The following is a 72,089-nucleotide window of genomic DNA, read 5'->3' on the forward strand; positions in this document are numbered from 1 at the left end:
ATGAGAGAAAACGGAAGCAGCCAAAAAAATTACACAACTAAAAAAGGCCCATTGTTCTGAACCGTAAAACTGCCAGAAAGTTAAATTGCAGGTCTGAAAATGAATTTATTAAAAGAAGATGGAAGACCTGTTTTTTTCAAATGTTCCAATAGAGGCATTAAATCAAATCCCAAATCTTCAGCAGCACATATTAGACGTCAAGCTTACAGCTCCCACATTTATCTCCCCATGCTCTGGGTGTAGCTTGGTTCACCATTGGAAGGAAGAGGGCTGCTATAATTAAGATGCAAAGGCACTGTCTCTGTGCTCTTTCTCTTACTACCTATATCATTAGTCCTTGAAACCCAGACATCTGAGACTTAAAAAAAAATCATGTGTGGAAAAATAACAATTTTAAGGCAAAAGCTGTTGATAATTTACAATATATTCATGAAATCAGAGCATTATGTTTTCACTGTTTCTCAAAAAAAAATTAATAAGCTATTCTTCTTAAAAAAAATTCTTTATGTGTTTCAACATTTCTTCTACTAGTTCCTGTAGTATCCTTCTGAAAATGTTTCCTTTTAAGACTCTAACACAAAGCTTGCTACTTTTTTGTCAGATACTGCTGTGGATATTTCTGAAGAGTGATTTATAGGCTGTAGATCCTCTTAAATGTAAAGGGATTTAAAATGAGAAAGGATCACAGCAAATGACAAAGCTGACCTAAAAACATAAAGTTCAGACCTAAAACTTTGATTTGGTAGGTTGTCCCTTGTGAATTGTTAAACCACAATTTCATTTTTCTTTGAAGAAAAATACTCTCCATTGAAAAGTCTGGAGACAGGATGAGGTTAGTAATTTACTGGGATGAGTTAACAAAAAATTGAAGCCCTGTGGTATTCTGGCAAAACCAAGCAAACAAACTGAAAAGTGTCACAATGATGACGGTCTCGTAAACTGATGGGCAAGTGACATTGACTCTAATATCAAATGAATTATGTCTATAGAAAATCTAAAACCTTTACAGAATGACCATTAGTAGTAATGCAAAGGCAACACTTAGAGAGAGTAGTAGGAAATTTTGAGTAACCTAAGTAGTGGTGCAGAATAAATAAATATTTTATAAATAGACAACTTGCATCTGAAAGTGCAGCAGGTTTGGGAAAATCCTCAGTATTTGTTCTAGGTACATACTGTAAGAATTAAAGATGGATGTCTCTTAGTTTTGTCTTGCTCCTCAGTGCTTATTGTACCTCAGAACTATTGCATTTATAACTACCTAATTTTTAGATAGCAAACCTGAGGAGCTCTGCACCAAAAGATGTTGTGAATGCATGGATTCAAGAGAGACTGGATAAATTCTTGGAAGAGATATCCAAGGGATATTACTAAACAAATACCTTATTCAGGGAATGGTCTGAACCGAAAACTATTGAACTCTATGAGATTAATCAGGAGAAATAATGCTTACTAGTTCTTATTACCCCTTTTCCTCTTGTTTGAGTTGCTGCTGGACACAGCATGTGAGCTGGAAGTACCTCTGATGTTCTATTCTTCTTTGGGCACTGCCAATGTAAGACATTCTCCAGAACATACTTTTGCCCCAGGATGCATTCATATTTAATTTTTTGACTCTCCTTACTCATTGTTTCAGGATATATCAGCTACTTGCAGCTCATTTGAGGGACCATTGTTATGTACGAAAGTACTTTTCAGAGTAATTTTGATAGAAATTACTGGATGGCATTTATAAATGAATATCCTTTCCGTGCCAGAATTTAGAACTGTTAGACTACGCCCTTAATTTTTTTTTTCTTTTTATTTCTTTCCTTCTTTTATATACATACACAGAGAAAGAGAGAGAGAGGAATATATACTGAAACAGATTGAAGAAATGATTCCTTTAGGAGACTAAGCTGTTGCACACATTACGTTTTAATGTACAATAGTGCTCTTCCCTCTCAATTGCAGTGCACAGTGCAGATAGAACTGAAAACAGGAGAGAAGAGAGAGGACTGGATCAGGATGTTCCTACATTTGAGTCAAAGAAAATGTCGATTTACCAATTTTGTAAGTTTCTGGGATGAATGAGAGAGGAAGAAGATTGAGAAAATTGTGTGAAAAATAGTTTTTAAAAAAAGAGGCCAAAGATTATCAGCCTGGACACAGAGTTCAAAGAAAAATACAAGAAGTGTAGTTAATATCTATAGAGAAATGGTGAGGACTGAAAGCTCAGGGCACCCTTGGAAGGATTGTGCAGGTCAGCCTTGTGATGACTTCTGTTCAGAGTACAAAGGAGAAAGACTGTGGTTTATAACAATCATCAAAAGTATTTATAGTTTTTCTACCTTACAACATAATTTTCTGTCATTCACTATGGACCTTGTTGAGGCTTTTTTTCAGCTTTATGTTTCAGCTGCAGTTTTATTCTATTTACTGACTTCCCCTCTCTGTTTTCCCTTATGACTTTAACTTGTCATTACTCTTACTCTACTATACAAGAAATAATGTACCTTTATCCAATCAATCAGTACGCCTCCCATATGGACTTGTTTAGTCCTACAGCATTTACCTGACAATTCTGCCTGGGGTAGCAACAGTATCCAGCTCAGGCTGGTCATCACAGAATTGTTTTGTGCAGAGCAGTCCAAGGAGATATAGTTGGACAACTGACAGGATAAGAGAGAATTGTAAGCAGCTGCAGATATAGTTAGCCAATAAAGCTGAGGTGATAGCTAAGGTGGGATTCTTGTCACCTAATGGTCAGAAAGTATGACATCTACATCTGAAATGGTTACCTGTAACTTTGAGAGAGAATAGACCAATGGAGAGAGATAAGCTTTTTTATTGCACCATTCATTAGCACAAACAGAGATCATTAGTTCAAAACGAGAGAAATTTCAATATAGAAATGCCTATTTCTCTGTGATGACTGAAAAGGAAGCCTCACTCAGATGTAGAAATCTACGTTTGTTCAGATAAATCTTATGGAGAGTACCTGCTATGGCAGAGCACTGAGGGGCATTTTCACACTGATTTGCTGCAGAATTTCCTCTGAGCAGTAGCTGATGCTTGGATTTTCTGCAGAAGAAAGAAATAATTTTCAAGGGTTTCACTTGCTGATTTTTTTTTTCACTAATATTAATTAGTTTTTCTTTTATCATCCTGCTGTGAATGTATTTTGTATGTCAGTCATGCTAAATTTAAACACAGCTTAACTGTGAAGAGATTTTAGCACTCATTTATTCACCTTTTTCCCCATCAAAATCTTTTTTTAAAGCAAGCTACTCTATTTCATTAGTGTAACTGGGTCTGTGGGTTTTTTCTGTGTTCTGAATCCAATGAGAAGCCATAAAACCATGTATCTCTGCTCAAACATGTCTGCTGATTGAAAGTTCCTTATATAGATAACGACATTGAAAAGGGAGCAGCCTCTGGAGGGTCTGATTTTTTTTTTTCAAAATACAGGCAAAGTGTTAAACATATAATCCCACTCCTATGTGATTAATTAGATCTCAAGTTGTATGAGAGAGGCACTCTGGACTTGCAAAAACATGAAAATCAACGCTTGGAGTGAATGCACTCAAAAATATGTATGAAAAATAAATTGGCATCTCTTGAAATTTCATAAGTTGGAGAGATAAATGAAATTGTATAAATTTACTTCCAAGAACTAACTTCATATTTGAAACAAGATAGATTGAAACAATGTCTCCTCGTTCCTTCTTGCATTTTAGATGAGATACTGCCTCACTGTGTGACCTGAAGGAGTTTCAGTGTAGAAATAGCACCAATATAACAAACTATGCGTAATTTCTTATGTAGGCTCATAATACTGTTCAAATGTTTATATGCATGTTAATTGTCCTTGCTAAATTCTACAGTTCCCCCCTTCCCAGTACCAAATTCCTTCATGTCAATAAGTATGATGAACTAGATTCTAGTAGAAAAATAGAAGACCGTTTGACCTATGAAGTTAGCTAAAAATATTATTCCAAAGGGAGCAGTGAATTATACATTTGGTTCAAATAACCCTACACTGGTTGCTGTTAAATAGTAAAGAATTTTAAAACCCAGGCATCCATTATTTCATGCTTTTAGTATATGGGAAATTCAATATTTTGCATGCTTATCCTGATGTCAGCAGAGAATTCATTATTTCAAAGTATTTGCAGAAATGACTTGGGAGAAGGTGCCTTTCAGTCATTTCCCTATGCTTTTACAATTCCTGGGTAAGATTCTTTATAGGATACTCTATTTTGCAATGCTGCACATGCTATTGATGGCCAAAGATCTAACAGGTCACTGTACACACCATGCTACTTTTTTGCATCTGCATTTCAACCCTATGCTTTTTTCCTCAATAACACTTTTTAGAAAAGCTTAGGACTGTAAACTAAAGCAAGTGCATCAGCTTTGCATCATGTCACCAAAATAAAGACTCTGGAACAAAAGCCAAGAGTTCTGCCTGGACCATATAACCGTGACCATGGCATTCTCTATCAGGAAGATACTCATAATTTCAAGTAATTAAATGACTAGAAAGCTCATTCTGTCCTTGGCAGACAAAATTAAACATGTCAAACGAACAAAACCTGCATAAATGAATGAAATACTGAGGCTGCTATTGATTACAATTGGTTAATTAGTTTTAGGGAATATTTTGATCAACGTTTTTGACTGCTGAAAATGATGTTGTAAATGCAAAGCCAACATTCTCTCATTTTTTTTTCTTGTTAGGATTTCTGGAACTGGGGGAGGGGTTAGTTTGTATTTTTCTATTGTAAAAGCAAATATACTACATGGAGGTTTTGGTTATTTATGGTTCTTATAAATATATCTATAAAAATTTAGAAAAAATATATAGAAAAAATAATAATTTGGTAAACACTTCTCAGAAATATGTATGTTTTTCAGTTAGTCTGCTACTTCAAAGTGCAGATATATAATTTTCCTAGTAATTCCTAGAACAAATTTAGATAGCTATATTTAACTTATACTCTTTAGACTACTGTGTTATTCAGTGAAAGAAAAGATTCTTCTGTAAAAATCTGTAAGTTCATGAAATAAAGCTCTTCAGAGACTTAGTATGTGTTACTACCAAATCTGTTTTTCGAATGGTAAATACTGTATTTAAAAGAATACTTTATGTCTAAACAACACATTATCATAGAATCATAGATTTGTTCAGGTTGGAAAGACCTGTAAGGTGATCAGGTCCAACCATTAACCTAACACTGCAATGTCCACCAGTATACTCATGTCCCTTAAGTGGCACCTCTACACGTCTTTTAAATACATGCAGGGACGGTGACTTCACTACTCCCCCGAGCAGCCTTTTCCAATAGTTGAAAACCTTTTTGGTTAAAAAAAGTCCCTAATATCCAATATAAACTTCCCCTGGTGCAACTTGAGGCCATTTCCTCTTGTCCTATTGCTTGTCACTTGGGAGAAGAGGTCAAAACCCATCACAACCTCCTTTCAGGTAGTTGTAGAGAGTGATAAAGTCTCTCCTCAGCTTTCTCTTCTCCAAGCTAAAAAACCCCAGTTGTCTCAGACACTCCTCATAAGGCTTATTCTCCAGACATTTCACCAGCTTCGTTAACCATCTCTGGACTCACTCCAGCATCTCAATGTTCTTCTTGTAGTGAGGGACCCAAAACTGAACACAGTGTTTGAAGTGTGGCATCACCAGCACCAAGTACAGGGGGACAATCACTTTCCCAGTCCTGCTGGCCACATGATTTCTAAAATAAGCCAGGATGTCATTGGCCTACTTAGCCACCTGGGCACACTGCTGGCTCGTATTCAGCTGGCTGCCAACCAACACAACCAAGTCCTTTTCTGACAGTCCTTTTCCTTTCCAGCCAAAAACAAAACTGGCCCAATTACTGAAACCTGGAGGGAACATCACTGGTGACTAGTAGCCAACTACGTTTAACTCAGTTTGCCACTTCTCTTTGGGCCTGGCCATCTAGACACTTTTTTACCCAGCAAAAAGTGGATATCCATTTTACTGTGTAGTGAAACAGATCTTTCAAGATGCTGTGATAGTTTCACATGGAGTCATTTCTGGTAATGGGGAAGAGTCTGTAAAGATGGCTCCTGTAAGAAGTTGCTTGAAGCTTTCCCCAGCTCTGAGCCAGACTCACTTCTGGGGCTGAGCCAATTAGACTCCTCCATGATCACTTTTTAAGAAGCCGGAAGGTAAGGATTCTTCCTCTTCCTTCCTTCTTCTATTCCTTCTTCTTTTCCAACTGGTGGTGGTGAAAGGAGTTGGAAGAGAGAGAGGAACAACCATGTGGACACCAAAGTCAGTGAGGGAAGAGAGGAGGAGGTGTGCTGGAGCGGAGAATCTCCTGCATCCTGTGGACTGGTGAAGCTGAGATTTGTTTGCATTTTGTTAAAGACCTTGCATCATAGGCAGTGAGTTACTTAGTTAAAGACTGTATGCCAGGGGCAGTGACTATGCCTAGAAGAGGCCATGTCCACAGTGAGGGACCCTGTATCTCTAGAAGCTGCAACTGTTGGGAAGAACCCATACCAGAGATATTCACTAAGGACTACATCCCGTGTGAAGGACCCTGTATCAGCAGAAGCTGCAGCTGCTGGGAACAACCCACACCAGAGAAGTTCATTAAAGACTATGTCCTTTGGGAGAGACCCTGAATCAGAGCAAGGGAAGAATGCAAGGAGTCGTCCTCATCTGAGAAGAGAGAAGAGGCAGAGCCCACCTGTGAGAGACTGACCGCATTCCCCATTCCCTGCCCACCCTGAGCCGCTGATGGGGGAGGAGGTAGAGATACCAGGAGCAGTGATCTGGGCTGGGGAAGCAAGGAGGGATGGGGGAGAAAGATCTTAAAAGTGCTGGTTTTAATTTTCTCAATCATCCTACTCTCTTTTTGCTTTTTGCTCTGTTCTGTTTCTTGTAGGTAGTAGAATAAACTTTCCTACTGTCCTCTCTAAGTCAAGTACTGGAGTTTCTTTTGCCCGGAATTGTAATTGGCAGTGAGCCCTCCCTGCCCTTGTCTCAATCTGCAACAACCTTGGTTATCTTTTTCGCTGGGCCCTCTGCCATCCTAATGAGGGTGGGGGTGGATGGAGGCACTGAGCAAGAGACTGTCATGGTGCTTCATTGCTGACTGGGCAAAACCATGATTTGAAAGTAATATACATATAATGATGTACTTACATATTAATATGTCTATATGAAATTATGTGCATTTTTCAGAAATAAATTAATTAATATTAGGTCAGTAGTAGTGATCTTGGCTGGTTTATTTCTTGGAAAATCCAAAGGGGTTTGATTCTAGCATCCGTTAAGTTCCTGGAATGAAAACTGTGATGGAAGTAAACACATACAAAATAGATTGTCGAAGAACTCATTTTCATTCTTTACATTTTTATTATTTGATGTCTTCTTATAAGTAAAGCTTAAGAATTAGGCAGATTGAGACTAGCAGTATTGCTAGAGTTACCACTGTTATAAGTTCAAGAAAAGCAATACATTGCAGCAAAAGTCAGACTCCGGTTTAAAGGTATTTTTGAGAGTGGATGGACCAGAGGTGCCTAGTCTACTGGGATTTTTTTGAGATTTAGTTTCTACAAATACAGTGGAATGATGAGCAAATGAAGTGGAAAAAGTCTCTGTTTGCTTTTGAGGGGTATATCTGTTCCCGCAAATCTTTCATATCAGTTGGCTTTTCATTACCACCCAACAAGTCTGATGGCAACAATCTACTTTCCAAGCTTTATTTCTTTGAAGTAGTAGAGACAATTTTTACATAGAACATGTAAATAGAAAACTTATTGTGTCAAGCTATTCCCCACAATTGCTGAAGAGCCTAGGAAAAACTTGACCCTTAATGTTTACATCCTCTGATCTGGTAGGCTCTTGAGTGTATGTAACAAATAACTTCCACAATTGTTTGCACTGAACTCAGTGGGCTACAAACACATGTAAGAGCTTGAGGTTTTGGAACAGAGGGCTTTTAAAAACACTTGCCATCTGATTTCCTACTCTTGCAAATGTGCTTTACTGAACGCATGATGAAGTTCAGATGAATACCTTTGACATAATGATGGAGACAAGTTGAGCTTCACCCTAATATGGATGCATACAGACAAGAGAATTTTAAAATCAGCTCAGTAAAATGAAAATAGAGTGTGTCCCCTGCAGAGCTACCAAAGTCACAGAGAGTGCTGGTAATCTGCTGTATAAATGCCAGATGCACAAGGTATAGTGCCTCCAGGCATTTTTAGTTCACATTGTTTATAATTGAAGTCAGATGACAAGCTTCGTTACAGTAAAAAGTTTAATGTTTCTTCCTGTCTTGCTTTGATATAAATCTAAGTACAAATAAATAAATAATGGTCTAAAGGTTTAGACAATATCCTTTTCCAGGCTGGCACAACTCTCCAGTAAACATTAAAGGGGGCATGTAGGAACTTTACATCATTTTTAGATGTAAATTATCATTATTAGATGTACAGGTTAGGCCACAAGATTTGCCCTTCTATGCAATCTGTCTTATTAAGAGTCGGTTTAATAAAGCAATTTACAGCTAGGCTTCTTTACTTGGACTAGATGTTTTTCTGTGGTCCCTTCCAACCCTGAAGATTGTGTGATTCTGTGATTTGTCTTTTATTTAATTCCTTCCGCACACAACTTGACCCATTAACCATCATTTTGGTCTTATGATATATCACATGCAGCAGATTTTCTTTATTTAGTAATATAGGAATGGGCATTTAACCATTAATGGGCTCCCAGATATTTGGGTCTAAATCTCAGCTGAATCAAGTAGTCATTCTTCATAATCTCTTTTATAAACTTATTGAGTGAGGGAGGAAAGATGTCTGCTGTGAAGATATTACACAGAATATCCTTCTCCTAATGACTAGAAACATCCTTCTGATTTCTATACTAGAATTATTTATGGTCAGTTTCTATCCATTTGTTCTTGTGCCAGTGCTGTCCTTTAGTCTGAATAGATCCTATCTTGCTCTGGTGTTTCCCTGTCTGTACATTTATAGATAGAAATTGAGCATCATTTAGCCTCTATTTTATTAGATTAACCAAAACAAACCTGATTTTACTCTTCTTCTAAGATTTATGGTTCCTTGATCACTCCAAGAGCCTTTTTCTTCACCTGTTCTTTGCTGAGTAGTCTTAAATTCTGCATAGTTCTTCAGAAGTGTTAAGCGGTACTTCACGTAAAGCCACTAAAATGCCAAGGCTCCTTTTGGAAGTACTTTACCTAATACAAGTATAAATTACATTTGTCTTTTTATATACATCACTAAGGTTCACAGGCATCACTGGTGCACGCAGATCCTCTCCTTTTCTGATATTTTGAGCCTATAAAATAAGTTCTTAATATTAGCCCCTAAGTGTTTGACATTGCCCTTTGCATGATTGGATTTTTATGTCATTACTGTTGTACAAATTCTCAAAGTCATCAGGTCCTTCAAACCTCTCTTAAATCAGAAACATTTCACAATTTCAAGACATCAGTAAATTCCATTAAAATGATATTTCTTTCTATACCAACATCGCTAAAGTAACTATTAGATAACTTCCAGTTCTGATTCTTCAGCTCTTCAGCTATTTTTTTACCTATTCGTTTTATCTAACTTCTGTACTAGTCCTAAACTTCTCCATGTAAATCAACTTGTTCTCCCAAAACACCATACAAAATTCTTCAAATAACATCTCGCATAAATACCTTGTATTTTCAAAGCAAATTACCAGATTAATTTAGTTTTATGACATTTTATGCCTTTAATTCTGTCTCCCTTCTCTTAGATTTAATTTTAAAACCTTTCAATCCATTCAGAAGGCTTGGAATATTATTCATGTTACTCCATGCCCTAAAGTGACAAATAAGTGAAACAGAAAGTTTATGAATATGTATTCAGATTAAGTTCTCAGTTTGTAGATTAATGGCATAAATTCATAACACGCAGATGGAGTAATGCACAATAACCGATAGGAAAGGAATGCACCGGAGAACAACCAAGATTCTTGTTTAAATTCAACTTCTAATGAAGATATGTCATGTTCACTTCTCTTTCTTAAACATTTTTTGTAGATTCAAATGGCTTAAAGTTTTCTTTATATTTTCTTTAATTGCTTTTAGAGTTATTAGCAGCCTCAGATTTTAATGTAAGCTTTGTTTCTTATACCATAGAGTTTGATACGTAAAAGGTTTGCTGGATAGTTCAACATTTCATTACCATTCTTAGCACAAAGCAGCACAAAATCAGTGAGTTATTTATATTTAAAATCAGCAGTACCTACTGCTAGCCAAATATTTTAGCTTAGCCTATATTCTTTCAGGGTGTTTGAAATAATCTGATTTGCATCTTTGTAATGTGTTTAATCAAAACGAGTCTTTTTAAAAATGTTTGTAAACTGTCTTATCACAGACTCTCCCTTTCTGAACTGTTCACTTTATACAAGCCTGTGTAAGAAGCAGATATCAAACAGAAATCAACCTTTTGTTTCCATTAGTATTTTTTTCCATTTTGAGACTTTTTGGAAACCAGCTTTACTCGTATTATATGGAAAACAGTTGACCTACCTTAATCTTAACCTACATACTATGACACACTGTAATCAGTTATGTCTGATTTCCCTGGAAATGCACCTGACAATCTCCAGGACTGGAGTGAAAGTATAGAGCAATGTAGGCATTTTAGAGAACTCCACTCTTCCTGGGAGCTCTCTCATGTTGGAGCATCAGAATTCACCTAAGAAAAACTACAGGACAGTAAAGAACTGGGTTTGAGATTAGCTTTCATTGTGATTCTGATAAAAATAAAAGCAAAAGATAAGTTGAGTTTGTGAAGTACATTTGATAGCATCACAGTTTTCCATAAGATGTTGGCTTTCTAAAGAAAAGAAAGGGTAGGGCTTTTTTTTTTTTAAGGGAAAAAGGTGTTATTTTATTGCAGTTTGGAAAAGCTGGAGAACACAGTGTACATGCTATGTGGACTTTGATCTTGACATTGGTTTAGGTAGCACATGAAAAAAAACAAAACAAAACTACAAACTGCAGAATAATTTCTTTATATCATTTGAGTAAGATGATACGCATGGCCTCTCTCTACCTTAACAAGGAGAGGGACACAGTACCATAGTTTACAGAGAGGTCCTTACATGATTTAAATAATGGAGCGAATTAATCAAAGCATTATGACTTCTTGAAGGGAAATGGCAGTGATATGTAGGCCAGAGGGAAAAAAGAATCTGCAAAGACATTAATGCTTTTAGACTTAATGTTTCACTTTTACAATAATGCAAAGTTTATGATTCTTCAATTATTTAATAATCCTGTATATAATTTTAAACAATCTATAAATGAGAAGTACTTGGTAGTCTCAGAGATAAAGAATTTCAGAAACATTTAAGATTTATATCACTTCCTTATAAAATACTGTAATTTCTCAAAAGCCTCCTTACTCATACTGTGAGACAGAAAAAACCAAACCACTTTACGGCAGAATTTTCTCCATGTCCGAGTTACAAGTCTGTTGTTTATCAAGCATTCTATGGTCTTGTGGCAAAACATAGGGTGGGAGTGAGGAAGTTTTTGTTCTAATCCTGGCTGTGCCACAGGCTTTATGTGAATCCATGGGCAAGCAGTTTAACCTCTTTGATCCTCAATTTATTTTGCAGCAAATTGGGGGGAAAATGATACAGTCTATCTTGTGAAGATGTCATGAGACTACCTTCTGGCACTTTTAGATGGAATTGAGTGCTCCAGAAAAGCAAATCTTATTACCTTTCAACCTACTCCTGTCTATTAACCATCAGTGGAGATGTGATCAGGGGCTTTACCATTTGCCAGGGGTGGTGTATGCAAAACTCAGTTTGAAAATTGCTGAAATATTCAATATTAACTATTAGAGCCTACATTAATGAATTCCAAATAGGCAAAAGTTCCTTTAGCCCAATAATTCACTTGCCCTTTTAATTATTATAGCTATGGCCAAGCAAAATACATTTCAAGTGAGAGGTTAATTATTCCTGCTAAGCATGTTCCCTCTCTGACAATTGTCTCTTGAACTTTTTTCTAGGCAAAATCCCCAATTCCAATGAAACTAAATTCATAAATGAATGCCAATTCTGTAAAAATAAGCTTGGCATCTGAACATTTGAAGCTGCCAGGTGTATCATATATGTGACCACAGCTGTTCACTATGGTAACTGAAGGCAAAAAAATTAGCAAAAGAGAGATAGGCATTAGGAACTACAAAGAGACAGTGCTATGTTATTATTTTAATTACAAGGGGATGCTGATTTGCTTTGTAATTGCAATGCAAAGTTACTGTTGAATGTCCAATATGTGCCTGGAATTATGCTTTGACGTAAGTTTTCAATAAAAATAGAGGCTGCTAGCAAGAGAAAAGCTAAGCAGAAAAGTAGAATTATGACTTTTTACTATAATTTTGGAAGACCTAGATCCATCTCTAACTCAAGGAAGCCACAACAATAATATGATGCAGGAAAAGAAGAAGAAATCTGTAAAATCTCATAGTCTACTGTCATAAAAGCAATTTGTTAATATAGACAGTTTTAAGTGTAGTTATTTGGATTTTACAGTATTTTTTCCCCAACATCTCATAGAGCCAAAACGCATGCTGTAGATGTATTCATTGGCCCAGATTAACAACACTCCCCACCTCAAAAAAACCCAACACCTCAAAACGTAATGCATCTTTGATCAGTATGCATGATTTTGTTTTATTTCATTTGCCTTTTTGATGACTTATAGCAATTTCCTAATTATTTCTGCATGGCCTACAAAATGCTACCTAACTGGATATCAGAGAGACATGTATGGTGGTAAGAGGGAGAGATGGGTTAGGATATATGGATGAAAATCTTGAAAATTCCTCAGCAAAATGTTCCTGGAGGGTTCAGGTACTTAGTAGGATGTCTTAGAGAGGCAAAGCAATGATGACTGTTGACATAGGAGGAGAGAGGGAGGAAAGGCATGCCTTGTGAGGCCTTATGAATAACCAGCTATATCTCTTAAGGTGAGTCTGCAGGTCTAACAATGTGTGCCCAGCTTTTTTCTCAGTGCCACATCTCTTTCAGGATCACAAAAAAAAATGCACCTTCCTGTTAAACCTTTTCAGTAAGCACCATTATAGTTAGCAGCTGAGAAAGTGAAAAGCCTAAACATTTTCCATTCCCAAGCAGTCCGTCAGGTAAGTTGCCCCTTTGGGACCTGGTGAAGAAGCTATCTGGCTTTCCTCAGGCAGCAGGACAAGGTAATATCCCACAAATCTGCTGCAGTGATCCTTTGGTGAGTATACTGAAAAAGTTCTTATCCAACATTTTTTTTTGCATTTAGGTGGGTATGTTATTTCAGTGAATTATAGCAATGTTGAAGTGAAAGATTGTAGGTAAATTTGAAGAGCACCCTCTTTGCAGAAGAGGGTTTGTATCACTGAGGTGAAGAAGGATGGTCTTGTGACTAGAATTTCAAAGATAAATATTCAAGACCATGCTCTGTGACTTGGTATCTTTACATATATCCTCAAGCAAATAATCGGATTTCTATGAATCAGATCATAGTTTTTGAAGTTATTCATTATTTTCTTTGTTCTTTCTGTCAAAGAATGTTCATCCTTCTGTGTTTGTACAGTGCTTATCATATAGGATTCTGTCTTTGAACTAGTTAATGAGTTGTAAGTTAGAATTTGAATTTATGATATTGGGTACTCTGTAGTAACTGCCTATTCTTATGCCTTGGTAAATGTAGATAGTTTTCTTCTCCAGTGAGGGATAAACTGTCTCACTTTTACTATAGAGTGAGAACAGGTACTCAAACTGTTGTTAAAGTAGGAAAAATGCTATAAATCTCAGTATCTTCTGACAATTTATGCATGTAGCTGTTTTCCTGTGTAGAGACTTTTTGAATTCAACGACAGTCATCACATGTAGATGATATATCAACACAGAACAAAATGATTAAATCTTTAACAACAAGCTTTAAAACATAAAATGTAAAAGGTTAAAGATTTTTTTTTTTTAATGAAACACAATATGTAAATCTTCTCATCTTATCTGCCTAGGAAATCTGTTACTGGCTTTTCCTCTTTCATTGCTCTCAGAAGACTTCTGGTGCTTTTTCTTCATTATCCTCCTCCTCCAAGCTTCTGAATGGCAAATACACCACAAAGTGAAGCCTGTAGGTAATTTGCATTAGCTCATCAATAAAAGTTGCTGGTAAATACAAGCAGTTAAATCCTTCTATCATTGACAGTCACAACACTTAAAATGAATAACTGAGAGTGAACTTCTTACTAAGAAGTTGTGTTGTAAGTATGCTCAGAATTGCATGTATAGCTTTCTGATCTTCTTAAAATAGCTTTCACCACTCAGGAATCAATGTTTCTTCCTCACAAATAAATTTTTCTGAGTTCCAATGCATCACCTCAAGTTTTAATATATATTTTTTTAACCAGTTTGTTTTTAAAAGCACTTATTTTTCCTCATAAAAAAAAGTTTTTTAATTATACTTTTTCTTTAAAAATAGATTCCAAGAAATATAAACACACAAAAATAATGTAATTACTTGAAGTGGTGAAATACATATTAGCACAGTTGTGCTTTCTTCCAGAAAATCCTGATGTGGATAAAAATAAAATTATTCATAGATTGTATGGATTTTTAAGTGATATAATATCAATAGTTGTCATTTCATCAAACTCAATCTTATTGTGGCATGCAAAATGCATCATATTGAGTTCATCACCACGATCATCCTTTATTAAATTAATGTAATGTTTTCAGAATGTACAATTTCATAAAAAAGATGTGATGACTTTCTAGAGTGATTGGCAAAGCCAGAGACCAGAATTCCAGAATTTTCTTTGGCAGAGAAGTTCCTATCAAACTAAATTATCTACTGAATTCTAAGCCACATGAAAAAAATTATTGTAGATTTGTATTATACCTTATTTTTCAGTCAGCAGACCTGATATAAATAAAGGTTGAACCAAAGATTCCCAAGAATGTTATCTTGGTTTAGAGAAAATTCTATTCTTTAATTCTTTGCAGCCTTCCATTTTCTTCTTCAGCTCTATTAAGTCCAAGTATTAGTGTTGGTTCATAGGCTCAGTTACAAAATAATCTTTCTTCTCATCATCAAGGTATAAAATGTTGGAAAAAGATTTAGTGTCCTTGTATCCTGTCTTGATCATAGATATTATCGTTATTCCTTTTCATTACCATTTCCATTTAATGTGTCCCTGTTTTCTGGTAACTTTTGTTTTTCATTTACTGAAAATGTTTTCTTGCTGTTTGATGTTTAAAGTAAAAAATAACCAAACATTGGCTATTTTTATCAACTAGATGCCCTTCTGTTATGTCTGTCTTGTCACTTTTGTGATGGGGCTATTTCTTTTTGATTTCCATGTTGGCTGCCAATCTGCTCTGTCATTCCTGTTTCTATTCTTTTTCTCTCTGATTCACCAATTGAAATAATATTTCATCAACCTGCATTTTTTCTCAACTTTACCCAAGGAGATTTCACCTTGATTGTTGTGTTGGGTAAAGTTCCCAAGGTGGTGTTTCCTCTTGCACAATCTCTTTCTGTCTCTAAAAAGGAAAGGAAACTTGAAGAAAGCACCCATGTAAATTGCTGCATTAAAGCTCCTGCTGTTTGCTTTTCTAATAGGATTGTTAGTAAGACTTTTCCTCCTCAATGTTCATTGCCCTTTAATGTCTCCTGTTATTCCAAATCAAAAGAGGCAAGGTAAATTTGTTCCAAATGATTTAGAAATCAGAAAACCATGAAAAGCTTTGAGCAATTCAAAGAAAGGAATTTTTACATTCCAAAGAAAAGAATTTTCACATATTACAAATATATTTCATGCAGCAGAATCTTCCAAAGGTTTTTCAATTGAATCCTTGTAAACAGAGTATGGTGGATACCATTTCATTGATGGCTATGATCTCTTTCACCATTACCCCACAACAGTGAAAGTTTCTGGAGCTAATCAGGGCTGTTATCAGCTCTGACTTTTATTGCTGCTGCATAACAAACCAGACAATAAAGAAAACAGTAAATGTAAGATTTATTCTTTTCCGAAGTATACCTCATGCTTGGAAGATTAATGAATAATTCCTTATTCACTATTTACTAAAGACACCTCTGTTCTACAGTATTTTAATTGTAAATCCCTTATTTGACATCCTAACTAATGGTTCCTGTTGAATTAATAAAAGCGACATATTAACTTTAAATCCCAGATAAAGTAAAGATTGCTGTTTTAATATCCCATCCATATCCTTTATCTTTCTTCAGGGTCTTTCAGGCCAGTAGTTTTAATAACATGCATGAATGAAGATGCTCTCTTTTAACACAAATGGTGGCAAAGAGTTTTTCCTTTATATTAGCAGGCAATCAATTCCAATAGCTTTTTAATGCTTTCTTAAAGAATCAATTTTAAAGCAGAAGCTCTTCAGGGGACCCTCTTAAACTTCTTCATAGCCAGTCTCCTAATTTTCTATTACAATGCAATCTAAAGGAGTTACAAAAATAATGCAGATAATGTTTGCTGGGTAATGATTTCCAATTTCCCCATTCCATGTACCCTGTTATTAGGAGGATCATTTTAGCTGTGTAAATTAATTTTCAATTCACTTCAGGGGAACATTACAATGATTTATTCAGCACTGGTGCAGAAGAAAGTGTTGGGAGGACTTTAGTAATCTGAGAAACAAAATCAATTTGTTCTGATTATCACGATTTTAAAAAACAGGAAGACAAAAGGTTCACAGGAATATGTTAGAGGTTAGCATACACCCTAAAGGAGCAGTCAGTATGATCCTGGGTGTAGTCACCTGACAAGTGAGCAAAAATGTCTAAGACTTGCTCATTTCTCTCAGTGTTTCAACATTTTAGAAGGACTGAGAAGATTCTAGGGTTCTTTGCGTATTATACAAAACAAAACAACAGATCAATTTTTCAGTCACTAAAGCTTTCTCTGGTCAGTGAAGAATACACTTGCTGTAAGTTAGACAAGGAGGAGATTGTGTGAAAGACAGCTGTATTACTGGTAATGATACACAGGATTTGGGAGAATTCCAGACTAGGAAGAAGGACAAGATGAATTTCCAGTTTCACAAATAAAGGATTTGTTGTATGGTAAGCATCTGGTAGGTAGTGCTCAAGGGACTTTTACCAATGTGCTCGTACACTGTATTTCTCATACGAAATAAAGTAGCACTTTTAAGTACACATAGCAGACGAGATCTGAATGTTGAGTAATTTTAATTTTTTTGGTTATTTTATTTGTTGCATTTTTAAAAGTAAGATTCATGTCATCTGGCATTAATGACCACAAAAGAGAAATCTGATGCAGGTGAATGTCTCTCTGGAGAAAAGAAAGAAAAGTAGAAAATCTTTGGAGTCAATACTTCTGACTTATTTAGATGTCTATGAGTCAGGATCTGGCATGACTACATCGTTGCCATCACAGTAAAGAGATTCTGGAATTATTATTTCAGACAAATTTGCAGACATTAAAAAAGAAGATATGCAACCTGATCTAGATTGACCTGCTTCTGCAGGGGGGCTGGACTAGATGATCTCTAAAGGTCTCTTACAACCCTACCATTCTATGATTCTGTGATTTACTAGTAATACCTATGATATTACACAGCAATTGCTAGTAGTACAAAACTCAAGGGGAAATATTTAATCAAAGGGAAATATTTTTCTGTGTGAAAAGCTTTGAAATCCCACAAGTCAACCAGCATCAACATGGAAGAAATTGCAGTTCTGTTTTGTATTTTTTTTAACCGAAAAAAAGGTTATTAAAAAATTCAAAGCCACGTTCCCAGAAGCTTGTGAGATTGGATAGAGGTTTTAGGAATGATCGCATTCAATTCAAGAAAACAACAGCCAATCAATTTGAACTGTCAAATTGAAAATTGCCACTTTTTGTGGTTACAGTGGTAGGAAGGATACCTCAAACATCATGATTTCAATGAGGGTTGTGAAAGATAGAGAAAAAAGTTGTAAAAATCCATGACATTAATATCTTCCAGGAATTTCTTTCTGCATTGATAGTATATTGAAAACCTGAAAAAGAGTTGGCCTTTCTGTCTTGTGGCCATAGTCAGGCATTGAGTATATCACAGTTATCATGCTTCCAGCATGCTAGTAGAATAATTGTCAAGTTTATAACAGTGTGTTGCCAGGGAGCTGAACTGATATTTATTAAAAATGAAACAGTAAGAGTAAAAAAATTATTGCAAAACAGCAAGTGAAGACACTCTCTTGTAGAATATGTATCTAGGTTGCCTGATTTCAAAGAAATTGAAGACTCTTCTCATTATATGATTTCAAAAACTAACAAAGAGACAAGAATATTATTTCACCACAAATCATAGTCAATTGCCTGATACTAGTGGAACGCAACTTGTATTTAAATGTTTTCTCAGCATCAATGAATAAAGCTAGTAGTCTAATTTTTGCAACTATAACATACTCAAAATATTACAGACCTTTACACTTGAGGATCTAGAATGCCCTACAGATATCTGAACATTTATTCTGAAGCAAATCAAGTAATACTCCAATTGGCTGAGCAACTATTTCTCTGTAGAGGGTCTTAGAAAAGTACACATGAATGGAATCACCATACTTTGGTATGTTGCCTGAAATATCGTGAGAGCTTTTGACAATGAGCCATTCGGGGAATTCTTTTGGAAGAGACTATATTTGATAGACGCTTTGATTTTATTTCTGAGTCCATATCAGCTTCTGTTACCAGCGACATCTTGTCGTAAAGAGGTCTACTATTTCAAACAAGAAAAGAATTAAGCAAGTTTTTTTTTCTACTTCAGACTTTTTCCCTTAATGATCTCATTCTGTTCCCCCAAGTCATTTAATCATAAGAATCAATGTGTAATTTCTCACTTCTTACTTTACCATGTTTGTCATTATTTTACTGTTCTTGATGTTTGTTTCAGGTTACAGAGTATAAGTTATTTTAATCTTTTCTAGTATATACACTATTCCAAATTTTTGTTCATCCCTGTTGCTTCTTGGGATATCATTTCTGCTTCTAGATAGTGAAAAACTTATTGTCAAGTAAAGGAAAGCTGAGACAAAGTACTTTAGCTCTCATGAATCCCAGATCAGTAATCAAACCTCTGTTGTACTTTAAATTATGTTATTTTTACCTTAGTAATAATTAGTATTGTACTTTATTTGTATTTTTATAGACAAAGATATATAGCACATATTCTCACCTTTAAGATTAGCACTGGAGAAAAATATTTCTTCTTTACTTGTATATTAAAGTAATAGATGAATTCCATTTCATTACTCTGACTTTATTTGACAGTGTCAATAATATGAGAAATTCAGAAGGGAATTAATTTTACTGAATTCTTACTAGGCATACAGTGCCTCATTCTTATCAGTGCTAGGTATCTACTGCTTCCCTTACAGTCAATGGAGAGAAAGAGAGGCATCTCTGGAGAACTATTCATCCCATTTTAAGTTAGATGTTTGTGTTATGTGGTCTGAATTGGTCCCTAGAGAATGGGAATAATTGCACTGTTGAGGTCCCTCTCATTCCTCTAGGCTCTCTCAATCATTGGTAGCAAGTAATAACTTACTTTGATTAAAATGAGAACTTTCAGATAAGTAATTAGATTTAATTACTCTTATTCTCAGTGTCTAGATTTGTAGAGGAGAGACAATACAACAGATACTGCGATTTGGTGCCTTTATGTACAGAAAGGTGTGGTTAAAGTAAAGGAGGACTACAGAGGGCTTCCACTCTGACCTCCCACACCCTCCTCAAAGGAGAGAGGGAACCTTTCCTCTCTGCAGTGTGTTTCTTTTGCGGTTCACAATCCTCCTTTCCAAGCTGCTTTAAACTTATATTTTAGCAATGTTTCCAGGTTAGATTGCTCCTTACCTCCTTCAAGGACACTCATAGCAGAAGCAAAGGAGATCCTCTTGGTAACGAAGTTATTAAAACACGCCCTGCCTCACCAGATTCCAACACTCCTTCCCTGGTCTCTTGCAATTTCTTCTTCTTTCCTTTCGTGTCAGCAAAACAAAGAAATCATTTTTAGCAAGGCTTATCCACAAGTTGGCAAGGATAACATTCTTAAATATCACAGTGCTATTATGATAAGCACAGCACATTCCAGGCAGAAAAACTGCAGATTATGGCAACCTTCAGTAAGTATAGATGATATTAAAAGTTAGAATTTTATATTTTTAAGCACCCAAAAAGCCATTAACAAGTCTGTCAAAAGAGCCTATCATGATTTTAAATAAAAGAAGTGAAAAATCCATTTATGAATACTTATCTCCCAGGTCTTCTGTACATCTTAAGCAGAAAATTACTTCAGAAATACAGTTACCATATTTGAACATCTTAGCTACAGGAAAGTACCAGATTTTTTTTTTCTTCTAGTTTTATTCAAGAATATGAAGGTGTAAAAAGAAAAAAAATATTAAAAATCTATATCATCATCTGTTCCCCTTTCAGAAAAGGAAATGTGATCTCTTCATTACTCCAGAAAAGTCCAATCTTGTAGTAATCAAAACCACATTTATTCCATACTAGGTGAAAATAAAGAAATTTGTATAAAAGAGTCAATCATGGTTTTTGTCAAAGGATATTGAGAAAGAAAAATTACCACTGTGTGGTCCTTTCAGAAGCTAAATGAAATCCCCTTACTTCTACTTGAATCTCTTACATTTCTTGAATCTCTTAAATTTTGTTAGTTTTTTATTGATTGCCCCCAAAAGGATCAGGTTAAACAAAGACTCTGTAACAGACCATTACTCAGTAATGAAAGCTAAATAATATTTTTATGGCTTTATAGCAGCTTGGAAGTCAGTAGATGCTGAAGCATTCATCAAGTGTAGACTATGCCATCTTAGTGTACAAGGAAATGCCAGACAAATCAGGATTGTCCCCTTCTGTATAATTTCCCTCCAGAACTCATCTAAGATTTCTCTGGAGCTCAGAAGTTTGCAGGATCCAACTCCTAGAATTACATAAGTATAGGTGAACCCTAGGATACTGTTGAATCTGAGTGCAGGGCCAGATTTAAAGATCCATAAAGTTGCTCAGGTCTTTGTCCAAGATTTTTAAAGTATTTCCATGGATGTATATTCCACTGCTTCCCTGAACAGTCTCACCAGATTTTGATCACTATCACTGAAATAAATTTTTACTTAAATACAGTAAATCTGAGCTCAGCCCAAATCCTGGTTACCTCAAAAACCAGCTACGTGGTGTAATCCCAAGGGATTTCCAAGACAAATGTTTGAGGAAACACCAGAGTTGCCTTGTCTTCCCTTTGTTGATTACTTAGCATTGGGCCACCAGCCCAGGAACAAAATTACAGAGGTTATTAAAATGTAATGGATTAGTGAAGTATGAAGTCCAGACTAGCTGTAGATGTCTCCTCTGCCCCCATAAAAGAATCTGATTTATCTTCCAGAAGATAGTAGAACAGATGAACATTTCAAGACTTCAGAAAGAAGGATAGTATATTCCTATGCTTCTGCTTTTTTCTTCCTAAGGATGTCCTTGAAAACCTTCATCTCTGAAAATTATTTGTAGGATCTTGTTGCAGAGAAGTCCATCCAGATGGTTAATATTAGGATAATTCATCTTATAAGTGTGTTGGGTTTGTGTGGCAAGGTTTTGATAGCAGGGGTTCTATAGGGGTGGCTTCCATGGGAAGCTACTAGAAGCTTCCCTATGCCCACCAGACACCATGACAAGATAAGGATTCTGACATTGTAAGGATTTATTAAGCCTTAAAGAAACATTATTCCTCTTCAATTCTAGAGGAAAAAAAAAGAATGCTTAAAAGAATTAACCTAAAACTTCATGCTGATTTAATGATTCACCTAATTTTTTTTCTATATAGCATTCCATTTAAGCAAATTATATTCAATTAATGAAAAAAATCTATATATAAAGACACTGCAGAACCTAATAACCAACAATACAAATGATACCTGTTCTGTTTTTCACTTGCTAACCAGTCAAATAGAGTCTGCCTTCAGAAGCCCTGATCCTGTAACTGTGAGGTAAAAATGACATTTGTTAACCAACAAAAGGATGTCAAGTTGTCCCCAAAGCCAGGTATGTTTCAGCCTGAAAAAGGAAAAAAGAACATAGGAAAAATGAAGCACAAAACTAAGCTCTATGTCTAAAAATATATTTTCTTTTCTATCTCACTGGTATAGCAATCTGATGTTGAATTGGATTTAGACTTTCTTTTGTGTTTATTTTCTCACTCATAACTATCATCTATTTTGATAATACTTCTTTATAGTAAAGTTACTTAGACGATATAATATTTATTTTGTTATTTGTAGCAAAACAAACCAGAAAAAAAAATTAACATGACTGCAATGTTTTCAATTCTTTCAATAAAAATTTTGACATGACTCAATAAAATAAGCTCTTATAAAGATGGGCTTCATAGTTGTAACTGAACCTGCATGGTTTCAAAATAGTCAATCCAAAATAAATATGCCTTTTTATAACTACAAATTCCACTAAAATCCTACTAATTATGCTCTTGTTAGCATTTTTCAAAATTAAAAGCATCATTACAGTGTGCAATTATGTTTCTTTTTTTTTTTTTTCCAATAAAAATAAGTATACTTTAGGTCTAGATTAAAAATCCCAACTTTTAAAAAGTACTTGTAAGCACGGCTCAGAATGGCACCACTTCACTTCAGACTCCCCCCTAAACTAGCTCTGTTTCTTTAAGAAAGTCAACTTAGCACAGATGTTTCCATATGGAAAAGGTCTGGCAAGCTAATTTTAAAAGACAGGTAGACTGACTTGATTTTCCTATTTTTTGTGCAATCTGAGATCACAGCATGCCACACTGGAGATGGTGGCCATGAATTCCTATTCAAGAAAATTTCCAAAGAATAACATCAGTGATGTGTGTTCTGTCTTCATTAGCCTTTTTATTTTGCACTAAAATACTTTTAGTCAATGGCTTTGTCCAGTGCTATGTGTTGATTAATTACCTCCCCTTCTAACAGAATCTGTCCCAAGTAATTCTAGCTCTGTATTTTTGCAATGCTCAGTGAACTAACAGAAGTGCTACTGATGTGCAAATATACTAGATTTAATAATAGAAGCATATGATTGGGGCCAGCTAACAGTTTTGTCATTTGATGAGATCAAAACATTAGATGTAATCATGTTTTTGTGTAAGCTTTGCACAACAGCAGTGTTTTGTCATTAAAATTACAGTTTGCATTTGTCTCAAATTACAGCAATATAACAGCTGTGTTTTATGAGATCATGCATAAATTCTTTGCAATAATTTCGGTCTGGATTGACAAATGTCATATTTCCATTTCTCTTTAGAAGGATGCTATTGCAGTTGATTTTCCATTTTCATGTGGATGAGATTAAACAAAACAAAACCAAACCAGGAAAAAGCCACATAATATTAAAAAGAAGCACTAAGAAAAACAGTTTTGTTTTACTAGTCTTGGATCTGATAGCTTTGGATGCTTTTGTTTTCCACAGAACTTATTCAGTTATGTTCTTGTTCTGAAAGTTGTTTCAGACACAAAGTAAATGGAAGCTATTTTGTATCACAAAACCCATTCAATAAGTGTCTGTGCATTGTAGAGTGGCTTGTTTGTAACTATTGCCACTGTATTTTCAGGAAAAAAAAACAAAACAAAACAAAATAAACAACCCTCCCCACCACCCCAAAACTCAAACTCAACCAAAACCCTCTGTACTCTTGCCTTACTTTTACTACAGACTTTGTGATGGCATTTAATGCCATTCATATGGCACACTGAGAATGGTAGTGGTAAATTACCTTGACCTTTATAATGTTCTTAATTTTGGTTGGCTACTTATTCCACTCATCAACATTTACAACCGTACTCGTTTCTGGGGAAGGCAGAACAAGGTTCTAAAATGGAAAATGTCAAATGCTCCTGTACTCGAAGGACATTCAAATTCTCCTACTTAATTATCATAGCAAAAGACTGCAACAAGAGTAGGAAATAACCTTACATTAATCTAAACACATGACAGATGGTAACAAAGACAATAAATGGCAAAAGCCAGCCTGTTATGACTTTAAGATCTTCATTTTGTGGCTACCTTCACATTCAGCTCATCCTTTCTAAGACTAGTCATAAACAATGGAGTCACTGAAAGTGACTGTCAGTCTGTTTAGGCTCTCCTGATATTCCTGCAGTCAGACCTCAAATCCACAGAGCAGAGATTCTCTGCTAGAGAGACATTACCTACTGAGTCTTGGTTACTCTGACACTTACAGCTCTGCCAGTGATTACATTCCTCTTCAAATGCAAGTACCATTTCACTTGCACTTTCCTGTCCACTTGTCTCCAATTCTCAGTTTGTTACTTGTTTTCTTACCTTCAGCTCCATCTTTAAAGCTCATATCATTTCTTTCCCCCCTCTCATTTATTTGCACTGAAATGGTGGGGTCATATTCTAGAAAAAATGAATTAGCTTCAATAACATTATACATGTGTCACAAGTTAGAGGTGGAAAAAGTAATACAGGAAGAATCAATGGCAGAAGATTTTATGCTGAAAGTTAAAATTATGCATTTGTTTTTAATACACTGTTTAACCAAAAACTTAGGAGGATAGTAACATTGAGACAGTGACACACGTAGTAACATAGATAGTAAAGGCTATTCTTGATTGAAAGAAGATACATAAGAAAGATTTTAAATTATGTTGAGTTAAAAAAAATCCTATAGCTTGCAAGTAAGAAAACATTTTTTTTGCATTTCCCTCCTCTCCCCAAAATGTAAAACATATGCACAGAACTTTAATGACATAGTCAATGTAGAAAGACAAGGGGCCCATAGTATATCAGATTCATCCACGAGGGATTGCAGTTTTTAATTAACAGTTTGATCTAGTTATTGATGTGTTTTCAATGTTCATCTTGTTTGCAATATCATGAAGAAGTATTAAAGTGGTAATAAACCTCTGTAATTTATCTTGCCACATCAGAGGATGCAAACTCTATATCAAAGTACTCAATCTCTATCAGAACAGTACATAATTTCCCAGTCATCTTGATATTATTCTTAACAGATAGAACCTGATAAATATATGGGTCCTGTTATAAGTTCATAAGATTTCCACGAGACAACAAACCTCAAAAAGTAAGGAAAAATTGTCAGATAAAACCCACCTTAAATCATGAAATCAGTAGTGTCACAGCATATACAGTGCATTATATTGTATTTTGTGAAAAATGCTGTGTGATATATGCATATGTGATACAGATACAGAGAGAGCACAGATAAGCTCATGTAACCACATGTATGCATTTACAGAATCCCAGAATCCCAGAATGGTTGAGGCTGGCAAACTCTGTTTCAGGTTATGCCCACTGCCTCCAGTTCTGTCACTGGTCATCACTGAAAAGAGCCTGTCTTCATCCTCACTGCATCATTGTACTCTCTCTTCAAGTATGTATATACATTGATAAGACTCTCTTGAATCTTCTCTTCTCTGTGTTGAAGAGCCACAGCTCCCTCAGCCTTTCCACATAGGAAAGATACTCCAACCTCCTCACTATCTTCATGGACCTTTGCTGGAGCATCTTCAGTTTACGTTTCTCGCATTGCAGAGCCCAGAACTGAACTTATCATTCCAGATGTGGCCACAGGAGTGCTATGTAGAGGGTAAAAATCATATCCCTCTACCTGCTGACAAAATTTTGCTTAATGAAACTCATGATATCATTCACCTTCTTTGTTGCTAGGACACATTTTTGGTTCATGTTCAAATTGGTGTCTACCAGAACATCCAGATCCTCTTTTGCCAAGCTGCTTTCCAGCTGGGGGGCACCTCAGCATACTGTCATGCACAGGATTGTTCATTACCAAGTGCAGAACTTTGCGCTTCCTCCTGTAGACCTTCATGAGGTTCCTTACCTTGGCTAACTGCCCTATTGTAGAAGTTGCATATAAGGTAAATATTTGGTATGTAAGTTTTCTGCAAATTGATAATTGTAAATACCAGAATAAGCATATTTATGAAAGTGATGTCAAATGTGATGAATATATAATTTGTCTATACCATATGTACTAGCGGCCTGCAGCATGACCATTTTAGTTTGTGAGCTTAACTTTTTCCTATGGAAAACCTAGAGGACTCTTTTATTTTACTAGAGGATCTGGTCTAAAGAAGGTTTGTCAAGCAGTATCTTAGGCAATATTTTTTTCCCTTCAATAAATGTTTAGATTTTTTTACATTAATTCTTCCCTTGTACATCCATTTTGCCCTTTAAATAGAATAACATTTGTGTAAAAACAAGATCAACTAGGGGAAAAATCAAGGTTTATTTGTCATTCTGTTAAAGGAATTTTTTCTTGTTTGTTACAGGGTTGTCACTTATATAAAAGCAATGGCTTTGACACCATTAAACATGCAGTAAAGCCTTTCACAAGCATACAGCATTAGCCAAATTGTCTTAACCCTGTCAAGTGTTTATGTTAGGCTTATGAAAGCTTTCCTTTAATTCTGAACGTGTTAATCTTTATTTCTTCTCTGACACTGGTGTGTATATAGTAAAAAATCTGCTGTGTTCCACCCCAGGAGGTGAGAAAGTGATTCTTCATAAATCCCAAGGGAAAGGATATTAGGCTTTACAAAATTTATGTCTTGCTCTTATCTAAGATTGGGTCAGAAGAGATTCTAGTTTTGCAAGGTGGTTGTGGTATAGAATATGGTAAGCTATGCAGTTCAAGTTTTCTCATTTAAACACAGATCATATCTGCATTATATTATAGCTGTAACTGGTTCTGTAATGTACTGAAAAAATCATTGGTAGAGTAAATCTTAAAGGACCCAAATAGTACTACACTTTTATAGCCACATCTCTTCAGAAAATCAGCATAAGCATTTCCTATTGAAAAAAAGTGCTCACTTCAGATGGTAGAGATGCAGATATTCAAGCAGTGAAATATATGTTACATTTACCCATACTTTTCTAAATATTGTATCCTATCGTATGACAGGTAACTTTTAAACTTCCATCCTTGGTTTAACATTGAAAGTAGAGAAGCAAGAGCAAAAATAGAGTTGAAACTAGCTTTACATTGGAAAGAAAAGCAAACACTTGGCATACATCATACAAAATAAAAAAAATACAGATAACCATTTCAGGAAGATTGAACAGTCCTGTGAAACTGTTAGGGATTAAGGCTGGCTCCCATGTGAAATTATGGTCCTAACTACAAAGAACTGGTCGCAGTACCTATCATGTCATCCTGTCTGTAATATCTCCACCTCACAGACTTTCCCACAGAGGGAATAAAATCTTATTTTTTTCCTCAATTTTTATCTATAGTGACAATAATATGAAAGATTGAGTTATTAACTAAAGTATTAACTTGACAAACTAGCCTTTGTTATCAACAGTCTTCTAGAGGTGAAAGAAATGCCATCTCTCTAACAGCCTTTCAGCTGTATTAAGGACATTTTTTTCTTTGCCTTCTAGGGAAAGATGTGAATTCAGTGTCTTTTTATAAGTTCAGTTTCTACACTCCACACACTGGGACACACAGGAATTGAAAAGAAAAAAAAAAAAAAAAAGGAAAAAAAAGGGAAAAAAAGACATCAGCAAGAGATTGTTCTACTCTTTCACAATGTCTTAAGCAAAAAACCTTAGACAAGTATGAAGGATTTCCACACCTTGAGAAAAAGACAGATACTGAGGGACAGGCAATAGATTAAGACCTCCAGAGGTAAAATAGAGGTGGTGTCATCTGTAAAAGGTGAAGTCCTAAGCACTATCTTCAGTAAATTATCTAGGGTGTAGAGGAATGTGTGAGTTTTTTGTTCTGATTTTCAAAAAAGGAAAACGTGCTAGTGAGTCACCCACTGTCCATGCCAAGGGCCTATCTGAGGACAATTTTCAGTTACAAATATTAACTTCCTAAAGCCTTATCTCCTCACATTTTTTAATTACATATCTGTCTCTGTACATCTTTGTCTTTCTGAACTACAAATGAACATCCACACTTTCAGCTTCTTTTCACCTCTTTCCACCTCTATGCACCATGGTTTCAACTGTAAACTACACACATATCTGTCACAGCTTCTCCTGAGGCCTGTAACTCCCAAGTCTCTAGCCCAGTCTCTTCATCTGGTGGAGAGGATCACGGCACTTCACTGTGTGCTGAGTGGAGACCACATATAGTCTACCTATCTCCTACATGTTGTCACTCCTATCCTCTGAGGTCCTGAACTTCTTTAGGAGGAGTTTCCATAGTTTGTTGCACAGTTTTCCTCTGAGACATATACTAGTAATTAATAACGAAGAGTGATAAGATATGGAGAGATGAAGGAGATGAAAAGAAGCAAGGAACCAGAACTGAGGAGACTGGAAAGTGAGCTCCTTATTGAAAACTGAGTAATCCAGAGTTTTCTTAATAGTTGCTCTGAGAAAACACAGAGATTTGAAACAACATTATACAAATGAAGGCAGATGCAGACACACTGGGAAGAGACAGAAGTGAATAAAAAAATCAGTCAAAGTAAGATGTTATTTCTTATTTACTGTAAAAAATGATTTTGTCTGTTTTCACATTTCCTATGTTCTGAGCAAGGATTTATTTGTTTTTCTTTCAGCACTGACATTTGTCAGTAAAGCCAAAGATCATAACTTAAGCTGTAAATTAATCATAAACTAGAATAGAATCATAGAATGTTTTGGGAAGGGGCCTTAAAGACCATCTAATTTCAGATTGATCATCTCACCAATCTAACCAAACTAACAGGACCCAAGGTATAATTACCAAGGTATAATTGAGGAGATATAAGTTTCTATTCATCATCTCAGTTTGAATCGGATCCATTGACAAATTTTTTATTCTCTTTTTTATTTGTTCTTTACTTAACAATGAAATAAATAAATTTTCAGTGGATGTAATTAATAATGGCCTTTCTAACATCAAAATATCTTAAGTTCCAAAGTGTATCATGTTCACTTATGTAATCCTGGTGCTGATTTCTTGTTTCATTGAATTTACCTGTGTCATTCAAGAGTTATAAATTGTGAATTCTGAACGACTGAATCAACTGACCTACTATTTCAGCATCTGGGTATAATTGCATTGTTGATTTTTTTCCCCTCTTTGTTGGAAAGTCAATAAAATGCTCAATGCAATTTTCAGCCATTGTAAATTGACAGAGTAGAAATACATGGACTTGCGCCACAGACACAGGAATGTCATGAATTTTCCTGCTGGCAACAAATTAGAGGGAAAACAAATTTTTAGTCTCAGACTCTATTTATTGACATTTTTACTTTGTATGAAAATGCTATAGCATACTATGTCCTTTCTTGTTTAAAAGGGTATCTAAACTTCTTGGACTGTAATACAGCTGTTATAACAGTTAAACTTCAGACTTAACTGTAATAAGTGTTGTAGCCAATTTGGTAGTTAGTATTTCACAATTGAATTCAGTTCTATTTTTCCTCAATCAAAACAATTTTCGTCCTTTCATTCAGGGATGATTACTCTGATTTAACTAATAGCATTAAGTGTAGCCAGGGACTGACCTTCATTTCCTCTCTGAGTGAGCTCACTGAACCTTGTCTTGATGTAAAAGAGACCTGAGCAGAATATCCCTCCTTTAGGACAGACCTCAGGCTTAGTGCTGGCGTGACTCACAGTCTTTGCTGAGGACTAGGAAGTAAAATAGGATGGCTGCTGAAGTTGTGGCTGCTGAAGTTGTGGCCTGACTTGTGACTTGTCAGGGTTAATGGTCTCTGGCTTTCCATGACTTACGTAAAAAGATATCTCAAGCAAAGATAGCCCAGGGAATGTCACTGAGCACACACAATTTGCTTGGTGAGACTTTAAAATGATTTAAAGACATGTCATGGGAGGTGTTTTACAGCGTTCCTCAGTCAGTCCATGGAGACACTAGAAGAAGCAGAAATAGGTTTGTTAGTTTTGTACCATTACTTGGAAAATGTACGAGTGCTTCTTTTTTCCAGAAGAAGCAAGGGTATTTTTCCTTCCTTTATTCCATTTATTCTCTAAAATTCTTAGGATTCATATTATGTAATGGGAAAAATAATACTATTTTTTTGCAGTGGCCTTTTATAATCACTCACAAGTACTTTAAAAATTGGCTGTCATTTTCCTTATTGTCGTGGTTTGGCCCAGCTAGCACAGCAGCACCACAACAGTCTCTCGCTCGGTGCCCCCATTCACCCCCACCCTCGTTAGGATGGCCGAGGCCCCAGTGAAATGGTGGTAAAAAGATAAGCAAGATTGTTGTGGATTGTGACAAGGGCAGGGAGGGCTCACTGCCAATTATGGTTCTGGGCAAAACAGACTCTAGTACTCGACTTAGAGAGGAAAGTAAGAAAGTTTATTCTAAAAGAAACAGAACAGAATAAAAGCAAAAAAAAAAAAAGGGAGTAGGATGATGAGAAAATTACAACCAGCACTTTAAGATCTCCCTCCCCCATCCCTCCTTTCTTCCCGGGCTGAGCTCACTGCTCCCAATATCTCTACCTCCTCCCCCCACAATAGTTCAGGGGGGCAGGGATTGGGGAATGTGGTCAGTCTCTCACAGATGGGCTCTGCCGCTTCTGTCTTCTCAGATGAGGACGACTCCTGGCATTCTTCCCCTGCTCCAACACGGGGTTCCTCCCCCGGAACACAGTCCTTAATGAACTTCTCTGGTGTGGGTTGTTCCCAACAGCTGCGGCTTCTGCCAATACAGGGTCCCTCACACAGGACACAGTCCTTGGTGAATATCTCTGGCGTGGATTCTTCACCGCGGTTGCAGTTTCTGCATTTGCAGGATCCCTCTCTCGGGACAAGGCCTGCTCCGGCCATAGTGATAAAGGGCCCCTCCTTCGGAACACGACCTCCTCCAGCCATAGTCACTGTCCCTGGCTCGGGGCCTTTAATGAAGTGAATCGCTGCCCCTGGTCCGGGGTCAGCTTTAGCAAAATAAGTCTCTGCCCCTGATGCGGGCTCATTATCAAAATGAGTCTGTACCGCTGATGCGGGGTCTTTAAAGAAATGAAAACAAATCTCAGCTTCACCAGTTCTCTCCATAGAATGCAGGGGAGTCTCTGCTCCAGCACATCTCCTCCTCTCTTTCATCACTGACCTTGGAGTCCACATGATTGTTTCTCTCACTGTTCCTACTCCTTACACCACCACCAGCCAGAAGAAGGAAGAAGGGGTAGAAGAAGGAAAGAAGATGGAGAAAGAAACCTCCCCTTCCGGCTTCTTCTCAAAAAAGTGATCGTGGAGGCATCTAATTGGCTCAGCCCCAGAAGTGGGTCTGGCTCTGAGCTGGGGAGAGTTGTGAGCAACTTCTTACAGGAGCCATCTTTACAGCCCCTTCCCCCTTACCAGAAAAGGCTGTCATGTCAAACCATGACACTTATCTCAAGTGAACCTAGGTTGCTCCATTCAGTGAAAGGATCTAAGCCTAAGACAGATAACTTTGGTCCACTGTTTCACTTCCTCTTTACTCCCTGCAATGAAAGAAAGCAGAGAAAAGGAGTTTCCCCATTGAGAATTTAATTCTTAGGAAACCTCCTAAACTGGACAGAGGAGAGAGAGATATAACAAAGGGCTCACCGGTTGGGATAAGGACAGGGAGATTGCTCAGCAGCAACTGTTATAGGCAAAACAGATTCAACTTGGGGACAAATGATTTGATTTAGTAACAATCAAAAATGGAATAGGGAAATGAGAAATAAACACTGAATCTTAAAACACCTTTTCCTACTCCTCCCTTCTTCATGAATTTCTACCTCCTCCTCTTCAGTGGTGCAGGGGGACAAAGGAAGAAGGTTAAAGTCAGTTTATCAGAGATTGTCTCTAATACTGTTTCCTTTCAGGGGGAGGACTCCACACACTTTTCCTGGCACAGTGTGTGATCTCTCCCATGGGAAACAATCCTCCATGAAATTCTGCAATATGAGTCTCATCCTTAGGGGAAACAGGAACAGACTGCTTCAGCATGGGACCCCGGTGGGTCACAATTCCTGCCAGTAAACTTGGTCCAGCATGGGCTCCTCTTCATGGGTCCACTGGTTCCACCAGGAGTCTGCTCCAGTAGGGGCTTTCCACAGGATCACAGTCTTCTTCAGGCATTCACCTGCTCTGGTATGAGGTCCTCCATAAGCTGAAGGTGGATCTCTGCTCCACCATGAACCTCCATGAGCTGCAGGAGCATGGCCTGCCTTATGAGCTGCACCACAGGCTGCAGGAGAATCTCTGCTCCAAAACTTGGAGTACCTCCTTCTCCTCCTTCTTCGCTGACCCTGGTGTCTCTGCAGAGTTGTTGCACTCACATCCTCACTTCTCTTTGTTGAAATTTGCTGCTGAGCAGTAACATTCCTCTTCTGAATTACATTAATCACAGAGACATTACCATCATTGCTGATGGGCTCAACCTTGGTCAGCAGTGACTCCATCTTAGAATCAGCTGACGTGGGTCCTATCACATGCAAGGGAAGCTTCTAAGTAAGCAGTTTTTGTCACAGAAATCACCCCTGCATACCCCCACTACTAAAACCAGGCCACAGAAGCCTACCAGGAGAGTATCATAGGAACGGATGTACCATGATAGCTTTTTTTATCCTTATTCTATAACCAGCAATGTATTTCTGCTGCTAATCTAAGACTGTACATACATGGGAGAAAATAATTACTATTGCAGAGTGGTGTTTAAACAGCTCATAAATAACTATTTATTTGCTATCTCCAGCACAAGACAAAAAGAACATGTCAGCTTATTTTAGTTTAAGGATATTGATTCTACTTAAAATGGCAAATGCTTTCAGATGTAGCTTTTAAAGATAATAATAATTAAAAAAAAAATCCAACAAAATGTTAGGAAAAGTTAAGTTCATTACAGAATGGTAGGAAAGAATCGTTAAGTTTTCTACCTGAGACTGATTTTCCTCTGAAGAAGGAACGGGTTAAGAAAAAGAAATGAAAAGAGAATGTTCAGCTAGCATATAATCACTAAAAATATATCTGATCTAAATGTGCAAATACTCTAATTGGATTAACACTGAAGGGAAAAGAAGCAGGGAAGGTAATAACTCTGTGTTTGATAAAAAGACATGGCATCTGAACAAATATAGACTTTGATTAATGACAACCTATATTCCTATACTTCACTGTATCAGTTCAAACAGCAAGGACCGGTTTTATAGGAAAAGCTATAAAAAATTCTTTTTAAAATGAAAAAAAGGAAATAATAGTTGAAATAAAAAGAATTTTTATGTGTGACAACCTTAAAAAAAATATAGAAAGTGTTAATTTATGCCAATTTATAGATAGTTGCTACCTGAAGAAAAACAGACAACCAACCTCTTGAAAGATAATGATGCTTAAATTTATATAGGTGACCATGCAAGTAAAATTCTCACATCATTATCTTGGAAGAAATGCACAGATTTGCATTTGAAGGCATAATTTTTGCAAATGGGATATATTAGACTATGAAAATAGGCAGACAGATTCTGCTGACAGTAAAAGATAGTATCAAATTTAAGAGTGGAAATTCTGTATCCTGGGAGGGAAAAAATAATCCCATTTAAAAATATTTCTCCACATTTTCCTACCCTGTAGGAAAGAAGCCCCAATTTTATGCAGTAATACGTACAGTCTTTCACAGCCATGAAGCCATTTCCAGCCACAGAAGAGAAAATTAATGTTCTTCTAAATGATACACTACAACAAATACTGAATAGAATATAATCAAATCTGGCTGTTTGATGAATAATAATGTGACAGAGTCATATTTTCAATGTGTCTGAAAGACAGTTTCTAAAAGATGTTTACATTTCTAAATATTTCATCCATTATTTCAACGCATATTGCAAGTTTTGTGTTTGTTTCTGGGAGTTTGGGGTTTCTTTTCCTAGGAGATTAGCGTTTTAGAAATTCAAGCTGCTGCAAAACTGTAGATTTCCACATTATTACCAAAATTGGACAAATGCATCCCACACAAAGTTCAAAGAATATATATTGGATAAACTAAATGTAAACTGAATGTATAAATCCATGAAATTTGTCAAGTAATTCCATATATTTGAGAGAAATAGGACATCATAACTCAATCTCTAAAACACAGGAAGAAAATAATATTTATAAATTTATTTCAGTTCTGGAATTCTAGTGCCTCAAGTAAGTCACCTCACAATATTGGATTTTACAAATAATAAATAATATTAAAGAGAAAAAAAGAAATTATGACCAAACGAAAATTACATGTGAGACTTTTCCATTATTATCTTTATTCTCATTTATACCTAAGGGATAAATTGTCTAAAGAAAACAATTTTCCATGGAATAGTAAGTAATGACATGGAAGTCAGTGTGCACCAAGTGATACAGAAAAGGACCTTTTTGTAAATGGCATGACATCTATTGTCTAGACTGTGATATGTGCTAGAAACAGTTCCCAAAATTGCTCAATTGTTTAATAGTTTCCTAGAATCCTCTCAAATTCCAAAATCAATGAACAATTCACTGAAGTTGGAATCTAAGAAAGACAAAATTGATTGCACCTCTCATGCTTCTGTGTCTGTAATAAATACTAATGCCTAACTACTTGCCAACGGCTTGCTAATAGTGTCAATTCTCAGTTACTGAAATTGATACTCATATAATTTATTCCAGGAAATCCTAATTGGGGGGCAATAATACAATCACAGAGACAGAGATACTGAGAGGGAAAATCTGAGAACTTTAGTGGCCCATCTATCTGCCTTTGACAATACTGCTACTTGAGCATACAACAGAAAGATATTGGTTGTTGAAAGCTGATCATATCACTGTCTAAAAATATATGTGGAAATGAGTTTGATCATTCCAGCACAAAGAGCAGCTTGGTATAATCTCCTGTTGGATAACAATATAGGCACATAATGAACTCTGGAGATAATTACGCAGCAGAAAATAAGTAACTAAGAACATTACAAAAAACTTTACATGAAGTTCTTTTCCCAATATAACATATGCTTATTTGGAATGGATCAAAACAATATATATCAAGGAGTGGGAGACTGTAGGAAGCCATTCATAGATTTCCATAGAAAGAAGTAACAAATTATCATCCTTTTTTTTTCCAGTTCTACCTAATTTAATTTTTTATTTTTTCTTTTTAATTCCTCTTCCAAATAAGTTTGGACAGACAGAAGTTAAAAGAGGGTAACGGCCTTACCGAAGACATAACAAGTGAACTATAAAGATTTATAAAAGGATAATTACTACACTGTCCCAGCCAAGACAATGACTGCCAAATCCAGTTGGGTAGAAGGTTTCTCAATCAGTCTTTTGAGATGATAAAAAAAGGAGTGCAGTTGTAGTCCTCCCAAAAAGCACGAGGAACAGAATATTTCTCTTTTATTAAACGCATCAGAGTCCTGTTATTCCTTGTCTGAAAACAAATATTTTGCACCTGGAATGATATGTCTCTTTACTATATTTGCCTATGGAAAAGAGATATTAATACCCATACTTATTATTTTTAGTATTGTTGTTATTATTATGATAATAATATAATGTGGAATTATTTATAGAACCTGAACCTTATGAGGCTACCTGTTCTTTCAGATCTCCTCTGGGCCAAAACAGCCCATCAGAAGCTCTGTCAGCTCTGTTCATAACTTAATTTCACATCTTCCACTTGATCTTATATAATTCCTTGTTCTAGTGGACTTCATTAAAGTTAAAGCACAAAGTGTTATGTTTGATGTATTTGTGTTAATTCTTGTAACATCCATTATTGTGCACCTTTAAAATACTAACAAAAACCAGAAAAATACTGTGATCAAAAATAATAGGTATCCTAAATCAATTCTTACAATTACTAAGGAAGAAATAACTGAATACCTTCAAAAGGTAAATGTTACTACAGTTTTTTATTATTAAATTGCTTGAACTTCACTATTAATATTGATATTTCTTATCAAGTATGAAATTGATTATAAGAAAAATTAGGAATCTAAGTCCATTTGCCATAGAAAATTCTGTACTAACTGTAAAACTCTGTATTTTGAAATGCTTTCAAATTGTACATCTTCTGAACTACAAGTTTAGACTATTTCCATTATTTAAGTAGGTTTAGCATACTACTGCAAATGACACAAAAATGTATTTCCTGGTGATTACCTTTATCTCCAAACCACACAGATTTATACAGAGCTTGAAGATTTTATGTGGATTTGCCTTCTTATTAGTTTAATAAATAAAAAGACCTCCTGCTTCAATATGTCTAGTTTTAAAAGGAATTATACAATATACATTTTGTTAATCCAGAATAAATTTAGATAACTTAAAATATCAAGGCTTCTTAGAATGTGGATATTTTTTGGATATTTTTTCAACACTTATTTTTGTAAAGTTTAATGAAGAAGAAAAACTTTGGGAAAGCTGTATAGAATTTTACATTTCAATTATTTAATAACGGGAGACAGTTCAAAACAGAGTACTGATTGCATGAGAGAGATGACAAACTGATTCTACTGTATTGTAAAACTATTAGAGCAGATTTTATTGTATCATGTTTTAGTAAATATATCTTGGAGAAATTATGTTTATGTTCCTGATGTAGTGTTGATTCCCATTTCCAATGCCAAGAAGTCTGTGTAAAAGAAAAAGAAGAAAAAAAAAAAAGAAAAAGAATCCCACCCCCTAATTTAAGTCACAGCCCTTTTTTCTTTCCTTCTTTAGAATAACAGCTATTCCTATCTATGTCACCTAGCCAAATGATTTAGGTACTTGCAAGATCAGAGAAGAAGTTGAATTTTCCAACTATATCAAAAAGAATATCATAAAACCAGTAAATAATAGAACACTTAGTAGATAAACAATTGGTATTTGAGGAGATATTCACCGTGTTTGAACTCTAAGTGGCATAGTGAGCCAAACATACTACTCACATTTAAAGACACAGATTCAGGTTGCACAGTGCTTGCCTGATACAAGAATGAGAATACTGACAAGAGAGCACCTACCAATCCAGAATTTGCATATGAAAGATGTAACTGGTCTCAGCTAATCAACTGTGTGTGTCATAATAACAGAAAATGAACACATACTTTTTAGCATCTCAGCTGAGCAGCAGAAATTTCCAGCTTTACAAAATATTTTCATTAAACAAACTCACTGTAATCACATAAACATCTCCTTAGAAAGAATTAGAGAAGAACTTGACTCGGACTGTTAAATGATGTCACAAGTAGATGAAGAGACTAACAGTGTCTGGAAGTGGAGAATCTGAGCACCTATGGAAGGACAATTAAATAGAGAGGGATGAAGAAGAATGAGAAATATGCTGCACTGATTCATTATGAAGTGCAACAGTCTACATTCCACAGTCATAGAAGTTTCGTATCAAAATGTCTGAGAATAAAATTCCTCCCACAAGTAGTGATATCTTAAAATAGGAAATTCTTAGGTTTACCTAGGTAACCTACAAGTTTTCTGTTCTGAAAGGACTTGTATCTAAGGAAGCAGAGCATTCACCATTGACATGAAAAAACAAATAAATTCTATTAAAATGTTCTTTTAGAAAATTTTGTCTTTTATAATGAGTAAAACAAACCTGAAAACACCTTATTTTTTTTTTTTCCTGGATGAATCTCACTGAATACTATAAAAAAATCAATTGCTAAACATGGATGAGCAATTGAAAAGGTTAAATAGCATTGATAAATCAGCATTTTTAGAACACTTCCATAAAAAGGTGCTTACTGTGCTGGTTTATTATGTAGGTATCACACTTACAGCTAAACTACCTCTAATTCAGAAAGAGTTAATTTGCCAACAGTAGGTATTTCTAGGCAAAAAGACTAGGCATCTGAGAATGGTTAGTCTTGGTATCCAGTAAAAGATGTTTCTCACATATCAGTTTAACTTCCTGTATTGAGACATAATAATGGCTTAAAATTATCTTTTAGAAACCTCTTGGATCTCCACAATCCTCTCCAAAATTTAGACAGACTGACAAGGAAGGGGAAAAAAGAAAAAGAGGAAAAAAGGAAAAAGATGGAGCAACAGTCTCTGTCTAGAGAAGCTATAGATAGCCCAAACATTTATTCATCCTTTCTCTTTCTATCACTAATCCTGGTTCAGCCTACAGCAGCTATTCTAGAGGGTATTGGTGCAAAGAAAGATGTGAACCAGCTACTGAATGTACCTTTTGCTTGCTCATAATGATTAATTCTAATTTAAACCAGGCCTCAATCCAAGAAATATTTGTGTTTTCCAATTAATAACTGTTAGAATAATACATTTTATCTTCCCCGATACTCACTGTTGCCTGTGAGTTATGCTAAACTGATTTGTAGTCACATTTGTGGAAAACTTTACAAAAGCACATACAATGGATTTTTTAGATTCCACCTCAGTGCATACTACCTTTGATGAAGGGAGCATAGACTTGACAAAGAGTTAAGATAAATCAATGTCTTGTATATCCAGTCCTGTTTCCATTACACTGATAATTTTCATGTGTAACTTCATGAAAACCCTCATTCAAAAAGCTAAACTTATAACTCATAGTGCATGTTAATCTCTTTAATACTGGTGTAGTCTATTGAGTTCTACTTAACTACAAAGCAGCCAGATTTGTACTTTAAATTTCATCTGGAGAATTAGTAAGGGAAAAAAAAAGAAGAGTATCCAGTATAGAATAGAGGCAAATAATCACAGCCAAAACACGTGTTTTGTATAAGAGCTTAGGCAACTACTAATTCCTTGGAACTTGTCAGGGATTGCTTGCTGCTAATCATCATCAGGTCATGCTTGTTCTCTTCCCTTTTGAAAATAATGAAGTGCAGCAAATTATTTTCATATGATAAGCCTATGTCAGCATCATACCTTTTCCCCCCAGGCTGAGCAAGGCAGTGTTTGTTTTACTATGTCTCTTGAATAAAGCGCTCCAAGATCATTATATGTAGAGAAAGCTTTACGTAAATCCAAGTTTTCTACTGTTTTTGTCCTTTTTTTTTTTATCATTATCAAAGCAGCAGTGCTTTGGATCAATGCATCATCAAAATGAAAACAATTTGTTCTCCAGTCTTTGAAAATGCCAGTGCTTTTGCATTCCCATTTGCCACTAAAATGATAAAGATATAGCCACATATAAACAAAATAATCAGTATGTAGAGCTTTGCTGATCATCTTATGTGGTAGAAAAAAGAGGGAGGTATTTTTCAGCATGGCCCATATAGTTGTATGAAGTGTATAACACAGCTTTGTGAATTTCTGTCCACAGTCAGACTCAAGCACTCCAGGAATATATCTTCTACACAGAAACTTGTTCTCCAAACTTTTTGTTCAGGTCAAACTACTTCAGCCATTTCTGACTCTTCTTTCTTTCTTTCAGTTGTGTGAAGAAACGTCACTGCACTTTTTACATTGATCCTGCAAAAAGATGTGCCCCAAATGGAGGACTGAAGAGGGAATAGTAAGAGATGTGCAAAAGATATGCAAAAAGATGTACCCCAAATGGAGGATTGAAGAGGGAACAGTAAGAGATGAGAGGTTATGCTCCTTGTTTTCAACCATCAGCACAGCAGAAAATGGAACGCTGAAGAAACTCACTCACTTCCAGGACTCATATTGAAGATAGTAAATGCTCTTTACCTGATGTTTGATGACTTATGGAAAACAAAATGTCACTCAACTCGATACATAATAAGAAATAAAGCACTCCTGCCTTTTAATATCCCACATATTAATATCCCATGTAATATCCTTACATAACTCAAACCTCTGTTTGTAACTAGTTAGCTGTACCAGACAGACCTACATGAAAGCATGTAACCATGTAAATGAGTAGTGAAATGCACTAAAAGAACAAATTAAAAAAAAGCCAGAAGTTACAAAGTTGTTTGTAAGATCTCAGTTGTGCAGAAACCACACACATAAGATTTAATGCATGTGACTGTAAAAATGTGCTTCCAGAGAAAGGAATATATTCTGATAATTTCAAACCATGAATGTATCTCACTTTATCCAAGGTGCATTAAAAAAGACAACCTAACTCAATCAGAGCTCCACTGAAGAAGTTTTGTCACCAATTTAAATAATTTACGTTTTCATTCATTTTCAGTGATTTTGAACTGGGATTGACAAAAGAAAAGTAATTATCTCTTCTTTCATCATGACTTTCAGAAATAAAATCATTATGTTCTTTAAAAATTGTGTTAACTTTTCTATCAGAATACTGTTATTTCAGAATATAGAAGAACTAATTCAGAAAGTTACTTTATTCACTCATTCTCTTGTTCTCTTGTACCTCTTTATTTATTTACATTTAATTGCATAATCCCTTAAAGTAGATGGAAAGAAGAAAGATAATCAAGCTAACATGTTCCACATCAGCACTTGCTTTTGCCAAATAGGTGTTACTATGACTTAAAACCCCAAATCACATTGTGATTTAATTAAAAATTAAGAATAAATAAAGCTTCAAAAATGATATATCTTTAGTATACACAACACTTGTGATATCTTTTTATGTAAAAGTTGTGATGACAGAATATAAAATATCCTCAGTATGTCATCTCTACACTGGAAATTTAACTGGGAAACACTGTTTTTGGAAAAACTAGCTGTAAATTTTAAGATTAACTTGGCACTTCACTGAATACTTGTGTTGTATCATGTCTAGAAACCAAACTTAAACTCAAAAAACTTTTGTATATCGAGTGAGCTAGACCACAGTTAAAGCTGCATCACTTAGACACAGCTGCTTTTGTCAGATTTTTTTTCTCTCTTTTGACAATAATGATGCTTCCTACAAAAATCACGACTAGAAACACAAGGATGTTTCTGTATCTAGGAAAATGTGGATGCTGGATAAGAGTCAGGTTTCTCCTCTGTCAGGATTTGCTTTCAAAACTAACTTTTCTTACATCTGGGATCTGCAGGTACAAAGCCTGTTCATTTGGTCAGAAGACTTTGCTTCCAGAAGAAAAAGAAGCAAAAAAACAGTAAGACCATTACTTATGCTATAGTACATTTAAAGAACATGGAAGAAATGACATTTTACAGATCCATCCAGAAGTCAAGTACTCTATGATGCAAAAGGGAAGGACATATTGATTGCCTCCAATGGAAAGATATGGAGATTTGGTTTTTTGGAGGGATGTTTCTGAGTATATGGGTTTTTTTTAAGGATGGTGATGTTTGCATTGAGTTACAGAACCAAAGTGTATTCCATTATAGACATATATACTAGAAACACCAAGCTTTTTCTCACAAATACAGAACTTCAGAAAACCCCTCCAAAGGCATTTCAATACTATAAGACAATAAGAATTTTTGCAGACATACAATTTTCATGAAAACATTTTATGTACTTAATGACTCCTATTTTTTTTTGAGACTCTTAGAGCTTCAATTTTACCCTGCATACAAATTTTTAGGGGGATGTAACCCAGAATTCTTTCTGAGACTTACAAAGTCTCCTGCTGTCATTCCGTGTTTTTGACTGTGATACATGCATTTTAGTTCTGCCCCTAGCTCTCTAACTCTATATATTTACAGAACTGCATAAAATATTTGGAGGTGCACCAGGAGATATAATCATCCTTCCCTGGCAAGTAAACCAGTCACTCAGGGAAACTGATGACCAATGCCAAATGTACATGCATCACTGTACTGCAAGCCCACTCATGTAGTGATGACTGGTGCAGAGAATCTTAAATGCCAGGACAGAAGAAAACAGATTCTAATGTGCTAATAGAATCAGCAGAAAAAATCTTGTCCAAAATCTCTTGCCACTATATCGACAAGCATTTGACAATATCTGGGAAATCAGTTTCTATTTGTAACAAAACTAAGACTCTAGGGGGAAAAAAAAAGTCAAAGTCATCTGTCTCAGAGAATTTCACTTTATTTCAGGTAAAACACAAAGGAAAGAAGAGCAATTCAGAGAAATAATGAGTAGTCTCCCAGAAAAAGCTTCTTAATGTTTAATCAAGCTTCAGCATACACTAAGATACCCTCAGACACAAGACTTTTAAAATGTCTGTGGAGGCATTCCCTTGCTTGTCTCATTTTGTGAAAATAAATAATGACTTTCAGTATCTTTTTAGTCAGGTACAATGATTGTGAAAACATTCCTAGTAATTTTATGCAGCATTAGTAATGGCAAGAGATGGACTAGATGACCTTTAAAGGTCCCTTTCAGCCAAAACTATTCTATGATTCAACGGAAAACCATAATGGCACATATTGTTACTTCATCATTTCTGCTGGATTTTACCTTTCCTTATATTGCAGAACACAACTTAAATAGCAGAAAAAATATGCACAGAGTATTTGTAGTAGTGACCTCGTCCCGACTCAGCACTGTTGCAGAACCATAAAACATTAAAGAGAGAGTTGGCTGTAACACTGGCGTTTGTGCAGACACAGCACAAGGTCATGAGTCAAGCAAAATGGCTGTCAGGGTTATTCCCGCCAAGGTAATTAATTATTCAGGATGTGATGGCTGCAGCAAAACTGTTCTTTGTATTGTACATGTCCAGACTCTTCATTGCAAGAAGTGAGGAAATTTCCTTCATCTTTATAGCATGCACACAAAGGCCAGGCACAGCTCTAAGCCCCATCTTCAGTTGGAGTGCACATGGCTGCAAGGAAAAATAGACAAGGCTTTTTTTTCTTGAGGTCATGTGGGAGCCATATTGTCAGTAGACAAAAAGGAGAGCAATGTATATTCCCTCTGAAGTAAAAAACAGGTATGGTTTGAGTCAATGTAATGCCACATCTTCAACATTCTGTATTACTTGTCTACGAAGCTCAAGAAAAAGAACAGTCTGTGCCCCAGTGAGTATCTAATTTAGCTGAAGATACAAATTTGATATGTTACAATTAGAAGAAAAGGAAAAAACTGTCACTGAAAGAACTTTATGACTGCCTGGTTGCATTGGCTAATAAGATATTAAGCTATCTAACCTAATTTTTAAACTAAAATGTGACTGAGATAACAGCTAAATGAGTAATAATAAATAAGGTAATAATTTCATAATTTTCCATTAATAAGAAATAACTTATTTTATTTGGTATTCATTTAGAACTGAAAACTACAAAAATAAAAGCCTTTGTAAAAACTTTATTTTGTTTTCTTCTTAGTATTTCATCAGTGCTTTTTATTAAAGACAAAACCTGACCTTTCTTTTCTAGTGCTATTTTTTATTATTTTCAAAATTACATTTTTTAATGAGAAATAACATTTTTCATAAAAATATTACTGGAAATAATTATTATTATGTCAAGTAGGGTTAGATTACAGGATTTCTATTTTCAAAATTTGAACTTTAAATTGATTGCTAAAATGTAAAACTGAGAAATTACTTTTTTCAGTTGCTATGCAGGCCTCTGTGTCGTGAGTCAGTATCTACAGATCATCTACTGCTTTTTGAACTATAATATTAGTAAATGGTATGGTTCAGATACTAGAGTTCAGGCTGGACATATCCTATAGATTGGGGTCTACTTTTATCTCTGTGTCCTATACTAGCCTGCTGTGACACATATGGATGGTTCTAAACATATGGCCAACAGGAGCTGTTCTGCCAGTGGATCAAGTGAGGGGATTTCCACATCTGGGACCTGATCTTGTCAATCAGACCATGCTAACTAAAATGCAGCATCTACTCAAACCTTATGAATTTTTAACACACTAACTCTATATTAACATTTAATTAGAACTTCATTATATTTACTAAACTTTAGGGTAAAGTTTCTAACCAATGAAAAGTTAAGGTTTAACAATAGTTGCATGGAAAAATAACTTGCTACTTTAATACAATCGTGTCTTTTTACTTCATCTTTTCCTATAAATGCCATTTTTCACTGAAAAGAAAGCAGTAGTCATTAATTTACATTCATAAGGATAAATACAACAGCCCCAAATTATCACAGATGCAGATTGGAGAAGAAAAACTTTAGGAGACACATAATTGAGTCCTATAAATGATCTGTAAGAGTCATGCATCTCAGCAGTGAATAAAATCTTATCTTATCTGATCTCAGATAATGTATGAACCTTGATCTCTCCCTACTAGACCTCTCTGGACTTTCTGTTCTGTTTCTTTTTAACTCTTAGGATCTATTTTTGATTTATTTGAACCCTACATATGAAAAGTAGAGTCTCATTTACTGATCTTATATTTGAAATGATAAAATTATAGGGATGGAATAAAAATAGGATTCAAAGAACAATTCCGATTAGGAGTGACCTCAGGAAGTCTCTCATCCAACTTCATGCTCACAGCAGGGTCAACTGTGAAGTGAGAAGAGGTTGCTTAGAGTGTTGTCCTGCAGGGTCTTGAAAACCTCAAAGGATGGAGATTTCCCTCCTTGGTGAATCTGTTCCTTTGCATGACAGGTTTGGTTCTTTTCTTTTTTGGTTTTTTGGGTTTTTGTTTGTTTGGTTTTTTTCTTCCTCAGTTCTAAACATCTCTTGTTTCATTTCATTGTCCTTTACCTTCTTACCATGCACTGTGGCAAAGAACTGCCTCTATCTCCATTGTGCTTTCCTCACAGGTCTTGGAAGGCTGCTGTTGGATATCCTGAACTGACCTAGTTTATCAACATCTTTCCTTCATTACAAAGCCTAAAACTAGCTGTAATATTCTATATGCAGCCTAACAAGCACTGAGTTTGAGGTTTCAACTGATTCCCTTGGTCTACCGGCTATAGTCCATGTAACACAGTTCGGGATGCTATTAGACTTAGAAGCTCTGCGTGATTGTGATAGCTGACCCACAGGCTGTCAGGATCAAGGACCATTGGCACAGTTCCTTATTAGACAGATTACAGAAAGAATTTCATGAAGAGGATAACTTCATCACTTCATTCAAATTTCTATTATTTCTATTATTATTCTCTTTTTTCTTATTTTGTTTAATGTAAATGATTTTTAACAAAAAATGCTAATATTACCACCTGTATTCTGACATTTTGCAGAATGCATGCAGTTATTTTTTCCGGTCAGAGAAGTATTCTGACAGAATATAAACTTCCTGTGGTTGGATCCTGGGATGCAGTCACAAAACTTAGTAGGTACTGCACTATCACGTTAGGAGAAACATTGGCAGATGGCTGTTGCTCCCAGATCAGGAGCTCTGGATTTTATGCTCATTTTTAGGAGATGCAACAGGCTTCTTCACAAACTGGTAGTACTGCTTGGCAGGCGTAGAAACTAAATATGAGGTATTCTCCCCTTTTAGCTAGGAGGAAGGCAGAGATGAACAATAAGTCAGGTAGTACAAATGTTTTCTGTTGGAAACTGCTCTGGACTACCTAGGCAAACGTGGTTTTGGATGCTTTGGATATAGCCGAGGAATGATACTATGCAGTTCACCTGCAAGTCAGTATAGCTTTGTTGCCCTATAGTCTCACTAAGGATTCAAATTATACAATATGTTACAATTTTTCTCTCTTTGATAGATTCCAGTTCCTGAATATCCTCCATGAACAAGTGCAACAAAGATGATTAGATTGCTTGTGTGTGAGTTCAAAGAGCTGCCTATTGCTTCCCTAGCTGCAGAACAAACCTGCAATTGTGACTTCTGTTTTCTTTTTGATGTTCACCCATTGTGTCCAGCTCCCATTGAGGCAGTGCTCAGCCCTACCCATTCGTTCTCAATATTCATTTCAAAACAGGCAGAAAAGATGACCAACTAGAAACTGACGTACAAGTCTGTATTCCCAGCAGAAAGAGAAGTTGTTGCATTAATCATAAAAACAAGGAGCAGTATTAATATGTAACTATATCTAGCAGTGTGGAAGAGGCAATCACATGGACAATATAACCAGGTAGATGAGGCAAGAAAGGGCACTTCCTATTGACTATGATTTCTGCTTTGCACTCAAACTGGTCTGTAAACCTGAACATCATATAGGCACAGTGATAACATCTATTAACCATCACATTATTCTGAGGTAATGAACCACTTTAAGATTTTATCATCTCCTATAGAAACATCCAAGTTACTATAGATCAGGCATGAGTGTAGGGCTGTGCAAGGTTTCAATCTGTACTGTACTGTAGTCTAGAGAAACAGAGTACGACACCATGAGCAGAGTGTCACAAATTTATATAAATATGATGAACATTATTTGACTGATAAAAATCTGGTTTATTATCAGTACTCTGGATGGGGAAAAATGGTACCTGCAGCAAGTTATAATTTCATGACATAATAATGCCATGAGGCATTATCATAAGGTTTTGTGAAACTGTATATATGCTTTTCTTTTTTATTTCACATGAATGCAGTATACAAAAAAAGAACTACTGCAAACCCACTTTTTGTTAAGTTCTTTTTTCCCCAAGTACAAAGAAACCTACTTTTATAAAAGATCAAAATCATCATTTTTATAATGATAATGTTCAGAAGTGTCTTGGAATAATCAGGACTCCACAACAAATACCTGTAGATACACACTGTAATTACCTCTCTAGGTATACGTGCACAGATCAATGGTATTAACAGCTGCATTAAGAACTAGTGCAGCCTAGTTTACATGGTGACAAAGCATTGAATACTTCTCTGATATTCAGTCTCCTTTCCAAATTATGCTTTCTCTCTTATGATTCCCTCTCTCACTTCTTAATCCTTGAAACAAATCACCCCAAATCATAGAATCATAGAATCGTAGAATGGTAGGGTTGGAATCACTTGACTGTAATACTTTGCAATTAACTCCTGCGAGTATTAAGGTATTAACTACTTGGATTTAACTATAAAAATAAAATGCAGTGGAGCTATATGAACAACATTGCTAGAAGTCTTGTTAAAAGTCTGGGGTACATGGAAACCCAGTGAAACTGTTTATAAGGTTAATAAATATGCCTTATCTTCATGTGTACCAGCCTGATGTCTGAAAACTTAAATAAACTTTGCATCTTTTGCACCTCTATGAGATAAAAAGGTGAGTTGCTGAACAGATGGTGAATAAATGACTCTCACTTTTGCTTCTTTCACACTTCCCAGAAGCAAAGCTAGCAAATTGTATTTGGAGTTTGGAATGTGATTTCTTTATTTAAACTACATGCTTAGCACTAACAAGGGAGCACTCAAGAACATTAATTCAAACATGCAGTATCTCACTCTGGGAACTGTGTTCAGCTTTTTTGAGAATTTATTATTTCCAGAAAATATTAATAGTACCTGAGTGCTAGAAAAAAAACTAGTCACAGTATCTTCACTCTGGTGTTAAAAATTAATGTGTATACATATACATATGTGCATAAATAAATAGATGTTTGTATGCATTATATATGTAGCAGATAACTCTTGAGAAAAATGTCATTTCTGTGCTTGAGAATATAGTCCAAAAAAACTGCAATACATTATTCTGAACAAATAACCTAATACTTCAGGGAAATGCGTTTAACTTTTTCCCCTGTCCTTATTATAAAGTCCCATTTCACACTCTGCATATTGTACTGCATCCATCCACAATGAATTCAGTACTCTATCCCCTCAAACCATTAGCTTAATAATGTTATGTTCTGCTTCATTCCTCTTTACAGTGCTACTGGTTTTGCATTGTGTTTCATTCCTCTTTGCTCCCCAATCACATTTCTCAATGCACATTTCCCTGTCACCAAATCCTGCTTCATCCATCACCTGTCTAATGTTTTCTATTTCCTGTGGGCTACAGAGAGCATTTCCTCAACTTTACTCCATTTTTTACTAGCCAAGCTAATTACTATTTGGATTTCCAAAGTGCTTGATATTGTGTGAGACAATGGAATGAATCAGGAAAAGAACTTTTGCTACACTTCTCTTTGTGATATACTTCTAAGCATTAAATTATTCCTGCTGCAAAGTTATTAGGTCACATAGAAAAGGAGCAAACCAGAATAAAACAAAACTATACGAGTGTCACAGATATTTGCTGGGCTTACCAGTTTTCTCAGAAGGTATGTATTGTAAGGTGCTGTAAGTCTGGTTGCAATGTATTCTCTTCCATTCTTCTCAAACACATAGAGATCCTGGACATAATTTCAGAAGTCTTTGTATAGTAACACACTGCTGGAACATCTTGCTGCCACTAATACTTGAGTACTCAATAGAGCAGTGAAAGTAAAGTGGCACCACAGATTACTAACTAATTGAAACAAATCTCTATGACCATGACTGTTTTGTTTAGAAAGTGAACCAATATACTACTTTACAAGTGGTAGATCCAGATTCCTGCTGTTCCCTCTCCTTTTCTACTACATCATCACATATAGTGATTGAAGTTTAGACTTCTGAAAATAGATTATATTCAGGTTTCTTTGTGCTAGTAATAACTCAAAGTAAGCTTGTTTTCTGGATTTACTTTCTTTATTCTGCTTTGGTTTACTTAATAATTTCAAATTTCTTATAACTCTACTATTTTGAAAGCTATTCACTAGATGTACATGCTAAAAACTCTACTTGCCATACTTGATCATGCAGGTATTTAATTTGATTTCTGCTATCTGATAATGTTTAGAGCCATCAAGAGATTATTTAGAAAAAAACAAAGCAAAGCATAAAATTGTCAACAACTCTCCATTACAGGAAGGAAATAAAGCATTTACTACTGCTGTATGTGTATACCTGAGAAATATAATGACACCAAGGATATAGTAAAAGTTGTATGTGTTCTCTGCTGAGCAAGAAAAAAAACCCAAATCTTCATTATGACTTCGCTGTAGGGATGATGAATTGGTGTCTGTAAAATCTTCTGTTGGTGTGGAGGAAGATGGACTTTCAAAGTGAAAACAGTAAGAAAACAGTATTCTCCACCCTTTAGCTATTCTCAAAGAAATATTTTTTTCTGCTCTTCCACTCATCTTCCTTAAATTAACCATGGCAGCTTTTTCCTATCTTTCTTAAAGGCTGAAGTCAAGTAACCAACTCTTATTTTACTACATTTATTCCTCTCATTGCCACATAGTGAAAGATAAATAAAAATATTTCCTGTTTTCACCTTTTTTTCTCCCCTCACTGCCCAGTTTACATATTAAGGTATTCGATCAGATCTTCAGCTGATGTAAAAAAGTAAATCTGTGGCTTTTAACTATTACATGATAAACACTCTATGTGACTAATTAATTAGCTCTAGATGGCAAGTACAGTTGTAGGACAGATGCAGTATAAGGTTTTTTATTGCACCGACTGGAGATTATATTCAGTCTGCAGTTCAACAAATGGTAATTCTTACAGAGCATGTTAAAAGGTGATGTGAAAAATCTCTTAAATCGAGAACTTTGAAAATAGCTGAAATTTCTGAAGAAAGAGGATAAGTTTGTTTTATTAAACACATTCCTACTGCGGTGTATGCTACCTAGAACTCTTCATTTTTAGTGTATAAAAGGCGGATGGGTGAATATTCTATTTATAGAATGTCCATAAATTAAGTGGGCTTTTAAAGAAAGATTTCTGTGCTTTTTGTATGTTTTGATGTTCTATAATATTTCATATGATGTTATTCTCAATTCTGAGAAAACAGTTTGCACTCTAATAAATATTGCAAAGAGTTATCCTAGAAGAGAAAAACCTGTAGCTATTAGTTTTACCAGAATGTACCTGTTAAACAATACTGATTCTGGCAACTGCAAATGCTATAGTTTATTAATAAATCACTTTTTTGGGAGGGTTTTGGAAGTCCACCATACCGTCTCACATCTCTTTTGACTTCTCTCCCTCTCCTCAAGAGACTTCTCAAATGTGCTGCCTGGATAAGAAGCTAAACTCTTGCGAGCACTATCCATAATGGTTTAGTAAGGATAAAAGCTCTTTTCTCTTCCAGTAGCTATCATGGCCAGTATAATTTCCTTGGATGCTTCATCTATGATTCTATGGTTTCAATTACATTTGTGTGGGCAGCTCTGATGATACCACAGATAGGATTTGCAACGGGTTCTCCTAAACAAGAGTATATATGAGCTTTCTCTTCACTGTTTCCTCTAAATCAGAGTTAGATTAACAGAAATTGTAAAGAAAAGAGGAAATATGTACTGAAAATAAAATTAGTCTAACTGATACAACACACAAAGAAACAAGTGAAGATAGGGACAATAAAATATGCAGCTATGTGAAGACAGAGACATTATAGTGAGGATTATAGCAAAATATATCAATATATAACCTACGGAGCTGAGAAGATTCTGTTGCTTGGTAGGTTGAGCTCAAAAAACTGCACTCACTATATGTAGGGCAGGTTGCTCCCTTGGGGAGGTTTCCTTGTATTAAATACACAGGTTTGCAAATATGATTTGGATAATGTATATGAAAATAATGATGCATAGAAGAGCACTATATCATTAGACACATGTAAGAACATAATAACAATTGATTAATTTGGTAGACAGAAAATTAGATTTGATGTTTTAAGTGTAACAATGTGTAAAAGTCTGTGAGTATGCAAGGCAGAGTTATTTCACAGCCTGAATGGCTAAAACAAATGATCACGATGGTTTAGCTTGGCTAACTTTGCAAGCTTCTGAGAAGAATATGTACAAAGGAAGAGAAGATTGTAAGTTGTTGTAAAGTATGTTATTACAGGAATGAAATGAAATAAAGCAAAGTAAAATCTGACCTACATTATAAAATGGATCAGATCTAGCTAAGGATATAATGGGAACAGTAACAGATTAGGTGAATAATTTAGGGTCGAACTGGACATCACACTTAAAAACTTAGTATATCGTAGACAAGCAATCTTGCTTTGGCAGAACAGCGGACAAATTACTTAGTAGTTCTGCTCCATTGCTAATTCTTTTCATTCAGTGCTCTTTGTAGACCAATGTTAAGTACCTCTAAAAGGCACTGGAAAGATTAGACTTCCATTTACTTCTTGTCCTAAAAGCAAGTCTTCGATCACAGAGCAGTGAGATATCATGTCTATTAGTTACCTTTGTTTACTCTGGAATGAAAGAATATTTAATATTTAAGGACAATGGATAAAATAATGGTTTCTAATCAATCAACGTGAATTACTCCAGGAGTTTATGCTGACACACTAATACCCTGTCGCTTATGATAAGTATTGCTTTAGAATCAGCTACTAAGTTATCATTTCATTAAGAGATATCACATGAAAAATGAATCCTCTATCCTGGCTTCAAGAAGAGTTAAAAACCTAAATCTTGGGGTTAATTCTTCAGCAAAATTATAGTCATCTCAAGATAAATATAAATAATAGCGCTCTTTAAGGAGCACACAAATCTCATAAGGAGAACTCCAAAAAGTGTGTAGTGTACTTCAAGATGTAGTGAGAAATATGTTTTACTATTTTGAAAATTTCACAGAGTTTGTTCCAGGAAACAAAGTAATTAGGTACATTTGATACACTAAAATCCTAACCTGGATTAGGAGATTGCAATTCCTTGTGTTCTGCAATCTCTCGAATTTATTATTTTAATTTTATATCACCCAACACTGTGATTTATGTAAAATCCATAAACTTTGTAAAGTTTTCTGTTTATTTTAATGACGTTCTATAGTATAAACAATTACAACAGATTAATAGTAAATTTCATATTTTGAAAACAATCAGGAGTATTTTCAGGATTGTTTTTTTCATAACTACAAAGGATTTATTTCCTGGGTAAATTATCAACACATTGAGTATTTTCTTATTTCATGTATTTGGATCTTCTGATACAGAAATTTGAAAACATAGTAGTTTTGTGTTTAGTTTAAAATATCTATTTCTGATTGTCTTCTTAATGAAACTTTGTTTCTGAGTGTGATGAAAAACATAAGAGATATTTTGACACTGTTTTGATTAATGACAAATATTTATACCTTCACTTCCTGAGACAGAGGTTGAGTTTAGTAGGAACTATAAATGCAACGAAGCAGAGAGCAACTTCTCTGACCAAGTATAATTACAAAGTTTAACAGAAATCATCACAATCTGTTTTCCTATTTTTTTTGTTAGGAAGATTCCTTCGAGTCCTAAGGTTTGCCTTACTATTAATTGCCTTACAGTTCCTTACTCTTTGAGGTAGGTGGGAAGGCTCTGATAGAACCTTCTGTCAAGAATTTGCTTATCACATCAAAGAGGAATTTTCCTCTTAGAATGCTTCTTGGGGCAAAACCCAAGATGACATAAACATATCTGTCTGTTTGGTTTCATAGAAATATTACGGCAGAGAAACTTTAGCATTTTGTAATGATATCAAAAAAACATGCCAGTTTTGAATGAATTTTTACTCCATGAACTAAGAAAACCAAGTGCCTGAGACTGAAAGTATTTACATGAAGGTCACATAATGTGGAGTGGAAATTAATTGCAAATTAGATGGTCACTGCCAGGATTTTTCTCTCTTCTGTATAGGCCAGGGGATTAAAGTGAAAAAGAAGACTGAAAACAAGGAAAAATTACTTTGGAGAGAATTCTAAATCCACAGTGTGTTTTTGTGTCAGGGCAGTTATGCTTACATAAAATTTTAATGGTCTAATTTTATATACCTAATTTTCTAATGTGTTACTCATCAAAATAAATGTAACATTTACTACTATTACTTTTTTTTTAATCCTTAATAGAGTGTCTCTGAAATTTGTCTAAAATTCTAAGTCATAGACTCCATATCAGCAATTCTTAAAAAAAGTCCCCTTTGGAGTCTCCAAAAAGATCAGGAGTGAAAAAATGCATTGTCTTTTATACACATGAATACATAAACAGGCACAAAGATGTAGATCTGTGTATATATATATATAAAATTAGAAGTTTTCTTGGCAGAAGGAAATTAAAACAACACAGAGTAAAAAATGTAATTTACTTTTATAATCAGCAGAAAATAGACAAACAAAAGCATTGATGGAAAATTCTAAGATTTTAAAAATTATTTTCTTTTAAGGAATCCCAGTCTCAGAGACTGAACTGATTTCACAAATAAAACAAATTGGTGAATAGCTACTACAGGATTTGTCTTGTCATGGGATAACCTATAAAGATATGCTATCCCAACCAAGAAATATGAAGTATATGTCAATACTAGTTTTAACAAAAGACTAATTTCTTTAAAAAAAAACCAAAACAACTTGTCCCTCATTCTTTGGAGATTGAGAAAAAGAAATAGCTTCCTTTCAGGTTTGTTCTCTATTATTGCATGATGTATATTACCTACAGTCACTGATTAAAAAAAATGCAAGAACTTGACAGTCGTTACTCACAAAATAGAATCTTGTCCATTTTCAGGAAAATGAAGACTTAATCTCCTAAGAAATTATAAAAAGACCACAGATCCTTCTTGAAGAGAAGAAACTCCAGGGAAACAATCTTTTTAAGATATCCAGGTCAATTTGACGGCCTCTAATGGAGTCAGAACAGAAATAACATTCATTACCAAACGGTTTAAATTATTATTTTTTAATCTTGGTCTAGAATGGAGAAGAAAGAAATGCACTTTCTGTGATACTCTATTTTCTGTCTGTTCCAAAAATATTTTCCATACTCCTCAGCTTTGGTACAAAAATATTTTAGATATTTTGAGATCCATTTTTTCTCCCTTCTGTATCTTGAGTACCTATAGAAACTACCAGGACTCTTACCTTTCATGAATGAAATATTGCTGGTATTTAAGCTAACACTTGGCTCAGCTGCAGGCTGATGTAAAAAAAATCATGCTTAAATGAAATCTGATCATATGGTATTTACTAATGTATTATTAATGGGCATCTGAATAGCTACAATAATAATTCTTAGTATTTGTCATCTCCTACAAGGGTAAAATAGACAGGTCCCCATTAATCTGGGTTATTTTAAATGAGCTACACAAAAGAGCTAAGTGGAGCCCCTTCCTTCCCTCACATCATCCCACGACAAGAAAATATGATGCGATAAAGATTTGCCTTGACTTATGTAATATGAAGAACAGATCCAAAGTAGACATAAAACTGCCTTTCTTTAATGTCTTCTTATTGTTCCACTGAATTTATATTTCTTTGATGTGTTAATAATTGGTCTTCAAGAATTCCTTTATATATCAGCTAGCCGTCTCCAAGAGAGTTCTGTATATCAACCTTGCAATTCTGGTAACCTGTAGTAATATTGATTCGTAGGTAGATAGGTAACTTTAGGTTATGGAATCTCGCTTATTAAAACTTACAATATTAGTTAGAAAATCACACATATAGTTTTATGAAATTCCTAGTCTTGTAAGCCCATAAACAAAGCAATTAGAAAGACACAGCTATTTCTTGTAACATAACTATTGCTTAGTGCTGATAGTTTCAAGATTCGTATCTAAGCGAAATTATTATGGCGAAGCTATTATGTTAGTTCTACACTTGAACATTTGGACATTGTACACCACTGATAATTAGAAGGCCTATCTAGCCCTAAACAAAACTGTTATCTGGGATGGCAGAGGTTTTAGACCAGTTTTCATCCTGTCCAAGGACTGAGGAATAAAAATACATTGCAAGGAAAGTTTGGATCTTAATCCAACAGCAATCCCTAATGAATACTGAAGGAAGAGGACACCAAAAGAAACAAGACAGAGGCATACCTTGGGTGGACTAAGATAGGACTATGGGTGGACCCTTTCCTGGAAATGTGATGAATATTCATATTTGTTGTAAATATAAGCTGAAAATCCAAGGGCTGAGGTGGGCACATTTGGTAGAGAAATCCCCTGTGTTCCCCAGCTCTGCTATAAGGAATACCTGCTTAATAGTCTCATTGGCTATTGAGTCCTGACTGGTTTCTTCATGGCATCAATACTCATGTCCAGGTCTTGGAAAAATAGTCTCAATTTTTGACATATTTAACAACTACATGGTTAGATTATATTGTAATCCTGGGTATAAACTAAATTTACAGTATTATTATATTTATTATTAGATAACTTTAGCAGGATACAATAATCAAATTTCTCAGACTAACTAAAACCTTTAACGTCTGAGAGACTAAGTTTGTCAATATCTATGACTTTTGCTCCATTTTGATAGTTTTTTAAGTGTTTGTTTATGCCATAGATACACTCTTCATTTTTTAAAATAATCTAAATGACAGAACAAACTTTTTAGCCTAGATTATGTTCTTTGTCCTGAACAGAAGTTCCACTGGAAGCAGCACTAGCAACCAGAATCTTAACGGTGTGAAGTCATCCACCCACTGAATTTTGCTGATATTACAATTGATTTCTACATGGATTTCTAGGAGGAATAGAATGGTTTAGGATACCTAAACCATTGTTTGCACCCACTTGATGATTTGATGGGTCACCCTGCAACTATATCACACTTCAGTCTAGCTTTGGCTTTATCTACACTTTAGCTTTTGATGTCATGGCTATCAACTAAGAATGAGTAAAGAGAAGGTTAAGCTAGACTCTGGGTAAATGTTTGCATCTTAAAACTTCATAGTCTTATGGGAAGTTTTCAAAAGATGCTTAATTCATTTCAAGATCTACCCTTAACATAAAGGAGGAAATTCAGTACTATTATTTTTATTTTTCTAAACTGGAAATTTGAGCATGTAGCACAAAGATAAGAGGTACACTTAGACATTGACGCAGAAAACATAGAACTCCATTCTGAGCCATAAAGCATTAAGGACAGGGCAGATTGCTCTGCCCCACACACAAACTCTCCAATGAGATTAATATTAGTCTGTCATGTTAGTCAGTGGGTGTTAGAAGAGTGGAATTTACTGTGTATCAAAGCAGTACTCTGCAAGCTAGGGCTGGCTGCAGACCACAAAGAAATGACGTGGAAGAAAATACTGAATTTCTCCATTTAATATCCAGAAAGAATACTATCATGGATTTCTACAACCAGTCCAGATTTATCAATACTGCTCTGCATAGCCATTTCACTTTTTTTGATTGATTCTGTGAAGGACTCTTTTCATTACTGGTGGAAGTCTGCAAAGTTACAAGATCCATAGTCAGGGGACAGATGAGTATGAAAGGAAGGGTTGTAGAGGTCCTGAGAGTTTCTTATAGTTATTCAGAGAAGTGTTATTGCTGGTATTGTCTGAAAAATCCACAACATGCCAGTGTGTTTGAGGAAAAATAAACCTTGAACCTTCAGTTTGCTGAGAATGTCAATACTTTATCTTTTATTTTAATTAAAAAAGAAAGTTTTTTACAGGCCAGTAAACTTGCTGTTTGCCCCTTTCTGGTTATTAATACATAAAGTTCCAAATCTCATTTCAGAGAAGAAACAATGAGCTGTCTGGCAGGACCTGTAAAGTGAGGACTTTCATTCCTACCAAGAACAGTAAGTAAATCTCCAAGCACAAATTTTCAGCCTGAAAATAAACACGTAAATGAAATAATGAGACTACTATCACTTTCGCTAGCAAAATATCAAGGACAAACAAACTGATTACCTTGCAAACCATGTGGATTTCTATGGCCATTTGTTTGTGTATATCCTGGGGGATCTACAACACATTAAAAGAACGCATTTGATCCTTGTAACATAAATAGATGTTACTGTTGCTAGGTGATGTTATATCCTTGTAACCCTACGAACTCCAAGGACAACAGTATTCAATGACATTTCTGTTGTCAGTAGCAAGCTGCTGTGAAACTGGAATGTAAGAATTTTTTAATTGGATACTTGTTCTACAAAATTTTCAGTTCAGTCATTTTGCATTAATTTTCTAGATTTTCAAAGCAATTTTTCTCCAAAAGCATAGTGATACCATTTTTGTCTGAAATATTAGCTTTATCAAATGACCTTTGGAAAGATTCAGCATTTAATTTTAATCCAAACTCTCTTTTTAATCCCATAGTGGAGAGAAAACAGGCTCTTGAGATACAGAAATTACATTGGGAGTAGTTATCCAACTCTTCACTGTGAGGTGAGCTGTCCGCTGGAGTGCTTCAAAGGTCCTGATTATTCTCTAATATGTGTGCTGGGAGGGAAAAGAAGTGAAGGGAAGATGAGAATGTTAGAGGTAGAATTACAATAACAATAAAGTGTTGGCAAGAGAGTTTACACTTCTCTAAGAACTGCATTAAAAGAACTCTGTATTAATCAGCTTTGAACTTACATTTCACAGGAGGGAAGATCAAACATCTGCAAAAACAACAGTATACTATTGGACATGTGAAGAACAACACTATATCACAGTATCACAAGTGAGCAGGGAGAACACTCAAATTAGGCTGGTAAGTGGATCAAGCTCCATACAGGACTTCACAGGTCTAAAAACTAAAAAACCTTGCAAGCAAGCAGATTCTCAGCATTACTGTCAATCTACTAGAGTTCCATTGATGTAATAGCAGCTATGGAACAGAGCTAAAGGAATAATTTCTTTATTAACCCAGTTGTCAACTAAAAAGGCAGCAGTCTGATATTTCTGCTTTTTTCTGAGTCTGAACTGTGTCCAAATAAAACCGAGAGAAAACAACAAGTTATACCATTTTTTTTTCTAAATCTTAGGAAAATAGCTATTGTTTTTAATAAATCTTTCAAGATTTTTCTGTTTTACTAAAGCAGTCAGTTGACCTTACTGAAGCAAAAAATCCAAACTGAGACATTTTCTTCCATGTCACAGAACTCTCTAGTGAAATATCTTAATTTTTTGAAAAAACTGTACAATCATGTTCAGATAATGTAATCTACAGGAGGTTATAGAGATAATATCAGATTAAAGAGAACATATCAGTAAAGCTTTGAATTTGATTCAGTTAGAGACAGTTTATCATGGGTGCAAACAGCACCCAAAGCTCTATTGTCAGGACTGCTTACCCATTTTTTATAATTCAACTCTAACATAGATTATTTTAACAGTTTATTACTGTTACAGATAGCTGCTTAGTTTATAATATTCATGAACATTTTTCTTCTTTCTTGCAAGGCATAATTTGTTGAAATGGGTTGTCTCTTTGGATCAATAACAATTTTTTCATAACCTCAAAAAAAAGTAATTGCCTGAAGTTTCCTTTGACAAGTATTGGTTCAGCTCTCTGCCCTGTTTTCTTTAGATAATTACAGCATATCAGATTTCCTTACTTTACTTTCTATATTTCTTCTGAAATAAAGGCTATCAGATGCTTCTAAAGATGTCCAGGTGAGAAGGACTATACTCAATACTCTATGGGAAAAGTAGAGTGTAAAATGATAACAGACGTCTTACAGATTTTAGAAGATGAGCCAAGACATAAGTATGATACCTAATTGTCCAATCTTACTATTTGATATGGCAAAATCAGAAGGTTTGGACCTGTGGGTCTCTGGTTAAATGATTGTGGAAAACCAGGTAGCAATGCTAATATTATGTAAAATATGAAATGATGGTAAAAATTGATTTGGATTGTGTAAGGCATGTCAGCATACTGGAAACCAACCGGGCTATAACAGCATGTGCTATTTGTGATATGGATTTGTTTGCAGTTTATTGTGACTTCCTGCATTTCCTTGCCGAGTGCATTCTGGTCCAATAACACCCTCTTGGGATAATTGTTGCTTTCCCAAGAACAATAAAGCTTGCTTTTGGAGAAATATCTGGGATGTAGGAGGGCAGGCAACAAAGGATTAATATGGAAGCCTGAGAGACTGCAGGACTGGAAATAGAGAGGTGGTGAGAGGCATAAGGTATATACTAACTCCAGAGACTCACTGTATCAGTTTTCAGAGGTGGTGGAAAGAATTCAACTTTCCTAGGAGGTCAGCACAGCCATTCTTCAGGGCACAGTGTAAAGCTTAATTCAGCCAGCAACCGATTACAACTTGACTCAAAAATAAGTCTGTAAAACAGTAAGGCCTCTTCAGAGGAGTCTGTAGTTAGGAAATAAAAAACTGCTTTCCAGACTTTTGGAGGTTTTTTTCTGTGAGGTTTTTTGGGGATTTTTTGGTGGTGGTGGTTTTTTTGTTTGTTTGTTTGTTTTTTAACTAATGTGTTCATTTATATATAGATTTAAAAGTTAGTTTGCTTCAATTAATAATAAAACATAATTTTAGAGACTTCTGGAGAGAGTACAGAATAATCAAAAAATGTCTAAGTGAATTGTACCTCAGACCTGTCACAGAGTCCAGTGACACATCACAATGAAATATGCCTGACAAAGAAACTGTTTTCTCATGTGGTTAGTTTCAAGTCTGCTGATCTCTCTCAGGAGTAGCAAATCACAGGCTTTTATCAGGCATTGTTTTTCTTAACTTCTGGCATATGAAGATCCATTTTTCTCTATCCTTTTTGCCAGAACAATCTAATGGTAGAGGAAATCTCCTGGAATGTAGGAAGCATGTTTTTGTATTTATGCAGCACATAGGTACCAAACCTACCTGCTCTAATAACAATTGTGCCACATCTAGATCTTCCAGATGATCACTGCCCTTGTGCAATGCTGCCTTCAGCAGCACTTCTCATCTGTGCCATGCTATTTCTTAGCACTGATAGTGACAAAGCAGGGCTGGACGTACATGAATCCACTTATCTCACTCCAGCTAATGTTCAGTAATCTTTTCATATAAGCTCAGGAGTTTTGATATGGGAGTCCAGCAATTTTAAGACAAGAATTGCTCTGTCAGGGAAACAGCAGAAGTAGGTGTGCAGATAACTGCACTGCACAACTCACCAAGAGGGTCAGCCACACCAACATGACAACTACAAGGCAGTAGGATGGACACATGTAGATGGACTTGGATATAATAAATTGCCTTTTGTGGGACATAAATGAATTCAGCAAGAGGATTTAATCATTTGCACTTTATAATTATGTTTGTGTATATATATCACATAACAAGAAAATCCCCTCATTTTCATCTGTCAGGTTGTGCTTGTATTTCTATTAAGTGAAAAACTCACAGAAATAGGTGTTCTGAGAACAGAACAGTAAGCACCATGAAGGCAGTAGCAACAGGCAAAACTAAACTGATGTTAACTGAGGAAATATTTTCTGCATTTCATCTAAGTACTATGCAAATATGCAGCAAAAATTCTTCACTCAATCACCACTGTACATGTAAAAGCATTCCAGTTTTCATTTGCTCCACTTCTTGTTCCTTTAAAATTTTAGATCAGAATTTGCATGAATGGTGACATTGACATTGTTTTCTTTAATGTAATTTTCAATTACTGTAATTTAGTTAAAATAAATGATAGCCAGAATTAGAACTTGGGCCATTATTACAACCCAAAATTTAGAATTTCAAGATCTGCAGAAAAAAAATACTTCAAAAAGCTCAGAGAAAGCTACTTACTGCTAACCAGTTTGACTAAATGCCATTTATCAACCAATAATAATCCTTAGCTTCCTCAGTTCTCAGTGAATCATATTAATCCTTGACATATCCTTAAAAAAAAAATCATTATATGAAGAGAAATTTAGACATTAATGCTCTAAGAACTTTTCACTATCCAAACTACCTTCTTCCTTGACAAGCCCAGAGTGTTGCCAGCATACTGGAGGGGAAATAAACCAGTGCCTTTGTCTGTGTCAACATTGTACTTATCATTTATGGCCACATTCATATTTGGGAATTCAAGTGACACATGTTGAAAAATCTGCTGCCAAGGCAAGGCAGGATCCCCTCCAATACTTATTTTTGCTGATTCTTCCTCACTTAGCAATGGCTAGTCTCAGAATTCTTAGAAATATAACAATTGATTTTTTTTTTTTTTACTTTATCATGTTTGAGGCAGAAGTGTAGAAAATTCTTTTAGCTCAAGCTTCATTCTCTGACCAGTATCTGTATTCTCTAATTTCAGAAAATGTTATTTTTTATTTTAGACTTATGATAATTATCAAGTTCATCAGGCATTTATCTTAGCTTCCATGTACAAGCTATTGTGCAGTAATATGAGAATTCTGTATTTCTGATATAATCTGTTCCTTATCTGTATTTCATTTTCCTCCCCAGGGAATTTTAGGATGATAATGCTCCAAATTCTGACCTAGTACATTAAATATTTTCAGGGTGATTGGAGATACCTTGCTGTATTCTCAGGAAAACAACACAGATACGATAACATGTTTCCATGCTGCCCTCTTAATCTCTACAATCTAAGTTTCTAATAAAAAAAACCCCAACATTGCATTAGACACACAGTGAGAGTAATTGACATTTTTTAACCATTTTTGCACATTTTGATATCCAGTTAGATAATTAACTTTGCTACTAATGAGTTTCTGAATGAAATTAATCCAGAAACATCATCACTGCTTTGGATTCGTTGAACTTGTTCCACAAGTTCAAATATGATGATTATAAATGAAGATTGGTGCTATTCACCTTGAGTGACAGATCAACTGAAAAACTTTGTGATAGTCATGAATATCCTCAACTCTTTATTTAGAAAGAGAAATCCAGGAGATCTAAATTAGAGCAGTCAAATGTAGAACTCTAAGACACACGGGAAGAAAACTCCAGCTGTGTTGACTCTAAGATCCCAGACCAGTACCTCAGTGAGGTGTCTTGGATTTTTTGAAGGGTATTCAGATCATAGTTTCCTCTGAACAGTGTAGAGAGGTATTGTTATCCTTTATCATCTTTGAGGTGTGAAATACTTCCAGAGTTCACACTCTTTAGCATGAAATAATGTTTAATGGATGACTGATTAAATACATATTCCAGAAGTGGTATGAATCTTTTCAAGATAGGAAGAAATGCAATGGAATATTATTACCATGGATGCAAATGACACATTCATTTATCATAAAGACAAATTCCTACTGAATATTGATGTGTGGATCACATATTACTCAGAAATACATGATCTAAGCAAATAACAAAACTTCTCCAATCATCCCTTAATGAACCAGTAACAAGTTAAAATCAGATATTTTCTAATTTTTTAGGTTTCTCCTGACTAGATTCCACACCATACAAAAACAAAGTGGACTGATATCACACCTATCATCAGCATTTATTAGTAAAAATTACTATTTATGGCATGAAATGCTGCAGGGGAGAGATATTAAAATTATTTTTCAATTTTTTACCAGCTAATGTTCTGAATAGATGAATTGAGGTAAATTCCCATGAAGTGACTACATGCAGCAAACAATATATTCTTTGGTAGGAGGAAACGCATGGACTAGCAAGGAAAGTAATTCTCCCCTCTATTGAAAATAAAAGACAAAGGCCAAACTTCTCATACCTGAAAAGTCATGAAGTGCTTGGGATTTTATCCCAGTACCAAACCTTGTCTTTTTGGCTTCCTGAGCCTAAGCGTGTTCCAGACATCATCCCTAACTTAGGATGTATTTTCAAGGCTACAAAGAGTGTTTAACTTCCCAGCTCAGCTATATCTGCTTGAAATAAATTAAATCACTCCCAGATTGACAAGTGATTTAAAAAAATCAAAAACAAACACCAAAACACAGCAAAAATACTAAATCTTTTCACAGCTTCAATACTATAAGCATTTTGATGATCAGTCCTTCAAATATGTGACAGATTTTGCATAGGATTTAACACAGTCGTTGTCTATTCTGTCTAATGACACACTGAAAACTGTTTCTGTGCAAATCTCTGCCTTGGAGACCAACACCAAACAGGTTTGTTTAATTGTTTTTGTGAAGAGGAGATTGTATATATTTCCTTTCACCCTTCAAGGCCTACTTTGGATTTTTATTCCAGTAGTTCAGGATCATCTTCTGAGGTCTCAAGTCACTCTTGAGCCAGTACACATCCCACAGTCCTTGTTGTCTGACTTTTCTATGAGTCCCAAAAGTTTTCTTGCATTTCAACAGTTTTTCTTTTTGATTCTCTCTTCCTCCTTTTCAAGTAAAGAAGTTCTTCAGTCTTGAGCATGAGAACCTATAGCTTTCCTGGGTAAATTATTCTGCTTCAGGTCCTGCTCCCTGCAGGAAAAAAGAAACATCTCAACAATATTTCAGGCACTCTTTTCTCCTAAGGCACATTTTTATGAAAGACAGGCATTTATTCAGATGACTTTGAGGACTTCTTTACCCTCAATTAGCATAGGATCAGTCATATTGGCCAATTGCTAACTCTGGGTACTCTGAGACATTACACAGTCTCAAAAAAATCAGCTGCAATTCAAAAGCTGTTTGCATGCAACTTCATGTCCTCAAATTGCCATACGACACAACTCATGTCAATCTTTTACACAATCCTGAAGACTTTCAAGCTCTTCTCTGGTGGAAACAAATGAAAAAAAATACTTTCCCTTTTTCTGTCCCAAACAATGTGCCCTTTGGTTTCAAGTTCAGATTGCAGAGTGATTGTCAATGCTTTTAGTACGTCCAAGTCAGGATTTTCTCCCTGAAGTCCTGACACTTCTATCTGTAGTTTCAAGTAGTGAAATATAGTGACAGATTGTTCTCCAGAAGCTTGGAATATCAGTCAATATAATATTTAATGTCCAAGAATTTCTATGAGGTTTTAATTTATGATAATTAGTCTCCCTTATTTTATGGGTATATGAATCGTTGGACTGTCTTTCAAAGTTTGTAGGGGTTTCCTGTTTTCCTGTTCTGGCCTTCATGTACTATCATTATATTTTGTTATGAATTTCTATTGAGCTCTACATTTTTAAGAGATTCGGCTTTTATATTTTCAACAGATGAGGCATAGCATCACTTATTGCCATTAAAAAATGAAGTTACCTTATCCCTTTCTTCTGCACAGCAATTGCAATGGAGATTGAATGTATTCTGATTCTGAAATATTTTTTTTCCTTACTCTTCACGAAGTTTTTTGTTTTCTTTTCTCCTGACAATATGATTGATTATTTTTATTGTTTCCTTGGATCATTAATAATACAATTATGAAATATGCTATTACAGAGGGATGTGAGAAACTATAAAAGTAACATTCACTTGAAAAACTCCAGACTTAATCCTAGGCTATTGAATGTACATCAGTTATGTTGTGACTAGAAGCACAGAAAGCATACTTTGGTTTATAACGTGCTATCTCTTTCCCTTCTAATTTGCTATACAAGTCTGGTGTTGACAGAAGGAGAACATGTAGACTGATGCTGCTGAAACCAGCTGCCTGGATTTTCCAGTTTTTCTTGTGATGTTTGTATTAGACCGGTGTTGCAGAACAAATAAGAATTTGAAATCTAACAAAAATTGGTCAGACAATAGTATTTATCAGACATTTGAATCTGAAATGGAATTCTAAAGGAATTTTATACAGCTGAGATGTTGAACTTTCAGAATAAAGATTTAGAAATGCATAGTCAAGAAGTAATGTGATAATTTACTTCACAAAATAATATTCTAAGTAGAGGACAGGTCACATGATCAAAATCAATTTTTCAAACCTTAAATACAGTGTTGTAGTCATTTCTAAATGGAAACATCTCAAAACCACATTTCATGTTACAATGTGACAGTCTTTTCTCATTTCTGAGCTTAAAGATCTTCAAATTAAAGAAAAAGATAAATAAATAGAGATAAGGAGGCAGAAAAGCAACAAAGAAAATAGAAGTTTATATTCTCTAACTGTTCAGTTACAACTTATTAACTTTATTAGAAACTAAGTTTGAATATCATCTGAATACTTTCATGAGGAGGTGAAGGAAATATATTTTAAGAAAACATTAAGCTACACCATCCACTTTTGAAAATATAGATTGACCAGGAATGCTGACAGACATTTTTCCTGAAGACAACCAAGTGCTACTGTAAAACGTCTCTATAATATCGCTAAAGACATCATTTAAAGGTCATTAAGAAAGTGAATCCAAATACTGCTAAATGATGTTGTTTCCTGAGTAAATCACCATTCTATGTTACCTATTAAACGTGATTGACTTTAATTCAAGTACAAACCAGTTACTGTAAAAGATGCAATCTAATCATGCTTAGTTATTTATAAGGTAGAGACTGCGAGTTCTTTTGCCCATCCACACAAAGACTAAACATGTCCGAAAACAAGCCACATACAGACTGTTTAAAGTAAACTATACTTGCCTGCATCTAGGTTTTACTCCACTGTTCAGAAAAAAACATTGGTTAACTATTTGTGCTTGACATCTTGTGGAGACTACACAGCAGAAAAATGCTCCAAGACCATTTGTTCTTAATGAAAGCAATTTGTTACTAGCTGAAGCAAAACGTCCTTTGTCCTTCTGCCAAAAAAATTCCTTGTCTATTGCCTGTGTTTTCTGAATTCACACACAACAATGAAAACACTATGAGATATTCTTAAAACAAGAGTATTACAAGCAAGACACACTTCATTGTTCTAAAACAATAGACATGAAAATGTTCTTCTTTGTCACACATATCTACCATAGAAGCTCATTGACACAACAGAGTCTCGGCGTTTCTTAATTGCCTTTTTAATCTAGTCCACTTTTTCCCCAGGGCTGATACGCCGATTCCTCTGGTTCCTCCCTCCTCCCCCTCTCACTAGAGCTGCATTTATGAGATACATTTTAAAACAGCTGCTTGTTTTATTATGTTCATATATTCTTATATAACTATATTTCTTTCCTTTATGAAAGTAATAATCACTTCCTGGTAAGTGTTAGGAATACTTCAGGGAAACACATATATCCTGAGAGTAGAAGGTTTTTAAAAGGAAGCAGGATCAAAATTAAAAAAGAAGTAATAAATAACTTACTTAGGAAAGAAAAGAGTAGGTGAGGCATGAAAAACACAGATAGAAAAATGGTTCTTAAGTAATCCTGGTATCACAGACAGCCTTAGGAGAGCAAAGTCAAATAATTTCAAATATATGGTGTCTGCAGAGAGACAGCACTTCACAATGGTAACCCAGAAAAGAATAGGACTGGTGGACATGTGGACATAAGAATATTTAGAGAATTGATGTGCTACCTAGTGTGGCTCTCATTTTCTTTACTGTGTAGGATTTTGAATACTCTGACACAGTTCCTAAAAAATTATAGGAAAACTCTTCAGAAATCATTTAAGTATTTGTAGGATTCATGGAACAGTATATATGATGTTGTTCAGGTAGGCAGAATTAAGAGTATATTTCATGTGGTTCTTTCCTTTCCAAAATAAAGTAAATCAAAAAACAAAAAAAAGAGCAAAGTCACCATGTGTAAAAGGAACTATACGGGAACATGAAATGTTCATATCTCTCCTCCTTCGAACAAGTGTGTTAAACCAATGACCTAATGTACCCAGATGAACCAACCAAAAGCATAAAGGAAGATATTGTACATAGTGCAATATGTATCAGTTATATCAAAAACTATAGCTTGTATTGCAGTAGATTATCCTTTTTCTCCACTTACAATATGCTTGAGTTACATTTGCTAGGAATTGAAGGGGTTTGTCTAGATGATTCCAGAGGAGCAAGACTCATATGCAGACCAAATGTCCAATTGCTGCATGCCATGTATGGTATAAAAATGTTATGGATGTTCAAAAGTTAACATGGAAAAGAATCTCTGTTGTTTCTTGTTGTTCTCTATTATGTACCATATCTGGTTACTCATCCCTACTGCTTCTTCAGCTGTCATTTCCTCAGATATCTACACACTTATCTTTCATTTCCCTTACCCTATCTGGTAATCTATTTAGAAAGTAGAAATCATGAAGGTGTTACTGTACCACAGGGCAGACACCTTTTGAATGCTACACTTCTGGTCCTTATAACTGTAGGTAAATACAGCAGAACTAAGGAAGGAACATAGAAGTGAAAGTGGAAGTAAAAAAAAAACCTTCCACAAAAGAAGGGGTTCAGCAGGTGATACCTTTTCAGTTCAGGAAAGAGGCAGTTGTGGAGGAATATCCTGGAATTTATTAAATCCTTTACAGTATGGAGAAAGAGATAATAAACACATTGTAAAACTTGCCGCTCTGGGATCTTGTGAGGGCCAAAAGGATAATTAGTTTGGAAAAAGATTTCAGAGCTATACAGGAGAGATATATATAATTTACATTACTATGTATACTGGTGGGCACTAATTTCATCATAAAGATGTTGATTGGTGGAAACTGTCAAGGTGTGCCAGCAGTGAGAATGTACTTTTCTTGTCGTCACTGTTGTTTTCTTAGAGACAGTATTAACCACTATCAGGCCAGAAGGTTAGGTGCACCTTTGGCCTGACTAAGTTTGGTCCATCTTGTACTGTTGTGAATCAGGTACCTCTTTTTCTCCACTGAGCTCCCATTTCTAACTTGACGTTGATGTCAGGTTGTGTTCACTCCTTTCCAGACTGCTTTGCTCAGTCACTGATACCAGTAGTCTTTCTCACAGGATCCTTTAGGAATCCCACTTCCACTGATCTTTTTTTTTTAATTTTTTTTCCTGCTCTCACTCATCCATGTTAAACTTAATTTATCCTAGGTAAAATAATTCCAGCATTTTAAAAACATGTGAGCTGTGGTTATGTAAACATGAATATGGCCCTGCTTTTATTCCCCTGAGGCCTGGCCTGCTTGTAAGAGAAAAACAGACACAGTAAAAATTGTATCCTGTTTTGTGGGATTTTTTTCACTTTATTCCACAGTAAGAACTGTATATTTTTATTATTTGTAAAAAATATGCTATTTTTCAACGTTTGGATGTTTAGAGGAGAATAATCACATTATTAAAGGTTTACATCAATCCTGGTCACACTCACAAAAACCTCCAAAACTGTTTTCACTCTGTTACACTATCTGTAAGGTATTACAATAAAAACAGAGATGGTGAATCACTATTGGCTTTTGGAATTGTTTGTTTGTTTGTTTTATTTGTAGTACTCTATTTGCTTAGTGCAGGCAGAAAGGTGAAAACTTATACAAAGGTTTCCTATGGTTTCAAAAGTGGAATTCAATATACTCTAATGCACATCTCTATTGGAGTTTCAGTCATAATAAGGTTGATTCGCTTATTCAAACCACTCTTATTCCCAACTGTAACTACACTAGAAATAGATTCTAATTGCTGTCAGTTCCCTCGGGACTTAAAAAGCTAAAGCAATACAAAAGTGTGTATAAGTTTTTGATAATGTAGTCACATTTTTCTAATCATATTTCTAATTTCACTAGCTTCTTACACAAAAGAACTGATTGGGGAACAAGATTATAAAAGCCTAAGAGATAATACTGAATCACTCACACACCAGGATGTAATAATTGTAGAGTTTCTTGAAGAGCTGATATAAAAATACAATGAATTCCCAAAGCTGCATTTGCAGGGTACTTTTAAAGAAGAGCAAATAATACCCAAGGGTGGGGAATGTGGATGCTTGTACAAAAACAATGAATTCTACAATAATTAACATTTTAATCAAACCATTGATTCTCTTCTCCATCCCTCGATGCATGCATTTCAGTTTTAACAGGGATAGGTGCTTTTGTCAGGAAGCACCGTGCAAATGTGTTCTCATGCGCAGTTGACATGAAGAAAACACAAGTATACTGAAGCTGAAAAACAGATGTCTTTTAATGAAGGCAATAGCTTTATAGGTTTTGTTTTTACATGTGTCTTAAAAGCATTCTAGTCACTTTGAAGTTGAAAAAAATTGGTGCGTTCTGATTTCTGAAGACTACCTAAGGAGACAGAATAAAACGCTCTTTAATAGTTCTGGATATGTTTTTTCACTGCAGTATTGAAGGGAACTCATGTATTGAGTAGGGAACTGGTGAGAGTCTGTCTCAGTTTTCAGCATGAGACTGTGAAATGCTTAATGGCTCTCTAACGTTTTTCATTTTCCATGTGTGATGAGGTATGGATTAAAAGACATGATGGATCTAGCACAACAAGTTACAAAATGGTGAGGACATACAGTACTGTGTGGCATCTGGAGGATGTCCCTCGGGTCCCTTCTAGTGTGAAACCTCTGAAGAAGTTACACAGTTCAGGGGCAATACAAAGCAGTGAAAAATCTCTTCTTCCACCACCCTCCCATTCCAGGCACAGCTGATCACCAGAGGAGATTTAATAGCATATGCATGTGCTATAGGGGGTCACAGAGTTGCAGAGGCACTGCCGCTCTGTACAGAAAACATATAAACAAGAGCCACAGTTGTCTGGAAGAGTGAGGGAAGACCATATGCACAAGGGTTAGAGGTTTGTGTTGAATGCAGAAGCTAAGAGAAGTCCATCCTCAGAGCCAGGTGCCCAAGCCCAAGCTCACACAGTAACAGGATAGGATCAGAGCATCAGCAGTCCCTTGCTAAAAAAAGAAAAATTCTTTTACCTTTCCATGTAGCAAAGCAAAGCCTGAAAGTAAAACCTGAACAAGTCTGTCTGGAGCTGCTGATATCATTAACGTAATTATTAGAAGACTTGGAGTCTGGGCAGATTACTTGCAGCAGCTGAAGGTGTTATCAGTTAAGACAGACTTGTAGCAGTTCAGCCTGGCGAACACAGGTGTGAACTGGGATATTAAAGCAGAAACTCCAGTAATGTCTTTTTATGGGGCCGGTATATTTGTAACAAGAGAACAGAGTAGACTTTTGAGGGCAATAAAACCTGCCAGCAGTTACCTGACAAAAACCCAAGACTGACTTAAAAACTGTTTTGATTAAATCATTGCAACTGCATCAGAAGACAGAATGACTGGATCAAGTACCTCCTAAAAACTGGATGCATAAAGCCAGGCTGTCATAGGACATAATTTGAATCGAGTTGCTGAACTGTGTCAGAGGGTCTGAAGAGGTCTAATGCTTCCAATTTGCCTCCTATGATATGGGTCAATGTTACCTAGAAGAGAGGTAAAATCAAATAACTGGAGACAGTAACATAACTGGATATGGTTTATGGACATTGTTTAGTGGTGGGCTTGGCATTGCTGAGTTAGTGGTTGGACTTGAGGATTTTAAATCATAAATGATTCTATGATTCCATGAAAATATTGTGTCCATTTGTTTACATAGTGTCTGCCTACAAGTAAATTTTTTTTTTTTTTGGAAAATTCAGGACGTTACTTCTGTGCCAGAAGATAAAGGAATCATTTTTTAAAATGTTTTTATGTAAAGATGGCTGTCTTGTCTTCAGTCTTCTCTGGACTAACAGATATTTTTTCACCATCTGTGAACTGCTTGTCTGGGCTCTATAGCTAGCTGCCACTCTATCAGTGGCAAGCATTTCCAAGAAGTAATTGGTAGAGCCATGAAATGTACATGTCATGGTCTACTACAGTCAGAACATGCCTGTACTAATATTTGCCTATGTAAGTACTTCGTGGGCTCCCTGATGGATGCAAAACTTGCTGTTATTAACCAAATAATAACATTTTATTTGTTTTCAGAATAAGAAAACTTTGTTCTGCAAATCACAGCACTTAAAGGCAGACTTATGCGTAAGTTCAGAGTCTTTTCCTTGAATAAGTATTTGCTGTTCCAAAAAAGGCATCTTTTTCAAAAACCAAAACAGAGATTCTCATATAATTATTAGACTGTGTGAATCAGGTTTAAAAAAACAGATGACAAATACCCCAACACTTCTAATAGAATTGCAGGAGGTGACCAACCTTGAAACTCAATTCATGGTCTATAATTGCTTTGGCAAGGCACAGAGTAGCAAGAATGTACACTTCCTTGTAACATATGGGAATACCTTGAATTCTTGATTTTCCTACATCTACACAAGCAGCACAATGCACCAAATTGTTAGGTGAAGTTCCTTTGATAAAGAAAACAGAAACCCTTTCAATGTGCTTTTGTCTCCCCATATAGCCTTTACAACCTTACTTGCACATCACAAATGTCATAAAATCAAAATCTTCACAGATAAAGTGCTGGCCTGTCTCTTTCATAAGGCAGTAAAAGGAATAATCAGTAAATTTACTTTGAGCCTTCATTATACCATTTGTATGGATCTCTCCTAGATAACAGTTAGACTAATTGCCATAAATTTTTCAGACAACTGGCTTGCATTATCTTCTGTATACAATGTAGAGAAAACAAACAGATTGCATGTATACAGATAGGAAAAAAACTGATATTTCTATAGTTTCAACAAGAACTGAAAAACGTATGATGCCTCTCACTGGATTTGATGCTTTGTACATAATAACTATTGCTTAAAATTTTCAAGAATGAATGTAACTATAAAAATTCTTATTTGTTTAAAAGTCTAGTAAATTAAAATTATGTTTTGAGAAATCTCAAGGCTGTTCTTTAAGTACACATTTTCCCTCAATGTAATTAAATTATAGAGGATCTATGAGAAAGAATAGCTTATGTCTGTCCTGTTTTGAAGAGTAGAAAGCAATTCTCCAAGGCATATCGAAGTCAGGGATACTAATACAAAGTAAATGAGAAAAAAAAGAAAAAAGATCCTTTTAATTTCAAGGTGGGTTAACAGTTGCAGTATAACATGCAAAATATTCCACTTTCACAATTCTAAGGTGCTGCAAAGACAATGAGAATAAAAAAGTAAAGAAAAAAGTTGTCTTGGAACTTGTTTCTGACCACAGTTAACAAAAATAGATGTTCAATCAATGAATAAACAATAAAATTTTAATGGCATTTCCACCTTTTAATATTTTTTTTTTTTTCGATTTAGACAACGTGAATTTACTACAAGTTGAAAATCTACGGTCAAGTAAGGATGTCTTACTAGTACAGAACAATTCCTTGCTTCTCCCAAGAGCAGAAAGATTTAGAATAATCTACTGGGGAGCAGAGTTTCTATTTTGTTGCTCATAAGCAGACAGGAGTTCAAGGAAGATCCACTTGCTAGTGGAGAAAATATTGGAAAAGAAGCCATTTATTTCATTTTATCCCATAGCTTCTGGCCTTCCCTTTGCAAGAATATTGATTTTTGGAAATAGATAAAGTAAGCAGCAGAACTTCAGCTAGGCTGAAGAGAGGTCCCTAAGGATCTCTTCACAGACCTCCAAGATCCCTAGGTGCAGTTAATTGCTCGGGCTGAAGGAATCTCTGTCAGTTCATGGTGAGAAGTATTTGGTCAACATACGTATTTGCAACTGCATTCCTACAGATACTGTTAGGGTTTTCCAAATCCAAGACTCCAATAGGGGGTAAGCTGTTGGATCTTCAAACCTCCAGCTCCAATCAGTAGCAAGGCTGAGCATATATTCCTCACAGGTACACAATAAGCACACATACACAGCCCATATAAACAGTGTGGATCCTCCAGCAATTGAGTTCAGACAGCAGTTGTTCCTGGATCCACTCTCCCCAGTTGCTGACATCTGGGCATGCCAA

Source organism: Colius striatus, chromosome 2 (genome assembly GCF_028858725.1).
Source record: "Colius striatus isolate bColStr4 chromosome 2, bColStr4.1.hap1, whole genome shotgun sequence".
Classification (NCBI taxonomy): Eukaryota; Metazoa; Chordata; class Aves; order Coliiformes; family Coliidae; genus Colius; species Colius striatus.